General features: G+C 39.5%; 4 protein-coding genes across 4 annotated transcripts; all 4 read left to right on the top strand.

Annotated features, from left to right (window-relative positions):
* The first annotated feature begins 12524 nt into the window (after positions 1-12524).
* Positions 12525-20487, top strand: LOC137024984 (RLA class II histocompatibility antigen, DP alpha-1 chain-like). The gene is made up of 4 exons (XM_067392972.1): positions 12525-12582; positions 17205-17450; positions 19745-20029; positions 20143-20487. Exons 1-4 carry the CDS (start codon positions 12525-12527, stop codon positions 20256-20258), a joined length of 705 nt encoding a protein of 234 aa, XP_067249073.1. The 3' UTR covers positions 20259-20487.
* Positions 20488-21314: 827 nt separating this feature from the next.
* LOC137025273 (rano class II histocompatibility antigen, A beta chain-like) lies at positions 21315-25318 on the top strand. Its single transcript, XM_067393290.1, has 5 exons — positions 21315-21384; positions 21560-21826; positions 24715-24993; positions 25081-25188; positions 25287-25318. The coding sequence occupies exons 1-5, from the start codon at positions 21315-21317 to the stop codon at positions 25316-25318; spliced, it is 756 nt and encodes a 251-aa protein (XP_067249391.1).
* A 19866-nt stretch (positions 25319-45184) lies between these two features.
* On the top strand, positions 45185-57374 carry LOC137025272 (RLA class II histocompatibility antigen, DP alpha-1 chain-like). Its single transcript, XM_067393288.1, has 4 exons — positions 45185-45356; positions 51348-51593; positions 56860-57144; positions 57259-57374. The coding sequence occupies exons 1-4, from the start codon at positions 45185-45187 to the stop codon at positions 57372-57374; spliced, it is 819 nt and encodes a 272-aa protein (XP_067249389.1).
* A 3928-nt stretch (positions 57375-61302) lies between these two features.
* On the top strand, positions 61303-66074 carry LOC137025271 (rano class II histocompatibility antigen, A beta chain-like). The gene is made up of 5 exons (XM_067393287.1): positions 61303-61372; positions 61557-61823; positions 65476-65754; positions 65837-65944; positions 66043-66074. Exons 1-5 carry the CDS (start codon positions 61303-61305, stop codon positions 66072-66074), a joined length of 756 nt encoding a protein of 251 aa, XP_067249388.1.
* The last annotated feature ends 6015 nt before the right edge of the window (positions 66075-72089 follow it).

Below are 72089 nucleotides of genomic sequence, written 5' to 3'. Positions count from 1 at the left end.
TAGCAACATGCTAACGAAACATTTAGAAAGACAATTTACAAATATCACTTAAAATATCATGTTATCATGAATCATGTCAGTTATTATTGCTCCATCTGCCATTTTTCGCTATTGTCCTTGCTTGCTTACCTAGTCTGATGATTCAGCTGTGCACAGATCCAGATATTAATACTGGCTGCCCTTGTCTAATGCCTTTCATAATGTTGGGAACATGGGCTGGCATATGCAAATATTGGGGGCGTACACGCAAATTTTGATATTCTAGGTATTATCAACTGGCCTGAATTCAGAGATCGCAATAGACGTCAAGGACTATAATGCTTTAAGAGCTCTCTCAGGTACTGGGGGGCTAAACCATTTAGCGCTTTGTAAGTAATTAGCAATATCTAAAATTTATACATTGTTTAATAGGGAGCCAGTGTAGTCATGACAGAACTGGGTTAATATGGTCATACTTCCTAGTTCTAGTAAGAACTCTAGCTGCTGCATTTTGTACGAGCTGTAGTTTATTTATCAGGCGAGCAGAACAACCACCCAGTAGAGCGTTACAGTAATCTATCCTTGAGGTCATGAACGCATGAACTAACTGTTCTGCATTTTTCATTGAAAGCATATGTAGTAGTTTAGATATACAGTGGCATGAAAAAGTATGTGAACCCCTTGCAGAATCTGTGAAAATGAGAATTATTTTAATGAAATAAGAGGGATAATAAAAAATACATATTTTTTGTTTAGTACTGTCCTGAGTAAGATATTTTATTTCATATAAAAGATGTTTACATTTAGTTCACAAGACAAAACAATAGCTGAATTTATTAAAATAACCCCATTAATAAGTATGTGAACCATTGATTCTCAATACTGTGTGGTTACCTGATGATCTACAACTGTTTTTTGTTGTTGTTGTTGTTGTTGTTGTTGTTGTTTTGTGATGGTTGTTCATGAGTCTCTTGTTTGTCCTGAGCAGTTAAACTGAGCTCTGTTATTCAGAAAATTCCTTCAGGTCCTGCAGATTCATCAGTTTTCAAGCATTTTTGCATATTTGAACCCTTTCCAGCAGTGGCTGTAGGATTTTGAGATTCATCTTTTCCCACTGAGGACAACTGAGAGACTCAAACACAATTATTAAAAAAGGTTCAAACATTCACTGATGCTCCAGAAGGAAACACGGTCCATTAGGAGCCGAGGGGTAAAAACTTTTGAATTCAAATATCAAGGTAAATTGTACTTAATTTTTCTTCCGGGAAACACGCAAGTATCTTCTGTTGTTTCCGAAGGGCAGTACTAAATGAAAAACAATGATATTTAAACAAAATAAGAACAATTGTGACATCTTCATCCTGTTCAAAAGTTTTCACACCCCGACTCTTAATGGACCGTGTTTCCTTCTGGAGCATCAGTGAATGTTTGAACCTTTTTTAATAGTTGTGTTTGAGTCCCTTAATTGTCCTCAGTGTGAAAAGATGAATCTCAAAATCATACAGTCACTGCTGGAAAGGGTTCAAATATGCAAAAATGCTTGAAAACTGATGAATCTGCAGGAGCTGGAGGATTTTTCTGAAGAACAGAGCTCAGTTTAACTGCTCAGGACAAACAAGAGACTCATGAACAACCATCACAAAACATAAAAACAGTCGTGGATCATCAGGGGCATATTCTTCGTACGTCACTAACTCACTTAGCTGGATTTAACTGATGGCGATTTGGCATGATCTTGGATTGTTCGGTTCTTCGACACTCATCCTGGACGTGCTGTCATAGCAATAGGTCCTTAAGCTCAAACCTGCTCGGGAGCAGGCTTATTTCATGTAAACAGGATTAGATTGCATCTTTTTAAGCGGAGGTGATGTTTAAAGTCTGTCCCAGCCTCTGCTACTTTCCCACAAGAGTACCCTAATGTAAACCAGGGACAATAATAATGATTTAAAAATAAATTTGCAAATAACACTATAATGCCGTGTAGTGTCGTAATATAGACACCGACAGTTTTACTCTGTGAGAGATTCATTCGTGAGGGAATAATAACGTAGTATTTTTTATTGGAGTGCTTCAAAGGTAAATTAGTTGCTAATTACAACATTGAAATAAAAAATTGCATGTACAAATACTAGAAATTGTGAATATAGACTAAATAATTGGGTAATCATGTAAAAAAAAAAAAAATAGTGCACATTTAATTTATCTATTATAACATTTATGTCATTCTTCTGTCATTTATTTGCTTGGCTGTTTCCTTATAAATGTCTAGAAATTTGTCAAGTTTTTCGTCAGTTGACTTTTCTCATTTTATGATGTCATTATGTTGCCGTCTTAACTCCAGCCAATCGCTGCATTGCTGATCGTGGTTTCATGTATCGATACATCTGCCCTTTTCATGGAACACGAGAACACGCAGTAATCTTAGACAACTTAATCCAGATATTTTAATACAATCTGCAAATTCGTTTGAAGAACCAAATTAGCATCTGTCAAATCATCTCGGATGCATTAAGCGAGGTACGAAGAATATGCCCCAGGTAACCACACACAGTATTGAGAATCAGTGGTTCACATACTTATGAATGGGGTTATTTTAATAAAATCAGCTATTGTTTTGTCTTGTGAACTAAATGCAAACATCTTTTATGTGAAATATCTTACTAAGGACAGCACTAAACAAAAAATAACATGCATTTTTTATTAACCCTCTTATTTTATTAAAATTCTCATTTTCACAGATTCTGCAAGGGGTTCACATACTTTTTCATGCCACTGTATTTTTAAGATGGAAGAATGCGGTTTTACAGATGCTAGTAACATGGCCTTCAAATGAAAGGTTGGTATCAAAGAGCACACCCAGGTTCCTAACTGACGACGAAGACTTAACAGAGCAGCCATCAAGTGTTAGACAATATTCTAGGTTATTACGCGAAGAAGTTTTTGGTCAAAAAATTTGAATCTCTGTTTTTTCTGAATTTAGTAGTAGGAAATTACTGGTCATCCAGTTTTTTTATATCAGCTATACATTCTGTTAATTTTTTGTCAGGATGCAGGATGCAGGAAACATAGACCTGAGTATCATCAGCGTAACAGTGAAAACTAACGCCATGCTTCCTAATGATATCTCCCAAGGGTAGATTGTACAGAGTGAAAAGCAACGGTCCTAGTACTGAGCCTTGCGATCAGTTTGACATCTCTTCATTTACCGATGCAAACTGATAATGGTCAGATAAGTATGATTTGAACCATGCCAATGCAATTCCACTACTGCCAACATAATTAGACTCTATTAAAAAAAATGTTGTGGTTGAGCACTAAGATCCAGTAACACTAATAGAGAGATACAACCATGATCTGATGATAGGAGCAAATCATTTGTAAACTAAATGGTACGGTCTAAACCCTGACTGGAAATCCTCAGAGATACCATTTCTTTCTAAAAAGGAACATAGTTGTGCTCTGCTTCAACACTTTTTGCAGCCGTTTTATTTAAATTTTATTTCTCTTGCATTGCATGGAAGCAAATGGCAGCTGTCGCACACAAGGATGACTAGTTGGTGAGTGTTTATTTTAAGTTTAGAATCTGCCCAAATTATTTGTAGATGTGCATGGACTATAAAAATGCACAAGCAAAACATAATTAATGTGCACCAGATTTATTGTACTGAACATATTGTAATGGTGTGCTTTTATTCTATTTTGGTGAATCTGATTGACCCATTGCTATGAACGTTATTTGATGTTTATTTTTGTGTGCACAGTTTGTGGTTTGTTTGTTTTTCATTTTCACCGCTAAAGTTATCATTGGGTTGTTGCTGTTGTTAAAAGTAAAATGAAGCATAATACAAGTTATACATTTTACTTATTCACCATTAGCTGCTTAAATGCATCCACAAAGGAAAAGCGTGTGCACGGTGTCAAATAAATGCTGTGGCAGTTGCTTTGCTTTGTTAGTAACAAGCATAATTCAGTTGCATTACAAATACTGAAGAGAGAAACGCACAATGCATGAAATGGTGACCATGTTCATTTAAAGGTGATACAGAGGATCTTTTCATCGACTGAGAAACCAATAAACTGTTACTGAGTTTTTGAAATGAGCGCATGCGTAAGAACAACCCCCCTCCTTCACAGCTCATTACGAGGGAGCGTAACTCAGGTAACTCATAATCGTATTAACTCGTATTACAGGTAACTCATAATCTGCAGTTGTTATTCCTGTCTCCTGACAAAAACATTGCATGCAGCGCCTGTGGAGTGTGGAAAGTTACTGGAGCGCACAGCCGCGCACGTCTCTCACAAGGAACTTAATGGCAGTGATTGACAAGCCAGAGGGCCGATTGTTTACGCGATGATCGCGTAAAGGATTGGCTGATGTTTTTAAGGCCCTACCTCATGCACAGATGATTTATATATCAGTTAGTAAAGACAGTTTAGATCCACGTGTATTGCAAAAATGTATAAAACAAAACATCCTCTGTAGCACCTTTAATGTCAACCATTTTAACAGGCAGAGGGGGTCGGATAACTATTTGTACAAAAACATAATTGTAGTGCAATATTATTAGTGCAAGTAAGAGGAATAATTAAAAAAAAAAAAAAACTTTTCACTGAAACCAATAAATTGAGAATTATTATAATTATTTACATGCATCATTAGAACTGACATTCATTTGTGGGTTGTTTTTCTTTAGTAATTTTTTAGAGTGTGGTACTCCTCAAAAAATGGAGTAATATACAAGGTAGTGTTGCATGGCACACACATATATCTTGTGAGACGCCTTTCCTTTCTCTTCTGAGAGCCGGAGAGGTAGACTTTGCAGTGGCGCTTGGTCCCGCAGTCCTGGCCAGTGGTCTGTGGCACTTCAGTGGGAAAATGCCTTGCTGTTAACCACAGAAGAGTGTCCAGAGCAGGACGGTCCCCTTTGGGTGGACACCAGGTTGGGCCATACTCCTCCAGAAGCCCTTTCATCAGGTTTGTCCGGAACTCCCGGGAAGTGATGTCCTGTCTTGTTGGTAGTAAATTACATTTTGGATGAGTTTGAAAGAATGTTGAGTGTAAGTATATTTTAATGTGCTTTGTGAATATAAGTGTTAAGGGCATGAAATATAAGTTATGGTTATTTTAGATGGCTGTGTCAATTTCTAACCTGACAGTTGGTGGTGAACAATGTGGCTGTTCAGCACAGCAGTGTCGAGCAGATAGAAGAAGATCTTCTTGTACCACTTAGTTGTTTTTCTGGAACACACAAGAAAGCCATTGACCATGTTGGCCTTGTCCACTGCCCCCATTTTTCTGTTGTATTGAAGGACATGGTGAGGCTTGACTTTCATCTCACCGGTGACTCAATCGACTTTCCCTGTGGCTGACATCATAAGTATGAGAACATCTGTCTTAGCATGCCCTTTTACCACCAGCTGTGTTCCGTTCTGTCTTCGTTCAACTTGCCCTTTTGTCATTTTTCCTGTGAAAACTGGCATACCTCTCCTGTTGGCCCACACAGTACCAAAGGCCCCCGTTCATTGAGAGAGGAGGTGCTGGAACAGCGATGGACTGCTGTACCAGTTGTCTACATAGATGATGTGGCTCTTTCCCAGATAAGGAGCAAGTAGTGGATCCAGTATAATGATCATGTCTTGCATGTATCTGGTCAGCACATAATTCAAAATGATGTTCTTCACCCTAAACCGATTTCTTTCGCAGGGATGTACTGACGGAAGGCCAGCCTGCCTTTGCATTTCATCAGTGATTTGTCCACACAGAGATCTTTAAATGGGACAAAAACATGACCAAAGGTCAGTAAATATGCTCTTTATTTTGTGCAGTGGATAATGGTGACTAGCTGTCGCACTGTTTGTGAAGTGCAGGCAACGGAAGAGGAGGAGGAAGCGGTCCTGAGAAAACAGTGACCCGAAAAATTGTGTCTCCAGCAACTGTTCAGTGCTCCAGTAATCCCGAAGAGATGGCTCTCTGATAACTCCCATCGGAAGAACTGCCACCAGGAATGAGTACATTTATTTGATAGTAGTTGGCACCCACCTTGCCATCTTTCCCTGCACTCCTGGTGCAATCTTCTTCTGGAGTTCTGGAGCATAACGGGTTGTTTCCTCCACAGCTTCTCCAACAAGCTCCTCTGTAAAAAACAGCTTGAAGCACTGGGCCTCTGTGGCAGATCCAGGAGAGGTAAAGTCAGTGGTGGCTGCCTAACCGGGTAGTGCTAGAACACTGCCTGAACCACAAACAAAATATTAATTATTAATATTATACTAACACTGCACATTGCATGTCTCCTCTGTCCCATTTCAAGTCCATGAGTTTCTTCTAATAATCTGATGAGTGGAATCAGGTGTCTTGTATATTAAAGACACAAATGCCTGTCTTACACTAGCTCTGTGATGGACCACCCTGGCATCAGCCAGGACTCTGGACCTGGCCCACCATCCCTCCCCCTGGTCCTCCTCCAGTCCACCTCCCTCCTGAGTTGGAGCGTCTGGGATCCGCTCCGTAGGGAGGGGGTAATGTCATGATCACCAGTTGGAGTGCCCTAGTTAGCCACCAGAGGGCACTCCAACCCAGACAATTGCCTCATCACTGCAGACTACATTTCCCATAACCCACTTCCTGGACTCATTATCACTCATTGTACTCAGCTGATGTCACTCATGTTATTAGTGTCTGTCTATTTATACCCTGTTGTTTCTGTCATTTGTCGTTGAGTCTTCATTTTTGTTACATGCTTGTGGAATTCCTGCTGCTCTGTTTGGATTTTGTTTCTTGTTTCTGTATGGACTGAATCTATGGTTTTGACCCTTTACCTGGCTGTGAGTATGATTTTGGATTGCCCTAATTAAAGCTGCACGTGGACCTTACTATCTTGTCTCAGTGGAATCCCTGACACATAGTCACTTTGGAAAGGTCATGCATGACGTAGGCAGAAGTACGACCCAGCGTTTACAAAACAAATGTACAAAGATTAAGTCAAATGCCCTTTACAAAAAAAAAAAAAGTAAAACAACAATGTTGGAGGATAAAATGAGATGGAGTTATTTGCTCTACTCTACCTTTTTTGAACTGGAGTACACAGACGAAGAACTTAGATGGAGGAGACTGCTGCAGTGAAAAGCCTAGGGCAGAGAAAGATCAAACAAGATGTGGTGGTTCACATGCGGTAAATGCTAACCATTGCCAACCGAGCAAGAATGTCAATGCTGCCACGACTGGACCATATCAATTCCACCGTTAGAAACAATCTGTGAGTCAGCTGGTGAGACTGTCTCATTCTCGCTGCACTACTGAACACAATTGTTTTCCACCGTTACTCAGCAACAGCGTTTTGGATGCATTTATCAGTTTGCTAAAGCTGGAGATGCCATCAGCGGCCACAAGGGCCCGTTGGCACCCTAACAGTAGATTAAGTATCCTTTTTAGTGTGACTACATGTAATATGACTATATTTTTAAAAAATTATTCACTACACACATTACTTTGATTTTACAGTCAATTCATGCTGGTGGGCATACAGGCTAGTTCTTGAATGGACACTGAAAGGAGAGAGATTAGGAAGACAAAACAGGAGGGTTCTTCCATCTTATGTTGTCAGTGCCATTAGACATTTATACCCATCTCCATCAGGACATTATGTGGGTTTCAGAAAAGCAAAAGATGCTTTGGTCTTTTGTAAGAATATATATTGTGATTACAATTAAAATGTTAAATTTTTTGATAAATAATAAAAAATGTATTGCATCTCTTAGGTAGTATAACCTATCATAACCTTTTTTAATTAATGTAATTGCTGTAGTTTTGTTTCTGTCATATTCAATGTTATTTACTGGTGATCCTGTACACGTTTTTGTTGTTGTCTCACATGTAAGTTTACTTGGAAGAATAAAAAACATTGTCATTGTTGATGTGTAAATGCAAACGATAATTTACTCATAGGGATGAGTAAATTATCAAGAAATTTTAATTCTGGAGTGAACTAATCCTTTAAAATTGAATATGAGACAGGAAGCAGGAGAGTCTGCAGATAATTTCATCACAGCATTACATTGCCTAGCTGAGCATTGTGGCTATGGAGAATTTTACAGTGAAATGATTCGGGACAGATTAGTGGTTGGACTGAGAGATAAAAGATTGTCAGAGCAACTTCGGATGGATCCTGAACTCACTTTAGAGAAGGCTGTCACACGTGTACGCCAAAGTGAGCTGGTAAAGAAACAGCAAGAGGAGCTGAAAGCCAACTTTAAAAGTGATTTAGCAACCAATGTTGATATCGTTCATGCACATCAATGACCTTACAATAAAGGACAAAGCATGAAGCAGTGTAAGAAGCCTGCTAGGATGGCAGAGAAGCAAACTGTGTTGGAAAAGTCCATCCCATGTAAGAGGTGTGGGAAAATTCATTCTCACAGCAAATTTCAGTGCCCAGCAAGACAGGCATACTGCAACCTTTGTAAGAAAAAAGTCACTATGCAAAAGTTTGCAGATCCAGAGGAATTAGTGAAGTAAACATGTCTGGTGATGAATAAGAGGATGACATGGCTTTCTTAGGTACTGTCAATACAGAGCAGAATGATAACCCCTGGCTGATAAAACTAAGAGTGAATGATGTGAGGTGCTGTTTAAAGTGGACATGGGAGCAGACATTACGGTGGTTTCCGAAGATTTGTTCAAGCAGAAAAAATTGGTAAACTGCAGAAAACCTCGAAGATACTGCTGGGACCAGGCCAAGATTCTCTGCAGGTCCCAACCACAACCCAATGTGAGGCCTATGTGATTTCGGGATTGAAAATGGCGCTACTCGGGCAGCCAGCAATCCATGCTTTAGGTATCGTAGCGAGAATCGATACAGTGAACCTTGATTTTTATGGAGTCAGTGAAAAGACAGTTTCCTGGATTATTCGAGGGTCTGGGAAAACTGCAGGGAGAGTATGAGATATCTCTGAAGCCTGACGCCAAGCCCTTTTCGCTGTCAACACCCCGTCATATTACATTGCCCCTCATGACAAAAGTGAAACAGGAATTGGAAGGCATGGAGAATCAAGGTGTGATTTCCAGAGTTGAACAACCGACTGATTGGTGCGCAGGCATGATCGTTGTTCCGAAACCAAATGGTGCAGTGCGCATATGTGTGGACCTTACAAAGCTCAACAGCGCAGTAAACAGAGAAAGATACATTCTTCCTTCTGTAGAACATTCTCTGGGTCAACTTGAAGGAGCCAAGGTCTTCTCAAAACTCAACGCCGACTCAGGATTTTGGCAGATTCCTTTGTCAGAGAATTCAGCCCTCGTCACCACCTTTATTACTCCATTTGGAAGGTTTTGCTTCAACCGACTTTGTTTTGGGATATCTGCTGCTCCAGAACATTTTCAGAAAAGGATGTCACAGATGCTGGAAGGTCTAAAGGGGGTTTTGTGCCACATGGATGATATATTAGTGTTCAGAGCATCCCAGACAGAACATGATCAACGTCTCTTTACTGTGCTGCAAAAACTGCAAAAGGAAGGTGTGACTCTCAATGATAAATGTGAATTCTCAAAGAAGAGTTTGAAGTTCCTGGGGCAGATATTGGATGAGTCAGGAGTTCACGCAGATCCTGAAAAGATGCGTGCAGTCACTCATATGAGTGAACCAACAAATGTAAGTGAAGTGAGGAGATTCATGGGCGTGATAAATCACCTTGGGAAGTTTTTATCTAACCTAGCAGAGAAAACGCAGCCTTTAAGAGATCTACTGCAGAAAAAGAATATGTGGGTATGGGGAGAGCAACAAAAGAGAGCTTTTGAGAACATTAAAAGAGATCTAAGCACACCACCTGGACTGGCTCTTTATGATCCAAAAGCGACCACAGTTGTTTCAGCTGATGCATCATCTTACGGGATTGGAGCTGTGTTGCTACAGATGCAAGGGGACAAGCAGCTTAAACTGTAGCCTACGCATCAAGAGCACTCACAAACACGGAAAGGAGAAATGCGCAAATTAAAAAGAAGGCCTTAGCTGTCACCTGGGCTTGTGAGCGCTTCTCAGACTTTCTCGTGGGTCTTTCTTTTCATGTAGAAACAGACCACAAACCTTTGGTACCCCTTTTGAGTTCAAAGAACCCAGACGCACTACAACCGCATATCCAAAGATTGCGCATGAGACTCATGAAATTCAATTAAACTATTTCGCATTTCCCAGGGAAAAACATTGCGACTGCTGATGTCCTCTCTAGAGCACCTAGTGAAGAAGAAGAACATGACAGACAGCAAAATGAAGAAGAGATGAACCTGCATGTGACCTCAGTTGTCACCAGCTTACTTGCTACTGAAAAGAGACTTCACGAAATTCAGCAACATCAGGAAGCTGATCCAGTTTTACAGCTGGTGAAGAAGTACTCTTTTGAGGGCTGGCCATCTAAAAACAAGCCATGGTGGAAGCCATGGTGCAGCCATATTTCCAGTTTGCTGGGGAGTTAACAGTAGAGAATGGACTGTTGCTAAAAGGCTGTCGTCTGTTAATTCCAAAGTCACTACAGAGTGATATCCTGGAGAAACTGCATGGTGCACACCGGGGCATTGCTAAATGTTGAGAACGTGCCAAGCAATCGGTTTGGTGGCCAGGTCTGAGCGCACAGCTGCAATCAAAGGTGGAAAAATGTGACGTATGTACAAGCCAAAGAAAACACTTTAAAGAGACATTGATTCCCACTGAATTCCCTGAAAGGCCTTGGACGAAAGTCGGTGCAGATCTGTTTCAGTGGAAAGAGGATCAATACTTGCTGGTTATCGACTATTTTTCCCAGTTTGTGTAAATAGCAAAACTGTCTTCAACAACTGCTGCAAGTGTGGTAACTCATCTCAAAAGTATGTTTGCTTGTCACGGAATTCCTACTGAGATGATATCAGACAATGGACCACAATTCAGTGCAGAATGTTTCAAAAAATTCGCTAAAGAGGTTTCTCTCATACGACATCCAGTCCCAGATATCCACAAGCCAATGGGGAAGCTGAAAGGGCAGTAAGAACGGTGAAAGATTTACTTGCTAAAGCAGCAGATCCATATCTTGCTCTTACAGAGTATCGGGCAACACCATTAGCTAATGGATATAGTCCAGCAGAACTGCTGATGGGCCGAAAGCTTCGCACGACAATCCCAGTTGTTCCATCAATGTTGAATCCTGGCTGGATGGACTTGGATCGTCTGAAAGCAGAGGAAAAGTTAAAGAGAAAGAAACAAGTTAAACAGTTTAAAAATTGACACAGAGCACATGACTTACCACAGTTACATCCAGGTGAGCCAGTGTGGATTAGTGACACTAAAGATAAAGGGACTGTGATTATGTAAGTGGAAACTCCAAGATCCTACCCTGTAGATTCCCCTAAAGGTATTCTTTGTCGGAATCGAAGTCACCTAGTGTCAACCCCAGTAGAACTGCCAGTAGAAACATTGAGTCCTAATAGAACACCTGTACTGGTAAACAAATATTCTAGTGTTGTGCCAGACACTGTGGATTCAGGAAATGCTCCAGTGCTTCTCAGCACTCCTGAGAAAAGATATCCTTCCAAAGACAGGAGACCCCCAAAGTACCTGAAGGACTTAGTGCATAGTTAGCAGGTACTATTGGGAGAACTGAGTGATTTGCTACGGGGCAGAATAAACCCCCACACTCAGTAGAAGGTGTGGGCAGTCTACCCCACCCTTCTTAGGAAGAAAAAAAAAAAAAAGTAATAATCTGTGTTCTATTTCTACAAATTTGTGTATGGAAATTGTGGGGGGGGGACAGGAAAAGAGAGAATTTGTTAAATTGTTATAAATAATGGTTATAGAGATAACAGATTTTGTGATATTGTAGTAAATTGTAAAAGGATTCTATATTTACATTCTCATGTGTCTGATGTGATGTAAAGCACAAATCTCAGAAAGGGGGATGTAGTGGTATGGTTGAATATTGCCCCCTAGTGGACAAGTGGGGGAGTTGTAGAAAAGAATAAAAAGTCGATTTTGACCTGGCTTACTTCAGCACACAATAACGATAAAATAGCCATCCTAACACAACAGTAAGTATGTTTACACGGCTTTTTAAAAATGCTGAGTGCCAGTGTTTTTGACGTGTATGTTGATTGGTCAAACACTTACATGACTGATAGTTCCTATAGTACTGGTTTAGACCCTACTCTGAAGTAGAAGCTAATTTAGTTTCCCCAAAAGGAGTTCCTAGAACTGTAATGGTAATGGATAATATGGTAATATGCGATTGACCAATCAGAATCAGGTTTTTTACAGAGCCACATAATAATTTTAGTTAATTAGATTAGTCAAGACTCAAAATGACAATATTTTTAGGCTTTAATCCAAAGTTCCTCAGTCTTTTTTAAAGTTAAACAAGTTTGTTACTGCAGTTTTGTCAGAAAATATTAGCCAACTGCCTTAACAGCTGAAAGAGGAAAAATTATATTCCTCCTAGATACAGTGATGTCACTGTCCTCTAAAAGAGGAAATAATACCTTCTTGTTTCATTTCAGTTAAAAATGTATCTAAAGACTGTTCGACTCTATCAAAATGGACCTGCACATAACCATTCTAACTCTAACCATTGTTCTTTCAACTAGTGCTGAATGTAAGTTGAAGTTTTTAAATTGCTCAGGTACTATATTCATGTGGTAAAATAGCAAACTTGAAGGTTGAAACTAATCATTTGTAACACCTATTCATTCATTCAAAACCTGCTTTTGTGCTTTCACTAGGGTTGAATGTTTCAATACGTTACACTGTTACATAGCCATTGTTTAAAAATATGTTGTGCAAGGTATTCAGAAGATTTGGTTTATAATTTATTTTCATTGACTTGGTGTTATCAACAAGTAGTCATTTTCAAAACTCATTAAAAAATGTCTATGAGAACTATGTACTGAGAACATTCTACTCGAGAACATCAAAACAAAATGTAATAATTACAACAATCCAAAATAATTCAAAAGCAATGAAGTAATGCAACAAATGTTTAGAGGTGCTAATAAGATTACATAACAGTACAATTAACACAACCTTGTGAATACATCATAATTTTAAATTATTGACTTTAAATTATGGATGAACTATGGATTTTAGTTTAATTCAGACATAGAGATATGGCAAAATAATATAATAAAGATGTAGGTAATTTACAAACCACTTTTCTCAGTAACAAGAAGAGCTTTGTTCCAGTCGTTAGTACAATTATTTTGAATTCTTAACAGAAGCATTTGGAAGTGTTTTCTTTGAGGATATATCAAACCATGTGTAGATACTATAACACTTTTTTTTTTATAGTACACACTTTCGGTAGCTTATGATTGCGGTGTGAACAATGAAAGATTTCTCAATTAAATCATCTAAAATGTACAATTCATTAGTATCAGGCTGCATTCAGGGAAGGAGTTTTTGCTGTTGTTTTTAAAACTGTAAAATGAATTAGATCAGCTAACACTTACAAAACAAAAGATTTATGTGAATTACATTGCATTATTTGAATTGCAAGGCTATATTCAGGGCCAAAGTGTGGCTCATTTTCAGTCCAGAAGCTTAATGTTTAATGCCCAAGACCACACGCACAGATGTTGTGTTACACAAATACTGTATGTTTAGTCGAATTAAAAAAACAAACAAACATTTTAACCTAGCGTCTAAAGTTTCATTATGTATTATATGTACTGCACATGGTACATAGGCCTATGTTGATTCACTCTGTGTGTGTGCATGTGTGTTTGAGAGAGAGATAGAGAGAGAACACACACTGTCTACCAAGTGACATAAGACAAAAAAAACCTTTTTGATAGCATAAGTAAGGCCCTGTTTACACCTGCTATTAAGATGTGTTTTGGTCAATCAGCTCACAAGTAGACGAGGGGGATCTGAACCTTGTTGATCTGGTATGGCAAAATGCCACCCAGACATGAAATGTGAAAAAGCCTCGATAAGGCGTGTAATGCGCAGGGCCACGATAGGCTATTTAACGTGAAAGGCCCTATAGACTGTGTAATGCGAAGGCTACGATAAACCACGTAATGCAAAGAGCCAGGATAAGCGTGAAGGGCCGTGATGATCCATTAAATGCAAAGACGACGTTAGGTCATATAATGCAAAGGGGCACTATAATCTGTGTAATACATTGCTTGGAACTTGAATGCTGAGGACGACCATGTACACAGCACCTAGATATAGGGGGCTGACGCCCCACGTTCAGCTGTGTTCGTAGAAGTACCAGTCCAAGAAGAATGTCCTATATAGAGAGAAAATGGAAGACAGCAGTCCTCTGCATCTGTAGTTATGAGAAATTTTAAACCACTGCATTGTAATTGGAAGGCAGATAGTTTAGGTAAATAAATAGAAGGTATTATTTAGTTTCTAAAAGAAACTCAGAAAGAGCACTGAAATTCGATATGCTTGGCCATGACTCCCGCTCACGGCTTGATAAAACACCACCGAAAGAACCTCATCTAACCATCAGAACCTACCGAGAGAACCCCCAAAAGAAAATTAACCAGATCAGCATGACAGATAATTGCAAGAAATATTCAAAATACACAGATAAAGATTGAGAAACCATGTCGTACATTGCCTTGCAGAAAGATAAGAATGCATTACTTTTGGTGGACCCAAAATGGTCAATATTCATATTCATGCATTTTATTCATATTTTATGTTTATCATGTGTGGCTTATGATTTATCAATATTACTTTTGATTTCATATATTCATGTACTTCTACTCCATATATCAATCCTCATCATATTTTCAAGTATGTACTTTTTATTGTACCCTTATGGTTATTCTTCTATCTTTAAGAGCATGTATGCTTGCTATATTCAATTGTTTTTTAAAGTGTTCCAATGTGACAGGTCATGTTGACACGTTTGTGGTTAGATATTGGACGCCTGCCAAGTACTGCAGAAGTGATGCTTTTCAGAATGAGTTGCTCATTTGAATCCGATCAAAATATGTCTGTTTCTATTTCTCCTGACATGTAATAATGTAAGATTTGCAAAATTCCCTTAAGGGGGTCAAAACAACCTCTATAACTATTTTTGACATGTGACCAGTTTATGACATTATGGGTAAATCCATTTGACCTCATAAGCATAAGTTTGAGTGGGATGTAAATTTCCCTATATGCTTATGGTATAATATGGACTGAGTCGTTGATAGTGGAGTTTTTTTCTTTTCCTTTGCTCTCCCTTGCTCTTCTGCTTCTTCTTTCCTATCTGCAAACATCTTAATTGTTGTTCTTTCTTTCTGTATATTCTGATCTTCATCTATTAGATAACATTCTGAAATCTGAGTATTGTATCATCATAGATGTTCGATTTCTGATTGTTATTTTACCTTTTGGTTTTATTAAATATTTTCATAATCGATTAAAGTTTGTGTGTGAGGCTAAATTTAATTGCAATGAATAAATAATTTTTCTTCAACATAATCAACTGCCTGGATCTCATTTTCTCAAGTTTTTGCATCAACTAGGGATGGGCATATCGATATGAAGTATTGATATATCGATACTGACGTTGAGTTTCGAAAGTATTGATATTCAAATAAAAATATTGATACTAAGGTGTTTTTTGTTTTGTTTTGTACCAGTGATTTTGTTTAATTAACAATAAGTTAAATGCATACAATATGCATTGAACTGGACAAATAACCTATGTTAGCGAATAATTCTGTAGTAGAAGTATTTTCCTGCTCATCTGAACACATGCAAATGTTGCAAGTCAGAACCAATCAATCACAGAGCGTTCGCTCACTGCCGACACTACATTCAAACAGCTGCATGCGTTTAACATTGTAAGAAACCATTGATGCTTTTGGGAAACGCAGCCCTGAACAATGATTAACAACAGACAGAACAACATAATATGTTTGAGTTATTTCACAACAAACAAAATGAAATAGTAGCCTACATAGTTTTTGTAATTACATTTATTTAAATTGAACATTAAAAGTTCATATTTATGTTTTGTTCTGTAACTACACTGTTAGAATACAAAGTTTGCATTTTATGGGTGCAACAGCCTGTCACTGGCAGTCCCTTATGAAACTGAACCATTACTAATTGTAGATTTCCATGGTTACCTATACAAATAAACATTTTAACCATGTGTAAACAAAAATATCATCTAATACGCCTTAATTGCAATTAAGGCGTATTGAATGTTAAAATACCTTTCAAATATAATGTTAAGTGGGTACCATTACCCATTTTACTCAAAGTAATTCAATAACTTAAATTCAGATTAGAGGTATCGTATCGGTATCGATATTGGCGATTTTGGCCTTGAAAGTATCGGTATCGTATCGAGTGGTATCGCCCATCCCTAGCATCAACTTTGATAATGCCTTATAAGCGAACTAAACCATGGCTAGCTATTGAACTCTGCAAAAGCAAGCAAACCTTTGCAAAAGGATAACAACACAACTCATGAGCTTTGAACGAATACCTTTAGTAAAGAGATAAAGCCTGCATTAGAGATGAGATGGGGCCACGATAAAGCACAAGTGGAATGCATATAACCAGGCTTAGAGTACTTCTGATGTTCGATGTGCAGTGTGCCGTTATGAACGCAAATCACAGTGACGTGAAAACTTTAATAGTTTAATAGCCACATTAATAGTTTGGGGTTCAGACTCAACATGAGCATGTTGACGCCTACCCAGAGAACCACGTTCCTGGGAGTCATGTGGGACTCGACTACGATGCGGGCACAATTGTCTCCTACATGTATCAAGGTCATCCTAGCGATGGTTTCCAGGATGAAGCTAGGCTGTGCCATCATTGTAAAGCAGTTCTAGAGGCTACTGGGGCTCTTGGAAGCTGTGCCCAACATCATTCCTTTTGGTCTGCTGTACAGACCCCTGTTGTGGTGCTCAGGTGCTTGTCTGTTTGCCACAATACCTCTTCGTTCTAAAATACTTCCAGTATAAATAAATTGTTAATTTTCCAGGCTTTTACCCCTTTATTCCCCAAACATTGTGACCAATGTAAGTAAAATGGATAGTTCTCTATCATGTCAATGTCCTGTTATTGTAGCTTTTCAGCCCTGAAAGCTATGCAGATATTTACATATGGATAATATGGAAAATCTCTATTGACATCAGCAAGAATGATTTTGTATCATATTTTCTCAGCTATCCAATGTAACTGAATTAACAATCTCAAAAAATAAGCTTATTGTATTTATGTTTTATGATGCTTAATCTTTTTCAGTTGAACATGAAGCTTTTGAATATGTTGCATGCTCTGATACGGAAGAAGAGTATTACGTTGGATATGATGAAGAGGAGGCAGGGCATGTTGACTTTAAACAGAAGAGAGGAGTATCAACATTACCCGACTTTATGGAATCTAGGACATTTCCCGGATTTTATGAAATTGGTGTTGATGCAATGGTAGGATGCAAACATGACTTACCAATACAAATTGAAAATTTCAAGAACCTGACACAAGAAATGGGTAAGATATAAGAATGTGCTATAAACATTTACTTTTTAACAAGGTTTTACATAAAACACTTTAATGTTCCTTTTGTGGAGGGTTCATAAAGGGTTTTCTTAAATAAGCAAAATCACATAAGCAACAGTGTCACAACATTATTATTCACAAAATTATGCATTATACATTCTTACTCCACAAGTTCAGGATCTTTTATTGCTATTGTTGCTTCAATTCAGGTCAATAACTGAAGAATTCATATACTGAAATCAGCTTTATATATAAAAAAAAAACATAGTGTCATTATTCACTTTAAAGGGGTGGCTAAATGCTATTTCACTTTTTTAACTTTAGTTAGTGTGTGATGTTGCTGCTTGAGCATAAACAGTATCTGCAAAGTTACAGCACTGAAAGTTCAATGCAAACGGAGATATTGTCTTTTAAAGTTATGGCAGTTTAATGCCTACAAAAAAGACCGGTTTGGACTACAACAGGATGTTGACATCATAAACCCTGCAAAACATACAACAAAGTGGGCGAGGCCATGTGGTGCGACGTGGAAGCGGAAGAGTTGTGTACACCGGACGCGAGCGGCACGGCGCATCATGTCAAAAGATAATAGAACCGATTATAATCTGTGATATTTATTTACACTAGATGCGGCGCTGAAGACAGTTTCGAGAATCTACACAAGTTCAATGCTGGATGGCTATTACTGAAAGATGAAGCAGTTCCCACTTTAAAAGCAGAACCTCCTGTTTATTGGTTTCAAACTGTGAGTACATTTTATTGTTTGTACATGTCCTTTAAACCTATAGTTCTTTTGCTACATCAAGGACATATACAAAGAGCAACTTGTTTTTGCTTCGCTAGCCAGTTAGCTAAATTCTACAAACACCAACATAGACAAACAGTTGTTCATGCTATAAATTAAACGCTACCTTTACAAAAATCTGACTACTTAGTCATGTATTCGGCTACAATAAAGCTTTAATCAGGATAAAACTGTATATTGAAAGCTAACAAACAGCAGTGACAGCTTATCTAAACACTTTGACACAAATACAAAATTAAATACCATTCACAAACGTCCTATAAAAGCTGCAATTGCGATTGACCCTCTTCATCTGGATCTAATTCGGGCTCAGTTTGGTAAAGCAATATAGATGCCATTATTTACATTTTGACTGAAGCAACGGATGGTAAGGGGCGTGTCGTTTCCGGACACTTCAGCGAATCACAATACACTGATCCAGCTATCTAATCTGAGCACATTGCGTAATTTGGAGGGAGGGGCTTCATGGAAGCAGGAAGTCAAATGTGCCGTTCATATGACTGTGGAGACAGAGGTGTAGAATAAAGGTAAAATATATGAAAAATACAGCGTTTTCAAAAAAAACTAAGCATTAAGACAAGTTAAGCTGTGCCACAAGAACACAATCAAGCCTAGAAATAAACATGTAACCACCCCTTTAAGTCAATTCAAGGCTGATCAATTTAAGTTTATAACATTTAAACTTTTCTCAATTTGTCTAATATTTTGAATGAACAGTGCAGCAGCACCGCATATCGTGGGTTAAATTGGATAGGCTAACAAAACATTAAAATGCAACAATGACATCATCATCATCATCATCACTCAGTCAACAATTTGATCTCACAGTGATCTCACCATGAGCTCAGGTTGCTCATGATGTGGTCATAATGGGCCTCATTTATGAAATGACCATATGACAGAAAACGCTGCGTACAGCCGTTTCCATGCAAATCTTGGCATTTATCAATATGGACATGAGCGGTGGCTACATTGTCTCACACAAGACAGGGGAACACAGGCTGGGATTGTGACACCCATAGGCTGAACACATTATATCCATGTGTATCACCGTTTTCACAGATTCCCGTTAGTTTACATGGAGATGGTAACAGTATAGTTTTCAAAAACCTATACAAAGTTTTCAGTTTTTATTTGAAAGTCCCCGTGAACCAGAAGTTGCAAACGACTTTTCTCCAGTGTTGTGACGTATTTCCAAGCAAAACAGAATATTGAATAGAGGGCAGGGTTTTACTTCAGCACTCCTCCTCTCCATCTCTCACTCATAGCAGACTAATGGTTGCAGAGGAGTGGTTAACACAAGCCGTCAAACTGATGTCATCTGAGGAAGTAGCTTTTCAGATTTTGATTAAAGATTCCCGCGACAAACAATTTTTTTTTCTCTGTATTAACTTGCAAAAATTAATTGTTCACTACAAGACTAGTAATATGCACTAACAAAGTAAATGGGGTCAATCAAGTTATCTGTGTTTATTTCTAGATGCACCCAAGACTTCAGTCTATCCAAAGGATGATGTACAGCTGGGTGTTCAAAACACCCTCATCTGTCATGTGACTGCCTTCTATCCTCCATCTGTCAACATTTCATGGACTAAGAATAATGTTCATGTATCAGAGGGCATGAGTTTAAGTCTGTACCGTCCAAGGACAGATCTTACCTTCAACATCTTTTCCACACTGAAGTTTACACCTGCTGAAGGAGACATTTACAGCTGCACGGTGAACCACAAAGCCCTCCAAGGTCAACCTCAGACCAAAATATGGGGTGAGCATAATTTTTTTTTTAAATAGAATGAACATTACACTTTTATTGTTTTAATCACCTGTTTATTATTTTAATCACCTGTTAATCTTTTATCCTATGGATGTATTTTCCAGATGTTGATGTTGCCCTCCAAAGTGTTGGTCCAGCTGTGTTCTGTGGAGTGGGTCTGACTATTGGGCTGATGGGAGTAGCTGTGGGAGTGTTCTTCCTCAATAAAGGACACAACTAACTGACTATGAAGCTATAGAAGCAAACTTTTAAAAAAATATCTAGTAATTGTTTTATAACTGAGCAATTTGAAAACAATGCTAAAGTTATAACAAATTTCATTCTGCATGACAGGTGACAGTTGATGTTAAAGGTATATGAATACATTTAGATTAAATCTACATTTTATTGCCTCTCAAATACTTCTGTAATGATTCGTCACCCAGGCTGGGATCAACAGGCAGGGTCAAACGGGCAATGGGGAATGGTGAGGGACAGACAGAATCGTAGTCAGGGTACAGGCAAGAAGTCAGGGCAGGCAGATATCACTCACAGTCCAGGTAACAATAAGCAGTCCAAAGGTAGACAGCAGAGAATCATAAACGAGAGGCAAACAGGATCAATAACAGTCAGGCAGTCAATACAAGAAAACGCTCAGAAATGTACACCGTGGCAACACAAGACTTCGCAAAGTTGATGGGTAAGTGAGAGTCTTCAATAGTCCGGTTGATGAGCTTCAGCTGGGTGTGATGATTAGTCCAAGGTATGGGGCTGATGAGAAATGTAGTGTGTGTGTGTCAGTATTCGGGAGAGGGTTTGTTTGGGTTTGGGTTGTTTTAAATATTTAAAAAAAAAAAATAATATTTCGTAGAGTTGTTTGTGGTGGGGTAAATTAAACACGATATGTGGTGACATCACAATCATGTTGCATTGTGGTATATTGGAGCTGCCTGAAGTGTGCATATGAAGTAGACCGTCAATGGTTCCCAACGCAATTCAAAATGGTGGCAGGGATTCCCCTGAGGGAAATTGCCTAGGGAAGTTGAAGTTACTGAGGGTTTTTCAACAGGGAAGTTTCTGTAAGAAGAAAAAAAAAAACTACACTACAGCTTTTTATTTAAATTAGGCACTGGGTAATGCAACACTTGTTCAGATAGGTAGCTGGACAGTGTTTGAGTTGATAAATGAAAGGAGGATACTACCTAGTAACATATTTATACCTGAAGTAGCTGATTGGTCAGTCATCCACCTGCCTTGAACATAAAGGACTTTCAGCTGGGATTCAGTGTGAGCGAAGATGTCATTGCTAAAGCACTTGAGTTGTCATCTCATTCTGACACTGTCAGTATTGACTGGAGCAGATAGTGGTAAGTAAGATGAAAGTAATATAATTAAATATCAAAAATAATTGATTTATTACTAGGAGTAGTAGACATTTTTATAAAGAATAATTTGTTTGATGCTCCTCTGAGAATGGATTCTTTGTAAATTACTTACAAAAATATTTTTTCTTGATTGTTCTGCCTCTACATTCTTTTTCAGCTGATGACTTTTCCATAAGATGGGCAAGATGCATCTTTAGCTCTCCTGATTTCAGTGACATGGCGTATATTGACAGCTTTTACTTTAATAAATTGCTGTTCACACAGTTTAACAGTACTTTGAGGAGGTTTGTGGGGTTTAATGAGTTTGGAAAGAGAGTTGCTGAGATTTGGAACAGTGGCACCTTTGTGCAATCAGAGAGAAATGGAGTTAGTATATGCCAAAATATTTTAAAATCCAAGGTCCCACCTGAACTTTTTAAAGCAGGTAGGTGGCTTAAACTCTTCCTTGATCTTTACCGTCACTCATGAAATTTATTTATTAATTTTTTTAACATTTAAGTTATTTCTACATGAGTATATTCTAGTAACTAGAAAATAATTAATATTGGAATAATGTTTTTGTAACGAGGCAGACTCAGAGAGATCCATGTGCAGCTTTATTGTAAACTCGGGGTCGTACAGACAAGGGTCAGATGACAGCAAGCTCATTATCAGAGACAAGACGTAATCAGAGTCAGGGACAGGCAGACAATCAGGGCAGGCGGCAGGCAAGACAGGGTAAACCAGAGAACAGGCAGTAATATCACAAGGCAGGCGGCAAACAGTAATCGTGGGTATAAGGCAGTCCAAGGTTATACACAGAGAAACAATACACATAAAGAAACGCTCAGAAATATAAGCCGTGGCAAAACAAGACTTTGCGGAGCATTGTGGTTCAGTGGGTCTTTTATAGTCCGGTGTGATATGGATCAGGTGGAGGTGTAATCAGTCCAGGTACGGGGTGTGGGAAATGTAGTCCAAGAATGGCTCAATACTTGGGTGAGGGCGCCCTCAGGTGGTGATCGGAGGGAGCCACAGAGGCCGTGTTCGTGACAGTTTTAATGTTACTATGAATGAACACTAGCATCTAAGAATTTAATTGTAGAAACCTGTAACTTTACATTAAGGTTCCCTTTATAAAGGTGTTTGTTAATGAGTAATAAGTCATTTACAAATGCATTATAAATCATTAATAATGCAGTTATAACTAAAATGGGGACTTTAATGCAATACCTGCCAATGTTACAGATGGTTGCGATAGAGATGAGTGAACACTTAAGGGTATTTACTCATGTTGGGCTGGAGCTGGCTCGTCGAGGGTTGGAGAGGGCTTGAAGGCCGGAGAGGGCTCGTCGAAGACCGGAGAGGCAAACTTGCAGGTGGCTGGAGCGGGCTCTGCGAAGGCTGGAGCGGACTCGTGGAAGGCTGGACCAGGCTTGTGGAAGGCTGGAGCAGGTTCGTGAAAGACTGGATCGGGCTCGTGGAAGACTGCCGCAGGCTTGTGGAAGACTGGAGCGGGCTTGAGGAAGGCTGTCTTCTTGGGCCGGACTTCCTCTTGTACGGCTTGGGTGTAGGATCAGGCTGGAGCCCCGGGGAATGCCCACTGGAGTGGTAGGTGGAGGAATTCAGTGGCTGGTGAACTGGCCAGGCCACCTGTGTCTCCGAGAGGGCTGGACGAGGAGAATAAGACTCTTTTTTAACCTCTTCAATTTCGAATTCAGAACCATTTAGAAAGAGAATCAGATTAACAGACTCGACTAGGGAAAAGAGGCATTCGGGTTCAATATAGCGAATTGTCTCCTCGTCCGGACCCCTCAAAAAACAGGTGTTAAGGATTGCATCTGGCCAGCTCACTTTAGAAGAAAGCTCAGCGAATTCCTCAACACATCTCTCCAGCGGGCGGCTGTCCTGATTAACAGTCCAGATGCAGTCCTCCGCTGAGAGTTTGGGCTGGCGTCTTCTTGAAGGCACAGGGAAAAGGAAGATACCCATACTTCTTTGAAGATTTCCAACGGTAAGTTCTGATCTTCTGTTACGGATGGTTACAATAGAGTTGAGACGTTCACGGAAATCCACACTTAAGGGTATTTATTCACAACGAAGGAGAGTTACACACAACCAAACACAGTAAACTAACAATAGAACAGACAAGGAGTGCAGGGAGTGAGTCCATTATAAAGTGCAGATGATCAAGTCCAGGTGCAGGTGATGAATGATGATGGGGAGATGACAAGGAAGTGAGTACAGGTGTGGAAACAGGAGAATCATGGGAAATGGAGTCCTGGAACAGAGGGAACTGTGACAGCCAAATAGTGAGCCATTTTTAATTCACATGTTATAAATGCTTAATAAATGTATAAACTAAAAACCAGATTCCTGGTTTATTTCCTGAAGCAGCAAAAAATTGACTGAAGGGTGTTGTATTTGTGGTTTTCTTATTAATATCTCATGAATGCCACTTTTCATACTATGTTGCTTACCAGTAGTTTGTTTTACCCATGATACTCTCCAAAAAGGTCATGATGCCTATCCACAGCTTGTTTATCAAGATGAAATTAAACCTTTTTATTCACTTTCACAGGTTATTAATGTTTATAACTCATTAATACATGGTTCACATGTGTTCACTTTAAGGTTCACTTTCACAGGTTATTAATGTGTATAACTCATAAATAATTGGTTCACATGTGTTCACTTTAAATTAAGGTTCACTTTCACAGGTTATTAATGTTTATATCTCAATAATTGGTTCACAGGTTCCCAATTTACATTAAAGTTCACTTTCACAGGTTATTAATATTTATAACTCATTAATAAATGGTTCACACTACATTAAGGTTCACAGTTAACTAATACTGGAATTAAATGTTTAATTATTAATATATCATCAATATCACATCAAGTTATTGAATTTCACCTTAAAAAAAAACAAGAAATCAGTTTTTATACACTGCTGTGGATAGGCACCATGACCTTTTTGGAGAGTATCATGGATAAGACAGAAACTTCTGGTAAGCAACATAGTAAGAAAAGTGGCAACGGTTCACTATTTGGCAGGTATTGCATTAAAGTTGCCCTTTTTATCCTGCAGTTATAACTGCATTATTAATGACTTATAATGCATTTGTAAATGACTTATTACTCATTAACAAACACTTTTATAAAACCTTTTACAAATGGAACTTTAATGTAAAGTGTTACCTAAAAACCTTTTGAGAAAAAAAAAAATATTAATAATTCTTTAATTTCAATTTATCATCTCGACCTGCAATACACAAACATACAAGACGTGTTGGAAACTGCGTATTTGGAATTTTGCTTTCTTTGATTCAGTCAAACCAAAGGTTAAGCTCATTTCCGTGATGAGGGCTGGGAGCAGACATCCAGTGTTGATGTGCAGCGCATATGAATTTTATCCTCAACACATCAAAGTGTCTTGGCTGAGAGATGGTAAACTGATGACCTCTGAAGTGACCTCAACAATGGAGCTGGCTGATGGTGACTGGTACTACCAGATTCACTCTGAGTTGGAATACAGCCCCAAATCTGGAGAGAAAATCTCCTGTATGGTGGAGCATGCCAGCTTCAATAAACCCATGATTTATGACTGGGGTAACATGAGACACTCACCTACTGTCATATTATAATTATAATCGTGTTTGTGTTCAGCATAATTTGACACGTGAGTGTCCTCCACAGATCCGTCTCTCCCTGAGCGGAATAAAATCGCTATTGGAGCTTCTGGTCTGGTGCTGGGTATCATCATTGCAGCTGCTGGACTTATTTACTACAGGGTGAAATTAGCAGGTCAGTGGATATTAGAATGATTTAGAATGATATTAATCTGTTTTCATCATCCCTAGACATGCATGTAACTTGTCAATCTTTTTTTTTTTCTTTGACAGGAAGGATCCTTGATCACTCATTACTCACTTGATCACTTAATCAATAATTATACATTTTTTAGGACTTCATTATGACTACAAGGGGATTAATGATGAACTGTTTGTGACATTAGCTTTATAACATAATCATGGCTCACTAGTTTTCAGTTATGTACATTTTCAATGTGCTGTAATCACCTTGTTCAGAGGTTTTCAATCCTAGTCCTGGGGACCCACTGCTCTGCATAATTTCGCTGTTTCTCTTATCTAAAATACTCGGGGTATGTTTACATGACATTGATTTACTAAAAACATTTCCTTTGCATTTTTGAACAACATTGTAAAAACAATCCCGTTCACACAGATCCACGAAAACAATTAAAAGTGCTGTATTATGCATGCCAGGCCAGTAGATGGCAATGTCACTTTGTAAAAAAACACAACATGCCTGCGCACATATGCATTCTTTTACAAAACGGTGAATACAAACAAGTTTACACAGAGATATTGTTTTCAAAAGTTTGCATTTCAGGCTCTCTTCTAATGAGCTGATAATCTGAATCAGGAAGACATACAAAATGTGTAGATTGGTGGGTCCCCATGACCAGGATTGAAAACCATTGAACTAGTTTGTTAAATGTCACTTAAAATGAGTGTTCATAAGAAGATTTAAAGATCCAAACAATTATGCTCAGACTTTTCATATCCTTATGTGACATTTCAGTCCAACCCAATTACATTTAAGAAAGCAGTGGCTGGTAAACATTTGAGATCATTTCATCTAAACTAGTCAACGCAAGGCTGCAGTGTGTATGAGACCTGATAAATAAACCAGAGTGAACATTTATAAATTTGTATTAAATGTTTTAATTACTATTATGTGTGGTTTTTCATTGACTATATATAAATAGTTTATGCCATAATTCAGGTACAGGATGATGGGAAATGAAGTCTGTGAGAGTTTTGTTTCTGTTTTTTTACAGGGAGCTTAAAGGATTAGTTCACTTTCAAAGGAAAATTACCCCAAGCTTTACTAACCCTCAAGCCATCTTAGGTGTATACGACTTTCTTCTTTCTGATGAACACAATCTGAGTTATATTAATAAATATCCTGACATATCCAAGCTTTATTATGGCAGTGAATAGGGTTCACGAGTATGAGCTGAAGAAAGTGCCTCCATCCACATCAATCCATTATAAACATACTCCACACTGCTCCAGGGGATTAATAAAGGCCTTCTGAAGTGAAGTGATGCGTTTGTGTAAAAAAAAATCATATTTAACAAGTTATTAAGTACAATATCTAGCTTCCACCAGACCGCCTTCCGTGTTGAATTTTGATTCATGCTGTGCCATCATTGCCACACATGGCCCAGCTCTGGCTGACAGGATACATGCCATTGCCGACAGGAGGCCAGCAGTGCCAGCTTTGAGGCCACATCCGGGCCAAGAATGCTTGTTATGTGGGTATGTCCATGTCCATAGTATCACGTCATACAATTGCAACTTTAACGGTTGCTCTCTGTCACATCCTGACATGCATCCTGTCACCATAAACTGGCCTGTCAATCATCTTGTCACAGTTAAAATCATCCACATTTAATTTCCTACCATATCAGAGAGAAATGCAGTAGCACTTTGATCTGCAGTCGTGGGTCTTTCATGCGGACAACTCTACTCATATTAATGATGCATTTAAAAGTTAACGGATCTTTATAAAAGTTCACATTGTTATTGCATATGAAATATAACACGAATAACATTAAATAAATATTTTTATCATGCTAAATTTATTAGTCACCTTTCTCCAAACCTCTCACCATCGGTTGCACATTTCCGTCATGTTTCGCAGTTTTGTAGTTTTTACTCGCGTTTGAAGTTCTGAACTGAATCCTCATCCAAAGCGCAATAGTTTTGGGCAGTATTAGCCTTTATAGCAGGGGTGGGGAACGTTGATCCTGGAGGGCCATTGTCCTGCAGAGTTTATCTCCAACCCTGAAAAAAACACTCACTTGCTTTTAACTTTAGTAATCCTGAAGACCTTGATTAGCTTCAGGTGTGATTAATTATGGTTGGAGCTAAACTCTGCAGGACAATGGCCCTCCAGGATCAACGTTCCCCACCCCTGCTTTATAGTGTGCACGGATCCACACTTTGAAAATCTACCAGAAATAGTAAACCATCCAGTCTATTGACATGTTCTTTGCATATTACTATGCTTTGGGACACACGTATTTAATCTCAGATACTACTTAGGATGGATTGTATGGACATTGGGATGCAGGGTGAGTTAAAGGGATAGTTCACCCAAAAATGAAAATTCTGTCATCATTTGGGGCTTTTGCACCAAATAGTTCTAAGAACTTGTTATCACTGTTTTCCATGTTCTTGAAGTAAATATGTTTACACGGCTTTTGAAAAAAGCTGAGTGCCAGTGTTTGACATGTGTATGTTGATTGGTCAAACACTTACGTCCCTACTGTAACGAATCGTAATACGAAGTGGGATCCATAAGCAGGCTTTATTAGACCGTGTTCGTAGTCAGACAGGCAATGGTCAAACAACAGCAGACAGGTACAGCAGAGAGCAGACAGAAATGTAGTCGCAACACAGGCAGTGGGTCAGGGCAGGCAGATATCAATCACAAGTCCAAGACAGAGCAAATAATCCAAAGGGCAGGCAGCAGAGAATCGTGAACGGGGATCAAACAGGGTCAACAACAGGCAGGCAAACACAATGACAAATGCTCAGAAATGGAAACTGCAGTAATACAAGACCTCACAGTCAGTGCAAGGTAGAGAGCAGCTTAAATAGTCCAGTTAATGTGCTGCAGCTGGGTGTGGGTGAAGCTGATTGGTGGAGTGAGTGCAGGTGATTGCCAGAGAGGATTATGGGAAATGGAGTCCACCTACTCTTTAGTAGAAACTAATTTAGTTTCCCCAAAAGAAGTTCCTAGAACTAAAATGGTAATGGATAATGGTAATATGCGATTGTCCAATCAGAATCAAGCATTTAACAGAGCTGCGTAATAATTTTAGTTAATTAGATTAGTCAAGACTAAAAATGACAATACTTTAGGCTTTAATCCAAAGCTCCTCAGTCTTTTTTTAAAGTTAAACAAGTTTGTTACTGCAGTTTTGTCAGAAAAGATTAGCCAGCTGCCTTAACAGCTGAAAGAGGAAAAATTATATTCCTCCTAGATACAGTGATGTCACTGTCCTCTGAAAGAGGAAATAATACCTGCTTGTTTCACCTCAGTTAAAAATGTATCTAAAGACTGTTTGACTCTCATCTATCAAAATGGACCTGCACATAACCATTGTAACTCTAACCATTGTTCTTTCAACTAGTGCTGAATGTAAGTTGAAGTTTTTAAATTGCTCGGGTACTATATTCATATGTGGTAAAATAGCAAACTTGAAAGTTGAAACTAATCATTTGTAACACCTATTCATTCATTCAAAACCTGCTTTTGTGCTTTCACTAGGGTTGAATGTTTCAATACGTTACACTGTTACATAGCCATTGTTTAAAAATATACTGTGCAAGGTATTCAGAAGATTTGGTTTACAATTTATTTTCATCGATTTGGTATTATCGTCAAGTAGTCATTTTCAAAACTCAGTAAATATGTCTATGAGAAAAAAACTATGTAACAAGAACATTTGACACAATCATCAATTTTTAAATCAAAATTTAGTAATTACAACAATCCAAAATAATTAAAAAACAATGCAGTAACAATGCAAAAAATGTTTATATCACCTTAGAGGTGCTAATAAGATTACATAACAGTTTATCCATAATTTAAAATTATGATGTATTCAGAAGGTTGTGTTAATTGTACTATGGATTTTAAATTAATTCAGACATAGAGATATGGCAAAAGAATATAATAAAGGTGTAGGTCATTTACAAACAACTTTTCTCAGCAACAAGAAGAGCTTTGTTTCAGTCAGTACAATTATTTTGAACTCTTAACAGAAGCATTTTGAAATTGTTTTCTTTGAGGATGTATCAAACCATGTGTAGATACTGTCATAACGTTTTTTTTTTTATAGTAGGGGAAAGTGGGGTGAGTTGTGATAGTTTTTACTCCTGGGGGACCCCAAGCCCTGCACATTTTGTACGTCTTCCTCATTAAACACACCTAATCAACTCATCAGCTCATTAGTAGTGACAGCAGGACATAAAGTGGGTGTGTCAAATAAGGGAGACATACAAAATATGCAGGGCTGGGGGTCCTCCAGGACAGGTTTGAAAACCCCTGGAATAGAGCGCTTCCCATAATGTTTATGCATTAGGTCAGTAGGTGGAGAGTAGGTGGTATTTTGTGGTTGTTCGAACACATTAGACCACATGAGTGTCTACACTACGAAACAAATCCAATCAAATGTCGGGGTAGTGTTCTCCAGAGATGCATGCAACGGCTGAAGAGCCAGAATAAGCTGATGTACTGCTCAGGTGGCACATTGTTGTGAATGGGAGACTCAGGCAGGGGATCCAAGTGCAGCGTTTATTGAATGCAAACGTGGTCGTACAGGCAGGGTAAATCAGGAGCAAACAGGTACAGCAGAGAGCAGACAGAATCGTAATCCAGGTACAGGCAAAGGTCGGGACTGGCAGATATCACTCACAGGTCGGTACACAAAGCAAGGGTCAGGACAGGAAGCAATGGGTCAATAAACAGGGAACAGGCAGGAACGGTAACAAGGAACAGGCAGACAGGGAATACAGGAAAACGCTCAGAATTGCAACAACAGTTAACAATACTTCGCGGTGACATGTGACTGGCAGGGAGGATTGTGGGAAGTGTAGTTTGACAGGAGCAGACGGTGATCATGACACACATGAAGCAAGACAGAGTAAAAGGCAATCAGAGATCGAGAGCCAGACCAGGGCTGAATGCAGAGGGGAACTGCCATGGGGAAATAAGGGGCGGAAGTAAAGAGAACAATAACTAAAACTTGAAAACAAAGCTGGCAAAGTATCCAACACGGCAAAACAGAAGACAATGAGGCTGGAATCCAATGCGACTAGGCAGAACAAAAGACAATGAGGCTGGAATATGATACGGCAGAACACAAGAAAATGAGGCTGGAACAATCACTTGCACAGAGCACAAACAATGATCTGGCACAAGACAGGACATGGATAGGACTAAATAGGAGTCTAAAGGATTTAATTGATACAGAACAGGGGGTAATGGATGGGTTAAGGTGAGCACGAAACACAGGCTTGACCCGAGAAACATGGAAGACTGGGTGTACCCAACCAAGTGTAGGACCAGGTGTAACTTGAGCCTTACTGCCACCAACACCTTGATCTGGCATAGCCCAATGAACCTGCGGGCTAACTTGCGAAATGCCACCCGGACATGAAATGTGAAAAGCATTGATAAAGTGTGTAATGCAAAGGGACTTAGACACGCCCCGTACTGTTTCTCCTTTGTTTATTGATTGCATCATGTGACGTTCGTGGAACATTTTCCTGTAACTTTATAAAGTTCCCCAATATCTCCCTGCTACAGAATTTCAAGGTTTCATGCACCCAGCATTATAAAGAATAGTATGAGCTTTAATTCAAAGTCCAACATGACACGTCTCTTGCACACATACTATTAACCTGACCTAACGAAACAAATATTCCAAAAGGGGTCACTATTCATGGATATCTGTGTGGATCCATTAATTAATGTTTCTGTGGATTGCTATATGGCTGTTTCCTGTTTCCATTTTGTTGATACAAAGGTCTTGTGAGAGGATCGATGACATTTAAAGGTGCTACACTCAAAAACATAACTCTCTGAATGAACATAAAAAAATCATGGAAAGGATTTCCACATGATTAAGTTGCTTTATTTCAGCATTATGCAATTCTGTTATTCCAATTTAATGTACTTACGTTGGGTCAACTTAATTTATTAAGGTTGATTCAACTTATTTACTATGGTTGGGCACAGCTTAATTTAATAGTGTCAGCCCAACTAATTTGCAATGTTTTGGACCAACTCATTTACTTAAGTTGATCCAATCTATGCAATTTAAGTTAGCCTAACAAAAGTGCATAATGCTGAAAGAAAGCCATTTAATCATGCGGAAATCCTTTCCATGATTTAATTACATTAATTCAAAGAATAGCTTTTGAGTGTTAATAAATTAAAACCTTTTTACCATACTCTAATGGTGGAAACAACACACAACTGATAAAAGGTGCAATCAACTTGTATTTCCAAAATTATAATGCACATTGTTTTACACAGTACAGTTGCTTGTTGATAACACAAGGAAATATATCTCAAGTCTGTGAATACAGGGAAATGGGCCCTCTCACTCACATCCCACTTAATCCACTCTTAACATTTGCACTTTGTACATCTTGCACCTGTGGTTTTATGTGATGGTGAACTCACACAGAAGTTAATAAAAAATATTTACTAAAGTTAGAAACATTTTAACATATATATATTTTTACATTGAAACATCGCTAGGGACATTTTAAACAAGTTTCAACAATGTCTACAGCATGGTTGGCATCAAGGGTAAAAAAAAAGACAAATGAAGATATAGCAATCAAGTTTAACTCCCGAAATATCTAAATGTTTAAACTTCAAAAAAAAAAAAAAAACTTAAACATAGGTTAGTCTTAATTTGTTATGAGAAACTAAAAACATAATAGCACTTTGACAACTTTGAGAACTATAATTACTTAATTTTACTCAGGTTAGAATGGTGTAGCAGTGTTTTGAGAACTTGTCCTTTGTTGAATAGTTTGTTTCCATCCAATTCCATAATGATCTTCTGGGGGTAGCTCTGGTTTAGTGCGTAGACAAGACCCAGCAACATCACCACAGCAAAAGCTACATTGCCCAACTCACTCATCACTTCCACCCCCTCCAGGATAATCCTAACATCCGCGGGGTCATCGCCACGCTCTGCACCTTCTTGTCGAATGACAAAGATTCCAAATACTGTCTCCGCTATGGCCATTTGACTTCTTTCCTCGACATCCTGTGACAAAAAAAAAAAAAAAAAAAAGGACAAAGATTTTTGCATGCATGCATGTTTATAGCACACAATCTTTACAGTATTACTGTAAAACAGCTATCCCTAACTTAATCCATATTCATAATATAATAATGCAAATGTAATCGAATATCCAACTGAGATTAAAATGGTTTGCTGAGTCTGTGAAATACTTCAACAACTAAGCCATACCAAGGGCCTGTCTGTTGTAATCATGAGTTCAGTGTTAGTTATTCTATTCGAATAAGGTATATTGTCTTATTAAAGGAAAAATAAGGAGTTAAAGTATGGTGTGTGTGTGTTATTGTCTGAGAGAAAGACAAGGAGAGAGGCTCCCAAACCGCCCCGGTTATTTCCAAAAAGAATCTGATAAGTTACTTTACCTCAAACAGACATTTGATACACTGTTTTTGTTCATGTATAGAAGAATTACATGATGAAAAAAAAAAACAGGCCAAATAATTTTTATGTGGTAGTGAGTTTTTATTTAAGTCGCCTAATCATTTTAATTGCGACATCCGTCATTATCCAACTATTTCCTGTCTCCGTCTGAGAAAAGTGAGGACTTCCCAAAAGTCTTTATTTAAGTGACCCTTCACAACAGCAAGTGACTTAACACATAAATTAACTTACCAGGTTATGCTTCACCAGCTTCTCTGGATCTTCATTAAGGTACACGCAGAGACCTTTGAAGATGCATTCTCTTCTGACTTCAATAGTGTCAGTCTTAATATAAAGATCAGAGAAAAAAACAACACACTTATGAACACCATTTCAACAAACCAGCAGTGTAGGTTTACACACTAAAGCCGAGTTCAGACTGCACGATTTTCAAAGTAGTCGGGTCTCTGTTTTTTTCACACTGCATGACTATCTTGGCCAGCATTCAGTCGCTGCTGTGCTCACACTGCATGATGGATCGGCGACAGAAGGTTTCACACTGCATGACTTTAGAATAGGAAGAATCGCCGACACACAAACTACGTTTCACAACCAAACACACGCGAGATGTGACAAGGAAACAACGCGATATCACGCGTGCAAGACTTGAGTTATTATTATTATTAAAAATGGTAGCCGGCAAGAAGCTTGCAATATGAATTGCCGGTGCGCTGATTTGCTGCGAATATAAGAAAAAGAAAAGAAAAATATGGAGGAGGAAATGGTTGGGGAGACTGTGGATTGTGTGTTCTGCAATGAGAGTTGGAGTAAATACATAACTTTTCAATGTGCTGCTGTTGCGGATGGTCAAGCAAATGTTTGTGCTGTGGTTCTGTTTGATAGAATTGTAATGTTTTTGTGAATGAAGCCATGCTTGCTGATATTGTGGTCTATAACTCCTCCCCGAACTCCCCCCTGCTCTGTATCTTGCTCTCTCATTGGCTGTCGGTCATCGCCGATGTAGTTTTCAGTCAGAACACTTTTCACACTGCAGGATTTTGAATCGCCGACAGATCCAGATCATAGACTGTAAAAAAATATGGACGTAGCGTCCGTGACGTCACCCATAGAGTTCTGAACAGCAGTTTTGAAGCGAAAATGAGGCCGCGGCCATCTTAGCTGCGCGTCACCGCACGTCACTCCCGGATAACTGAAAATGGGCAAAGAGGCGGGGAGGTGGTTTGAGCTGACGCCTAGCTCGACGTGACCACGATAGCAAGCAAAGGAGCTATCTACCTAGATACTATCTAAATCAGAGCTTCCCAAACTTCAGAGTGGTAAGGCCCCCCCAAAAACATAGCAAAAGCTCCACGATATATTTGAAGAGTTAATTTGCAAAAACAGATAACTCCGTTTTTATGAATTCTCACAAATCATGTTTTTTATCAATCAAACTGCAGTTGGGTTGTTTTGATTAAGTAATAACTCCAAAAAATACAGGTAACTTAAGGTAAAAAAAAAGTATGTAAAAAAAAAAAAAAAAAAAAAGTTTTAGCAAAAGCAGATAACTCCAACAGTCGTTTTTTGGCAAAAGCAACTCCACATTTCATGTTTCAGAGTTAAACAAAACCAAGTAATTTAAAACGCACTCAAACACACGTGCAAACAAACACGCTAACATCGGCACACATACACACACGCACCCACGCACTTCTGCATACACGCGCGCGCACACATACACAAACGCAAAAGGACAAACAAGGGTTCAGCATGTAAAAGTCGTGTAAGGTGTACAAGGACTTGCAGGAGTCGAAATTATAAATCCTCGATCACTTTTAGTCAGCTTTGACTAAAATACCGGCTTTTTGACAAAATGGATTTTGAGTTCAGAACGTGCTATAGTCTATGTGGAGAATAATGCACACGCACAGCAGTAAGTTATTTATTTATTTATTTTAAAATGGCGTTTATCGGTTTTTGCAAATGAACTTTTCAGGTTCATACAGGATACATGTACTCCTCGCTGTAGCTACTTACTAGTTTTACATTTACTTGAAGTGCAGTTAGGTCTGTTATTGGGTTATTGTCATCCTCTGCTCCACCGTGACATTATTGAATTGGAGGTTAATTGTGACCAACTGTGAATTCCTGCTAAGCAAGCAACTGACGTCAGTTTGAAAATAAGTAATGTATCTCACCTCGCTATAATGTGAAAAAATGTTTTTATATGTTTTATGTTTGTGTAATAAGGAGGGAAGAAATCACATTTCAGAACAATTAAAATATTTTATTTTTTTTAATTATTTTAATATCTTGATTTAGCCTATCCACGGCCCCCCTGCAATACCGCTACGGCCCACCGGGGGGCCGCGGCCCAAAGTTTGGGAAGCACTAAATTATTAATAAAGATAAGTTTTAACATCAGAAAGTTCTAAAGGTTTACTGTCAATTTACGGTGTTTTTTTAAGATATAGATGCTCCAACACCAGTAGTGTTGGGTGTGCAAATAACAACATGGAAAATCAAATGGGACTTCATACCTTTATAATAGAGATCGCGAGATGAATCCAATCTGTGGCACTTGGGTAAAATATAAATGTCCATTGTAAAACAAAAAAAAAACCATTTCACATTTCTTCTGAATGATCTGCTCTCTGTCATCGTTCTTCAAGAAAGGATGCAATCTGAGCAGCGATCGTATCTAACAAACAAATGAGCCTGTGTCCAAAGTATATTTTTTTCAAAATAGTGCAGCAGTTTTATTTATAATATCCAAGCAGTGCTGTCAGAGTTGTATATCCTCCTGGTATTGTCATTGTTGTAAATCTCACAACCAAAACTTTCAGCCAATGCCACGATCCAACAACGTGTGTTCTGTGTCTCTTCCGCATGCATGCACACAAACACACATCAGTCTCGAATATTATGCAGCAAGCCATATTTAATAATTGTATAAAATAATCGAGAAAAAAAGCACAAAAACGGCTGAGATGCCAAATTCAGCGGCAGCTGAGGTAACATGACGGCTCACAGACAACAGCGCAATCTACCTGTCACTCAAGTGACCACGCCCTTAATTATGCAGAACTTTAAGGCTTAATATAATTTAAACGGATAAGTTATAAAAAACTTCACCCCCCTCAGAGTTGTCATGAAGGGCAAAAATAGCAGTATAGACCAAAACCACAATTTGAACCAACTTGTAAACATGTTTTTTTCTGCTATAAACTTGGCCAATTTAACATGGGACTCTATGAGATTCTGCTCTCTTTTGGAGCCTGTCCCTAGCGGCCAGTCAATGAATCGCAGTTTAAGTTACTTCCGTATTGGCTTCACGAGAGAAAGGGGGAGGTTGCCGCTTGGTCCAGATATTTAGCATGCCAAATATCTCACGGGTGTCGGCGACTCGTCGGCGATTCTCTCAGATCGCATCTTTGCTCATTCACACTCATTCACATTGTCACTCGCGTGAACGAACACCGATTTGCCTGTGATTTCAGGCATTTGTCGGCGATTTCTCAAAACCTGTTGGCGAGCCAAAATCGGGGCTAAAATCGTGCAGTCTGAACTCAGCATTAAGAACTTTAAACTAAATTCATAGGAACTCACAACATAAAAGTGTTTGCTAGTATTGTATATAGCTTGGATGCATGCTAATCCCTTTGGGATAGTCTGTTTACAAGTTATTTAAGACAAATATTTGTTATTTTACTATCATTTACTATTTTGTGTTTTCCTTTAATCATGTCAAGCTTCAAATTAATGTATCTTAACCTAGGTAACCTACCTGAACATGTCACCTAAGACCTAATTTTGCTTGATTATTACGCAGGAATGAAAGTATAGTTCCTAGCCATATCTGACTAAAAAAAAGTTTCATTTTCTGTCGGTCTTAGTACACAATGTAACTACAGAAGAGTCAAGTTTTAAATAGGAAAAATATTGAAACTCTTTGGTCATTTTGAAAGAAATGCTACTGGACTCATCAGAATCAATGATCTATGCTAAGCTATGCTAAAAGTGGTACGTACAGACCCGGAGTTTGGCTGTGTAGGGTCTGCACAGTCTCAAGGTTGAGCAGGTCCCATCATAAACTGTGTTTAAGCCTCAATTCAGGGAACTTTGGTTTGTAAATCTTACATCGATTCCGGCCCGGCAGACACTAATGGATCACGTGACTCTTTTTTTATGACTATTTCGATAAGTCCCAAAACTCTCCTCTGTGACTTCAAAGGAGATGCGAACCCCACGGATCAGGTTTCGAGGAGACAGGACCGAATTCCAAACGGTCATAAAAAGGAAAATACACGCACGCACCCACAGACACACACACACATACAAAGCCCTGCATAAAGACTGTATACACAAATATTATACCTGCAAATATGAATGTATCTGCCACTATGGTGCTTGTTGCATGTATGTGTTACTAATGTAGAATCGTAGAATTGACTGTAGTAGGTTAGTTTTCATGTTAAACGATAGTATTAGAGTAGAAAGTGTATCTTCTTTATGGGATGAGAGACACCTGTCAAGTTTGATCTCTCCGTAAAGCTGTGAGTCCGAGCTATCCACTCATGTACGTTACATTTCTGTCAAATGCATCATTCAATGTTTAATAATACTATGAAGAAAATGCACTGATTCAACATACCATAAATTAACTCGTTGGACAGTGTAACGTCTGGACCAATCAGACGCACAATTATTCATTGTATTTAATGAATTACCCATAAACTCACTCTCGCTATCAAAGTTCTCTGAACTCATCCCCCTAAAACTGTAACCAGCATCCCAATGTTGCTAGCACACAGGCCAACCTAGGTGTCCTGTTACAGTTATATGGTACTTTTATGATCCAGAAGAATTCTGGAGAGACTAGTGACTCATTCTTCCTGAGAAGGACAAATAAACTCTCTTAATCCTATGTATTCTCTATATAACCACTTGGGAAATGTATAAACATGTATCCAAGTTTCCCATCTCATGACTTTCCTTTTATAGGCTTTATTCTATGTATTAATTCTCTCTTTTGAACTATTTTGGTATTAATGTTCCATAGTTGCAAATGTATAGTTAACTGAGATCACATTGGCAGCATGCTTGGTATCTACGGACTCCAACTTTCATTTCCTATTTGGTAATTTATGTCACATGTTACTAACTCTGTGACACATTAGTATTATAAGAATCTAGAAGGTTATTCTCTCATTCATCCAATCCAGTGTCTTATGCTAATATCTTGCTACAGAACAAAGACTCGTAAAACTTCCCTCTGAAAGGGGAACTCCTTATTGGCTCAGACACCTCAAGAGGGTGTGACATCTTCACCCCTTATATTCACTGATCACAAGGAACCCCCTCTCTTCCTGCTCTTCCTCCTCTTCTTCTCTTTTACTGATGACTGCTGACGTCAAGATGATGCTTTAAGAAGCTAGAAGCTTCTAAGGAACCCCAAGCTTGTGCCAGGCCTCGGCCTAGACCTTCCATTCACCAAAGATCCTCTGAATCCAGCCGGTTCTCTTTCGTCAAGAAAATATCAGCAAAGATTCAACAGGAGCCTCCACAAATTGCATCAGGACAGTTTTAATTCAACTTGGAGAGACATGCAAGTATCAAACTTAGTCTCATTATCGGATACATTGAGTATCCTTACCCCTTTTAAAGAAGGGCCTGTTAAAACTAAACTGATGGTTTGCTCAAGGCTGTTGATCTGCTGAAATGTCCAACAATGATGTAGCCTCTTGCTTCCTGTACTCTGCTCTAGCTCTCTCTCTCTCTTGGTAAACTGTATGCATGTATGTGTGTGAATATTAGAGTAGTTTAAGTGTTTAGTCTAGTTAATAAAGTCTTGTTCATGTCACACGTAAGGTTGTCCGTGTTTTGCGCTCATGTACGGGAGTCCCTATTCATGTCGGTCCTGACTACAGGCTTTTAGTAGAATAAGATTGTTATTTCCTATAACCTGGAAATGAACATTTCTTAGTTAATAAACAATTAACACTGTGTGTTCATTGAACAACAGGTTAATTGATTGTAATATTAATTTTATTACATTAAGTTAATTTTATTGACTGATTAAAATATTAATAATTAATTATAACTAGTTATGATTAATTATTCATATTTATTTTGAGCTAATTTGCTACAAATGGTGGAGAATGCGGGCATGAATAAACAAATGTTATGAGCTTAAACCACTGTCAACTTAAAAGTGTGCATTTGATAATTCCAGTCAGAATATGTCAGACGATGCGCATTTTGGTCACTAATTGCTGGCTTGTTAGATGCTGATAAAGTGATGGCTTGAATTGTCATCTCTACTGTAACTGAAAGAGTCTACTCTTGACACATTTTAGCATATGTTCAAATGGTATCAGTGTAAAGTTAATCTGATTTTAGCGAAGAAATCCTGATCTCAGTATTAGAGCGTAAGCCTGTGTTGACGAAGGAATCTCAGCTCAGCGGCATGTAAACTGTACCAGAATTGATTATTCTGCTTTGGTTGGAGAAATACCAATTGCAGTATTGCTTAACCTGTTTCTGATGAATGAATCTCAGTACAGTGTTATATAAATGTAGATTTGGGTAATGCTCCCCTGTTATAGTTAAGATTGATGTCATTCATCTAAACTTTGCCTGCACCTACAAGCATAGCTACCTTTTTGACCAAAACTGTGTTTCACTCGCTGAAAGGAATATCAGTATTCATGCACAAGACGGACTTAACTATATATGCTTAAACAAGCTTTGACTTACAGCAAACTGTGTAATTACCCTTTAAACAAGTACAAGACGTTGTTTAAAGTAGAGAGAAAGGAGTTTACATGAGTAAAATTTGCAAATGCCAAAACATATTTGCATTTTACTGAATGTAATATCAAGTTTTTGAAAATCTGAAAGTATAAGCGTCACATTTTAACTCTATACGTAACTTGTTTGAAATGAGCAGACAGTCTCTATAAACTGTTTGAATTGCCCAAATGTGCATTGGTTCCCATGACAACGACTTGTCACAGGAAGTGCTAACTCATCACCCTGTGATGCCATATTGTAAACAAACCAGGCTAGGTGGCTAAGCTAACCTCACCTAGCAGCCCTGCACCTCAGGCTAAGCTAACTAATAGCTTCTACAGTTAGTGGTTAGCATCATTTACGTGAAGCCTTTAACTATAGCTTGTGTGTATGCAGTGTGAACTGATCTAAACCAATTTCCCTTAACCACATTCCTGGTTTTCTGATTTCTTTCTTTCCTTACCTTTAATTCTTCTCAGCTAATTTCACCTGCACTTAGGTGCATTTCTCCCTGAACACTGTTCAGCTAAATCTGCAGTTACTAGGGTGATTAAATCTAAATTTAATTACATGTAAAGTGTTTAACTAAAGAAGAATTCTAGGATTTATTGAGATATTTCAATAACACGTTGACTAAACTTCTGGGAGGGACACACACATGGTGTGGTCCTGAACACGCTGCAGCTGTGACCAACTATAGAGTGATTTCCAAAGCTAATCTAATTGTTAATCACTAGTGCTATTGACTATTCCCAATACCAGGTCATTCTGCTGTTTTAATCACTTCTTTAAATATTTTATTGATTTTAATTATAATAGCAGTCAGCTATTTGTTTTTACTAGTATTTCTTTCATCTATGTGATTTATTTACATTTTCCTGTTTAGTCTTGTGTGGTTTAATTTCCCAATATAACCACAAGCAACTAGACATACTCTTCTTCTTGATTTTGTTTATTTACAACAGTTGCTTCAATTTTATGAGCCAGTTACAAAGGAATCCGAATGATTGCTATGGCATAATTTTGAGCACCACTAATAAGCACAATCTAATAGGAAAACTCTCCTCTTCCTCTCTCTTTCTCTTTTCCATTTGTTCGGAGGTCAAGCCTGTTGTGAGCCATCAGTAAGAAATACTAAGAAATAATCTGACCACACAGAACCATCTTAAGTCATTTATTAAAGCTAGCTGTATTTTATACACCTGGCTGCTCACTGTGCCTTTAGCCCTAAATTCTGTTTGATCTTGCAGTAGTCTCTTGCCCTTACTCTCACCACAAGCGTGCCTAAATGTTGCAGATGCTCAGCCTAACTACCCAGATGGCAGACCAAAAGGACTGGCTATGTGTCGTGAGGAACACCCTCCTAACCAGTGCTGCTGAGCAATTACGGCACCAGAGCCAAAAGCAACTGGACAAAGATGGAAGAGAAGTAAAGGCAGACGACTCAAACCAGAGGTGTGATCACAATGATCTGACTGAAGTCAACTTCTTCCTGGCCCACATCCTCGCTGTTTTGAAACAGGAGGTGAACAACCTCAAACTCCAGATCACAGAGACTCACAAGGAGCTGATGCATGCTAAAAGCCACATAGACCAGCTAGAGATGGAGGCTTGGGACAGACGCAAGGACCCTGACAAAATAGAGACACAGAAGAAAAGAGAACTGAGACTCTCTTACCTGCAGCAAACAGAACCATTGCAGGAGAAACGTCTCACTTCACCGCATGGAGTCAGCAGAAAGAACCTCCCCCAGCCAAGCACAGAGGTACAGAGGGGGAGGCCAAAGCCTTCTGCTTGACACCTTATCAGCCATTTTCCTGAAATCCTCTGCAGCTGCAGAAGGATTAATTCAGACAGACCCAGGTACCAGACCTACCACAGGGAGAAGCCAGGGATGGGAGCATCCTCTCCCTGCAGACACAGCAGGATCTCCAACAGCAGGCAGCCCAAGGACGACTGGACACGCCTGCATCGGACCTGCAGGAGCTTCTAACGCTAGTAAGATAGCTCCTTGAACAGTTCTTACCTGAGGAGTACTCAGCAGTACAAGCTTCTGACCACTCACACAACACCAGCTCAGAGACCTGAGCTTGTCTACTGTCTACATCAACCGCAATGGAACGACCACCACTCCAGGAGACACATACAACCAGAGCCCATCACAGCCTTCCAGCCTTGTGTGCCAGTGGTGTGTCTGATCTTTCTACACCTTCAACGTCGCTCGCTGGTGTCCATAGAAAGAACAACAACGACCGAAAGGGGGGATGTAACGTCTGGACCAATCAGACGCACAATTATTCATTGTATTTAATGAATTACCCATAAACTCACTCTCGCTATCAAAGTTCTCTGAACTCATCCCCCTAAAACTGTAACCAGCATCCCAATGTTGCTAGCACACAGGCCAACCTAGGTGTCCTGTTACAGTTATATGGTACTTTTATGATCCAGAAGAATTCTGGAGAGACTAGTGACTCATTCTTCCTGAGAAGGACAAATAAACTCTCTTAATCCTATGTATTCTCTATATAACCACTTGGGAAATGTATAAACATGTATCCAAGTTTCCCATCTCATGACTTTCCTTTTATAGGCTTTATTCTATGTATTAATTCTCTCTTTTGAACTATTTTGGTATTAATGTTCCATAGTTGCAAATGTATAGTTAACTGAGATCACATTGGCAGCATGCTTGGTATCTACGGACTCCAACTTTCATTTCCTATTTGGTAATTTATGTCACATGTTACTAACTCTGTGACACATTAGTATTATAAGAATCTAGAAGGTTATTCTCTCATTCATCCAATCCAGTGTCTTATGCTAATATCTTGCTACAGAACAAAGACTCGTAAAACTTCCCTCTGAAAGGGAACTCCTTATTGGCTCAGACACCTCAAGAGGGTGTGACATCTTCACCCCTTATATTCACTGATCACAAGGAACCCCTCTCTTCCTGCTCTTCCTCCTCTTCTTCTCTTTTACTGATGACTGCTGACGTCAAGATGATGCTTTAAAGCTAGAAGCTTCTAAGGAACCCCAAGCTTGTGCCAGGCCTCGGCCTAGACCTTCCATTCACCAAAGATCCTCTGAATCCAGCCGGTTCTCTTTCATCAAGAAAATATCAGCAAAGATTCAACAGGAGCCTCCACAAATTGCATCAGGACAGTTTTAATTCAACTTGGAGAGACATGCAAGTATCAAACTTAGTCTCATTATCGGATACATTGAGTATCCTTACCCCTTTTAAAGAAGGGCCTGTTAAAACTAAACTGATGGTTTGCTCAAGGCTGTTGATCTGCTGAAATGTCCAACAATGATGTAGCCTCTTGCTTCCTGTACTCTGCTCTAGCTCTCTCTCTCTTGGTAAACTGTATGCATGTATGTGTGTGAATATTAGAGTAGTTTAAGTGTTTAGTCTAGTTAATAAAGTCTTGTTCATGTCACACGTAAGGTTGTCCGTGTTTTGCGCTCATGTACGGGAGTCCCTATTCATGTCGGTCCTGACTACAGGCTTTTAGTAGAATAAGATTGTTATTTCCTATAACCTGGAAATGAACATTTCTTAGTTAATAAACAATTAACACTGTGTGTTCATTGAACAACAGGTTAATTGATTGTAATATTAATTTTATTACATTAAGTTAATTTTATTGACTGATTAAAATATTAATAATTAATTATAACTAGTTATGATTAATTATTCATATTTATTTTGAGCTAATTTGCTACAACAGGACAAAGAGATGTGGAAAACCGCCAAATTGCAACGCTATCATTGGAGGACGTTATCAAGAAGGCGTCCTGGCCTGTTGTCCTTAAAATACCAGGACACGCGTCTTTTTGATGCACAAGTTTTCTGCCCAAGTTTTCTGCACGAGTTCCTGCCGTCAAGACGGACTCTCTTCTTTATTTTCCGGTCATATTACAACAGTTAAACCTTCATTTGAAACTTCGCCGAAACAACCTCCGGAAGAAGAAACAACTATCAAATCGAGCGCTCCGAAACTCTAAGCACCCCAACGAACCTATGCAAGTATAACGTTTTACAATCTTAAATGCTGAGTTTCCTTGCTGGCTCTTAAAGGTGACTGTTGCAATTTGCCATGCTTTGATCATCTCTTTCGTTTCTGCCTTTACTTTCACCTATATGTACTTGTATCTACTTGTGTCCATTTATCCGTATAACCTTTGTATTACCCGTTCTGTGTATTAAATTCATCATATCCACGCTTATGTTGTTCACTTGCTCATTCAGCCACCACCAAGTCACTTTAACGTTCTGATTCGAATATCCTGGCTTTACATTTGGATGCTACCATAGAAATTTATCTTCGTGGCCAGAGGGTAATATTTCTGTCGTAAGAGTCTGTGGAACTTACCGGTTTGCTGGACGGACCGATAGTTCTCTACACAATTATTAAAACAGAGCTAATCATATATGTGATTGATTATAATTCGTTGTAGTTAATTCACCATATATGGTTAATTTCCCCTTGGGTCGGTATGTGCATGATAATTCATAAAACCTTATGAATTATCATATTCATATTCCACCCATAAATTGATTAATAACTGTGCAAATCGTCACAGCTGAATGGATTGGAAAATGGTAAAACTCAACTGTTTAACTCTGGGGGAGTTGTAAAATGAGCCTATTTCCAAAAAAGTGGAGTATCCCTTTAAGTTTTACAATAATCACAGTGGCCAATGTGGTAAAAATACCTACCATCTCCATTTAAGATGGGACGATAAAAGGGACAGCTTTTGAGTGCTTTATGTCAGACGTGTATGCACCTTCATCAGGTTTGCAGAGTGAACATCAAGCTTGGAGAAGAACTTTGACTGCAAATTAATTGTTGTGATTCTCTTGAACTCTGCACTCACCTACAAGAAATGTACCAAAAAGGTAACTGAGTTTTGTCTACCTTTTTTGTTATATGTTTGAAATAGCAGTTCTATCTGTTCAAGAAATGTAAATTCATAATATATTCTCTAAATATTAGTTTCCCTTGTCAGAAGGTCTTCAGTAAATCCTCATCAGTTTGAGTCACCTCAGATTCTGTCAACATGTATTGTGACTCATCCAGTCCAGTCATTCACTTACCTCACGCACATTGAAGAGAGCTGGCCAACCTCATTTTGAAATCAGCTATCATGGGTGTCTCCGCAACTACCTCTTGCCTTCTGAGTGCAAAGGTCTTGTCCATCATTGTCGCCAACTTGTGCTCATTGTGTCTCTTATTTACTTCTGAGAGGAGTGCCACTCTTATCTCTTCTAGTGTCTCTGCTGTTTCACTGGCCAGATAGGTGGGGCAGTAATTCACTTCGGCTTTTTTTGGCTTCTTTACACCATATGCTGGACTGCATTTGCTCTCAGGTTTGTGTGTTAAGCCATCCACAGTAACTTCTGGGCATCCAAACCGTCGAAGTTTTGTTCAGTAGTTAGCAAGTTTATACTTCAGGCTTGTCTTCCATCCGCCATACCCAGTCACTGAACCTGGCTCTTTTAAACATGGATGTGTAGTTACCAGAGCTTCTGCTACCTCATCAAACTCCCTGTCAGAGAGGTACACTTTGTACATGACGATCGTTTCAGCTAAGCCATTAAGAATAGCAGATTTAAGTTTAGTATCAGGATTCAGCAAAGCTCCAGTTTCTTTAAAAGCAGCATTGGCCCTGTCCAGCTGTAGCTGAGTATCATTAGCAAACCGGGGAATGGGGAAAACAATGGGCCAAGCAGTGGATCTTGAGGAGGTGGACTCAGGAGAAGACAATATGTCTGTATCAATTGAGCTACCAGCAGATGAAAGGGATCAGGAGTCATTCAGAGTGAGGGAGGTGGCAGCAGCTGAGCAGGGAGGGGGCGGGGTGCCACCAGGATGGGCAGGTGCAACCGAGTTAAAAATGACCTTGATGGAACTTTTGTCCTGGATGTCTAACATTGAGACTAAGTTGGTGAATTCATTCCCAAACTCAACATCCATGAATTGAAGCCTGAAGTCCCCATCTACTCCACACTGTCTCTTATAAGTTCGATGAGAGTCTCTGGCATACCATCTGGAAGGATCAATCTCTGGGAATCGTTTTGTCCAAGAATGATTCTGAGTTTCACTGAAGCAGCCATTTCATGACCGCCTGAATGAGGATAGAGAAAATGAAGTTTAAACAAGGGTAATCTGATTTTAAAACACCAATGAGTACAAAAGTAGGGAATGCCAAAGGGTAGTCATCTGCCAGTTCACCAAGTTCAATCAGTACAGTTTCTCTGGTAGGAGGTACACTCAGCTCAAACGCTCTGAAATGTTCCCTGTACCACCCAGAAAGCCTTCTCACCATGAAACACAGTCTCTTTTGAACAACACAAATCTGAAGAATCTCTCCAAAGTCAGGGAGTCCACTTGTAGAACCATGAGCAACTATCATCCCATTTCTGAAATGTAAACCTTTGCTTGACACACACTTGGAAAGGTGAACTTCAGTTGTACCAGGGAAGTTCTCTTCAATAGTCTGAGCTATTTCTGGTTCCAAAAAATCCAGAGGAACTGTTGAGACGTTTGTAACCTCAAGGGATGTTTCTTCAAAACTGGATGATCTCAAGTGATATGAAATCATGAGCTGATGTTAAGTGGCTAGCGAGAGGGGCACATTTTTAAAGCAATTGGTGTGTCGCACAATCTGCTTAAAAAAAACTGTGTTTGGCCTCAAAACGCATTGTCCAGAGGCACACAAGAGGCCCAAACATCCTCATCAGTTGAGGATAGTGCTCCAAATAATGATGTTTTGGGAGCAGTTGCATACCTGGGAAAAGTTCTTGGTACTTTTGTCTGTGCTCAGAAATTTTGCCCTCAAGATAGGCAATGGACTCATCTGTGTGTGTTGGAGCAACCACAAGCTCTACAATGCCTTTTAAGTCCAATAGTATTTGCCATGCCATTTTACCCTCAGGCACCAGGTGCCCAATTATGAATGGGAGTAGTCTTATTAGAGCCCAATTTTCATGGGTATTTCCACCTATTGTTGCCCTAGTTGAAAAGGTGTGTGGGATCACATGTGGCCTATCTATCTTGTCTGCCCACTTGTAAGGGAAGTGCAGGATGGATTTGTTCAGGGTTTGAAGACTGAAATACTTCTTGGATATAAGCAATGCCAAACACTGTGCAAGCTCCACTGGAACTATGCCCTCAAACAGATCATGCATAATATCTGGAGCATAGCCTGTCTGAACGCTGAAGTGGGCAAGTGTTTTGTTGATAACACAATGCCTTTTCACCCCAAAACAGCTTGTACCATTCTCCTGAGCTGAGGTCACATGAGAGTCATGGAGTTCTTTTGTCCTAAGGGTGAATGCACCTGATTTTACCTCTTTTGTTTGGATGTCTATTTTTGTTCCTGTGCAAAATCGACAGATATACCCACTAGAAAAGCTCTCATTAAAACCTGCAATACTGTGAGCCCCCAAGTTATCTGCCGCAAAAACCTGAATCGTACCTTTAACAAATCTGCCAAGTAATGGAATGAAAACTCCGTCTTGCTCCAGAGTTTTCATGTCTTGAAGAAGAGGATGTAAGACACGGTCATAACCATACTTATTTACATCACAAGTTTTACACAACAATGCCAAGTAAATTGATGATAGTGATATAATATGAGCCTGGAGGCATATTACTCAGAGTCCAGTAGATTCCACAAAGCTTATGTTTCCTGCGAGAAGCACCCAGAGGATTGCAAACTTCAAAATGATCTATGTATAAACGTAACAATATCCTCATCTCATCCCCTGACAGAAAAATATTTTGCTGGACGTGTGAACTATCCTGAGGAGATTTGTAAGAGTGGTGTTCACCACTTGCCATTTTACTCTGCTGTGCTCTGTGGTTTTCATCTACCCTGTCCACAACATCTTTCTTAAAGAGTTGCTGCAAAGACTTCAGTACAGGAACATACTGAAAACTTCTGTTTTCTTTGGCATAAAGAACATATTCAATGGGTTCTACAACGTTAAAGCTTTCTTGATAATACTTGTTGCGGAGATAAGTTGAGCTTAGGGGACCCCCCTTCTCTATGGCTTTGAGCAATGGATTAGAAGTGCAGAGAGCAGTTGTTACTTCTGTTACCGCAAACCTATCAGTTGTGTGACTATGTTCCTGAAATACCCCTTCAAGAATGTCAATGGAGAGGGGTAATGTTGCTGAACTTAACCCTCTGGAGTCTGAGGCTGATTTGGGGCTTGGAGAAGTTTTGACATGCTCTGACATTTGTGCTTTTTTCAGTTGTTCATAAACACATTAATGGAAAAAGTGTCATTACACTGTATTCAGCACAAACTAGGCTACAATAATATGTGAGGAACATGTATGTACATTTTTGTGTTTTTGAAGGAATAACGTTTATGTGTGTTATTGAAAAAACAAAAAACTTAAGTCACTGAAATAAGGCCAAAAAAGTATATTAAATCTGTGTTCACAAGACTTCTGGTTATTGGGGGTTGTAGACTAGAGTTTTTGCTTAAGAATTATGTAAAAAATATGCTGACTACTCTTTCATATAAAACAATAGAGAGATTTAAATTTTGTAAGACACTTTTTGTCAAGAAACACAGTATGCGAGGAGGCGTGAATCTGCATAAATAATGGGCCATTTACACCTGAGAAGACAAAAGAATCACATAATAATGACCTGAAATGACTTGCATATTAATGAGGTCTTTCAGTCAGGTAGGCTGTGAAAAAAACCCTCTGTAATCATGTCTCAGCTCATCATAAACAGCAATACTGTGAAATATTATTACAATTTAAAATAATGGTATTCTATTATATTCTTTAAAATATAATGTATTTCTGTGATGCAAAGTGTCTGAACAATTATGTTTAGCTTAAAGGCATGCACATTTGGAGAAATATTGATGGATTCTTATATATTTATGTCAATTTTCTATACTGAGAAGTAATATTTATTGTCATCACTATGAGTGCTGGATACTGTGTTTTTAATTCATACTTGCAGCCGGAGGGCGCTCTCTGTGCACATTTAGTCCACAAATTCATATAAAGAAGAAAAGGAACTAGGAACTAACTGCATGTCTTCTAGAGATCGCTAACCATGGCTTTACCATCCAAATAAACACTTTTCAAGACAATAAATACACGATTGAGAGGATGTATGCATGTATTGCCTCTGAATTTGCGTCTGAATAGCGCTGGCTCCGTGGGCGTGGCCGCATTAGCGGATAATGAGCTGAATCACAGACTTCTGACATGGCTCTCTTTTCATACAGATTACATAAACACAGAATGTTTGTTTTCGATTTGACTTGCACGATTTAAAACCTGACATTTCAATGTTTCTTTAGACGTAAGTGTCATTTTTTTTGTCATTAGTATTCATAAGTTTCAGTTCATTTTCTGAGAACTATCAAATTGGACTTCGTTCAGAGGGAGAGTAGAGATCACGCATCATTCTAATTACGTCTGGCTTGAAATCTTTCAATGTATATCGACTGTGTTTCCTGTTTTTGTGAGAGTGAAATGTTCCGTATACATTTGTTTGAAAATTACAACCCCCAAACATACAAAGAACAGTTTTATTACTCTTCAAATGAGTGCCAATGTGTGAAAAATAATCACTCTCTGTAGGAAGATCACTACAAGTGCACAAATGACAACTATATGTTGACAATTCATGTAGCTCCTGGGTCTTTTGTTTAGGATGGACTCTACTTAAATTAATGTGCAAAGCATTCCATGTCTTAAAAGTACATGGGCAGTTTATGTGTGGGCATGGATAACGTTGCAAATGCCGGTGCTGAAGTCTGAAATGTTTTAGTAGGTCATATCTACCAGACAGTGATAGACTACACACCTTACACTTCCAAATCCCTTCCACACCCCCACCCCAATAGAAAAAAAAGATTTTAGATTTAAAAATCTAAACAAACTGGGTAAATACAGGTTTAGTTGGACCCTAGCATCATAAGCATGTCAACATTGGAATCAGTCAGACAAATTCACTGTTTTAAGCTAAAAATATTCAGGTCTGGCAACACTTACAAATAACCATGGAAATCACAAACTTGATGATGGCCGATGACACCCTTCACCAGTACTCATGTGGTTGGATGGCAGACAAGTGACGTTCTGAAAGAGACCATTAAAATATTAAATTTACAACCATTCAAATATTTATGTATCTGTAGTGTACATATATTCAAAACTTTTAGTCTAGGTCTCTTAATTGCAGCGTGATAATGACCTATAGGCATATTGTGTTGTTTTTATGATATATTAGGGCATATAAATGTTAATTTGCAGTTTAATACGTTGCTTATACAAAGACATTTTATTTCAACATATTTCAGTCAATTTTTACTCATCTCAGTATAGCATTATAGTTTGGTAAAAGCTGTTCATTCATCTCACACAGACGCGATTCATAAAACAGTACAAAGCACTTAATATTAAAAAAACGTACTATTCAGCTGCTCCTTGAAATTAATTTAAAAAGGCACTTTGGAGGTACATTTCCCAGGATTATTCCTCACAGCCTCGCAAAACAACGTTAAGTACTGTAATCTGATTAAACTTGCTGTGTTTATCGAGTTGATGTGGGGGCTTTGACACATTTAAATGGATTGACTCAGATCACAGTGTTTGACTAGCTAGCGCGCGCTCTCCGTGGGTGTGGTCACATTAAAAGATAATAAGCTATAATGAGCTGAAATGAGAACGACTGACATCTCTCTCTTTTCAAAAAGATTACATAAAAAAGAATGCGTTTTTATGAATCAGTTAATTTAAAGTACACACTTAAATGATTATAAAGGTATATGGCTCATAAATGTGTGAGAAGTATTCGCTGAGTTTTGTTTCAGTTTATAGACGTGCTCAAGAAAAAAAAGTTCACCGCGACGGAGAGGCAGAACGCACACCCTGTTTATTTTCTTTATTTTACAAAAGCACAATGTTTTGATTTGATTGTAAGTGGACACATACAAAAGACAACATTTAAGATTATTTTTCAATATTTATGGCCAAAAAAGTGAGTATTTTAAGTCTATTTTGCTGCTATGAGAAGAAAATCAAGCAAAACACGGGTTTTAAACCATAGGGTTTTAAGCCAAACAACATAAAGAAATGTGTTTGACACCTACAAGCATATGGCAGGCAAAACATGGTGCAAATGGTAAAGAAACACCTTGATTAACTACGAGCCAACTATCGTCACGTTAGCTAACATGAATATGCCAGCATGGCATTAATTGAAATATTGCTTTTGATATTGATGAAAACAGATTTTATCTTACCTTGTCCAAATGAACTCCAGGCATGACAGTTCTTCACGTGCAATCTTGTTGTACAATCTTGTTATTTATTTTTAAATGCCATTACTGTAAAGCAGTTCCAGAGGCTACTGGGGCTCATGGAACCTGCGCCCAACGTCATTCCTTTTGGCCTGCTGTACATGAGACCCCTGTAGTGGTGCTCAGGACCAGGGGGTTCTCCCTGAGGGGAAACTTATTCCACATGAGCTTCTCCTTTTATGCTTCTGAAGCTCCTCCGTGAGAATTTGAGGCCAGCCTCACTTTGTTCCCCACAGCTCTCGGCCTCATCCTGCTTGCCACAATACCTCTTAGTTCTAAAATACTTCCAGTATAAATAATTTATTCATCTTGTACAATACAATAATGTCCTATTATTGTAGCATTTCTGCCCTGAAAGTTATGCAGATATTTACATACGGATGATCTGGAAAATCTCTATTTATTGACATCAGCAAGAAATATTTTGTATTATATTTTCTCAGCTATCCAATGTAACTGAATTAACAATCTCAAAAAATAAGCTCATTGTATTTATGTTTTATGATGCTTAATCTTTTTCAGTTGAACATGAAGCTTTTGCATATCTTGGATGCTCTGATACGGAAGAAGAGTATTACATCGGATATGATGAAGAGGAGGTGGGACACATTGACTTTAAACAGAAGAGAGGAGTATCGACATTACCTGACTTTACGGGATCTATGACATTTCCCGGATTTTATGGAATTGGTGTTGATGCAATGGTAGAATGCAAAAATGACTTACTAATACATATTAAAAATTTCAAGAGCCTGCCACGAGAAATTGGTAAGACATAAGAATGTGCTATAAACTTTTACTTTTTAATACAGTTTTAAATAAAACACTTTAATGTTTAATGTTTTATAAAGGGTTTTCTTAAATAAGCAATATCACATAAGTAACAGTGTCACAATATTATTATTCACAAAATTATGCATTATACATTCTTACTCCACAAGTTCAGGATCTTTTATTGCTATTGTTGCTTCACTTCAGGTCAATAACTGTGAAGAATTCATAGATTATGAAATGAGTTTAATTCAGCTATACTGTAATCAACTCTATAGACAAATATAGTGTCATTATTCATTTTAAGGCTGATTCATTTCAGTTAATAACATTTAAACTCACTCAAAGTGTACACAAAAATGGTCCGGGTATGTTCTTGGAGGTTGTAACACTAAGGAGGTTGTAAGGAGCTGAAGTGAGTGCTACTGCTTTGTGAGGTTCTGCAGTATAATCCACCACCTCTGTATAATCCAAAAAATGCAGTAGCCGCTGTAACCTCCAAAGGTTCTGCAGCATCAGCCGCCACCTCTGGAGATTCTGCGGTGGTATACGTGGTCCAGATACACCGTAAAGTGACCCCCATTATAGGGGCTGTTGAAATTATCTCAGGAGCAGAAGGGTTCAAATGAGTAGGTCTAGGGATACTAGCTGTGCTTACTAGCACCAGCGGTGGATCCTCCATGATGGATGCCAGCCCTTAATGTCTGATGGCAGGTTCCCCTGACAGAACAGAGGAGGGTTGCGGTACGCCAACTGCCCTAGGATGTGATGCAGGGATGGGAGACAGGGCGTGGAGAGGTTCTAGAAGGTCTAATGAAACGAGATGAGACTCTAGGAGATCTGATGAGATGATGATCTGGAAGATCTGATGAGACGATACAAAGCTCTGGAAGATCTGATGAGATGAAACGAGGCTCTGGAAGATCTGACGAGACAAGACTCTAGAAGTTCTGATGAGATGAGACGAGGCTCTGGAAGATCTGATGAGACGAGATGAGACTCTGGAAGATCTGATGAGACGCGGCTCTGGAAGATCTGATGAAATGAGGCGAACCTCTGGAAGATCTGAAGAGGCGAGCCTCTAGAAGATCTGAAGAGGCAAGACTAGAAGATCTGATGAGGCGAGATGAGGCTCTGGAAGATCTGACTAGATGAGACGTGGCTCTGAAGATCTGATGAGGCGAGGCTCTGGAAGATCTAGTGAGATGAGGCTCTGGAAGATGCTGAGACAGGAGCTCAGAAAAGCCCTCCAGGACGCTGACTGGAACATCCTTTGGGACAACCTCTGTAGTCGTGTCAAGACAGGCAGGAACCTCAGGGATGACCACAAGGCTGGATTCTAGGACTGGACCAAACTCTGGATTGGATTCATAGATTAAAGAAAGCTCAGGAGCAGATTCGAGGACTGGAGCAGGCTTTGGAGTGGACCCATGGGCTGAAGCGGGCTCTGGAGCTGATTCATGGGCTGGAGCTGATGTATACGCAGCCTACACACACCAAATGGCTGTGGCCATAATGGTCAGCGCTGCAGTCTCTGAGGGCCCAGGCGTGACAGCCATCTTGGCTGAGACGTGACAGGGCTCTAGAAGATCAGCGGAGATGTGACGTGACCCTGGATGATCAGCGGAGACGTGAAGTGACTCTGGATGATCAGCAAAGATGTGACGTGACTCTGGACGGTCTGCTGAGATGTGAAGATCAACTATGACTTGACTGGGCTCAGGAAGATCAACCGTGACTTGACTGGGCTCAGGAAGATCAACCGTGACTTGACTGGGCCCAGGAAGATCAACTGTGACTTGACTGGGCCCACAAAGCTCAACTGTGCCATTTTGTCATTAATTTAATTGTTTTCCATGGCACCGTGTGAGATATCAAATAATCGTTCATAATTTAATATCTTCAATGACTTACCACCATGTTCAGAAAGTTTGGTGTGAATTGTTTGAATCTCTCTCTACATCTTCCCCTTGTTTAATCGGTATACTCCCTTTTATGGGTTCTTTGTAGGTTCAGTTCATTTCTGACACTATGTTATGTTAGCTATTATTAAAATTACAAGCCAGGAACGCACATGATACTCAGAATGACTCTTTATTCGGAAACTGACATTATAACACTGTGTCTCCACTTAAATGTCCATACTACAAAAGTACCATTACACTAAAGGTTCCATTACAGAACATTTAATTATCCAATTTATTAAGAAAAAAACAAATAATAGTTTTATTAGTCAGACACAAAATAAAATTTAAACATCTTTCTTATATATTATATGAAGAATAAATATGTATTAAAGAAACTTTTGGCTTGTCTCCTGAGGCCAGTAGAGGACGCAATGAGCAAAATAATAATAAACTATCAAATTGTTTATTTAAAGCAATAAAATAACATGGCCGTCTGTAAAAAAAAAAAAAAAAAATTGCATAATGTTTAAAGGGTTAGTTGACCCAAATATGAAAATTCTGTAATTTATTACTTACCCTTGTGCCGTTCCACACCTGTGAGACCTTCGTTCAACTTTGGAACACAAATTAAGATATTTTAGTTGAAATCCGATGGCTCCATGCGGCCTGCATAGGGAGCAATGACATTTCCTCTCTCAAGATCCATAAAGGTACTAAAAACACATCTAAATCAGTTCATGTGAGTACAGTGGTTCAATATTAATATTATAAAGCAATGAGAATATTTTTGGTGCGCCAAAAAAAACCCCGAAAAGACTTATTTAGTGATGGTCGATCTCAAAACACTGCTTCAGGAAACTTCGGAGATAGCTGTCATATCTTAATATTCCTCTGAATGAATATCTCAAGTTTTTACCCTGGTTGAATGAATCAATGAATAAGTGACTCAATCAATCAAGCAATTAATCAACTGTAGGGAAATTTACCACAATGCCTTATATTTGTCTTGTACTTTTTGTATTGTACTTGTCTGTAATTGAACTAAATAAAAATTGTAGTGGAATTTACAGTTAAGACCCGAGGAACAGATTTGATGAATGAAGACCAGGCATCAGATTAATAATAAATAAAATTGATTGCATATTTATTTTTTTACTGAAGAATAGTTTGCAGTTTAATCAGCAGAAGTCGGCTTCAACACTCACAAGGAGTTTGTAGGCCGCTCTGCCGTAACACAAATCACTAAATGTCATCACGTCAAATTGAATGATTCTGATTGGTTAAGGCACAGATAAACTTTCCACTGAAGTCACCAATGTGACTTTCTAGGCTCCAGTTTTTGTTACACTTTGTTACAAGACCTGACCATCCAGTGGCCACCTCTGACAGCATCAGCCAATCAAAACACTGGATCTGAAAGATGCCAATTTGCATTTCCCAATAGATTAAAAGGCTTGTCTCTGAGACAGAGATTTGTTCCAGTTTTTGGGTTGCTGTAGTTTCCTGTTCTGGTTCCAGGCTCCAGTTCATGTTCCAATCCCGGTTCAAGGTTCCGGTCACAAGGTGTTCTAAGCTAATTCCAACTCTACAGCAATGTGAAGTTGATCTCTCAAGACTCTGAAGCTCTAAAGAGAGAAACAAGGAAGTTCTGCAATAAGTGAATTTGGGAAGTTCAAAACTGCAATGGAGATAAAGACAACAAGCTTAGCCCCGATCTTCAAAATATCTTCTGCACCAACTTCAAAATCCTCTCATCAGAGATCATCCAGACCTGCGTGTTCCAGACTGCCCAGATCTGCACTGATTTCAGAATCTAAAGATCCTTCCATCTGCATGTTACAAAGAATAAGAATCGTCTGCACAGACATCAGAACCTTCAACTTCAAGGCTTCAACTTCTGCTTGTTCCAGGAAAAGGATCTTCTCTGTGCTTCAGGAGTTTAACATTCAAGTACTTTGTGTTCAAGGCTGTGAAACGGATTCCAACTCGGAACGACCACAGATGTATCCACATTAGGGCAGTGAGGTGGAGCACAGGGAGTGCGCAGTGCAGCACATACCTGGCAGAGTAAGAAGTAGTGTAGCACACTGCCATCCACAGATCGAGGAAGCTGATCTTTTACTGAGAATTTTGGTACCAATGACTCCGGTGGTGGAACAGAAATTTGACTCAACAAAAGATTCTCTGCCCGGCCCTCGTCCAGGAAAAGAACAGCTCCGTCCATCTCCGGGTTGCCCGTCACAGGAGTGGTGTTTCAGTGACCACTTGGAGGAATTAGTGGCGGCTAAGACGAGGCAATGACACCCTTGGCAATGAGCAAGACTAAGGGGCAGGTCATGATGGCCTGGTAGCACTTTCAGAACAGGCTCTTGATTGCCTCAGCCTGCTTCTGGGCTGATGAGATCTGCTGGGCACACTCTTCAACAGCGTTGCTGAAAAGGCCACCTCATGACATGGGAGCATTGAGAAAGCACGATTTGTTGAAATCTCACACCCCTACAAGGTTAAGCCAGGAGGCACTTCTAGACCACCAAAGTGGACATCGTCTGGCCGAGGGACTTGATCACAGTCAGTCATCTTACACAGTTCCTGCATCAACCCTGGCTCAGAAGTACCCTCATGCATATGAGTGCTTTGGCTTTCTAGACTTTCAAGGTGCCATCGCATGCAGGGCGGAGGTGGCTTGACCAGCAGCATTGTAAGCCCCTGCAGTGAGAGCTGCAGTTGTCTCTCAAGTCCTGGACATTGTATGATATGATAAGCTCCATGACATTTCTTTATCTCACTCTTTCTTGGAGACGGCATTTATGCAGGTAGCCTATATTCTTTGTCTGTCTAAACGAGTGTACCGGCACCGACAGTTAGAAGATATTTAAGTACATGTTATAATTGTAATAATTAAAAATTTAACCTCCGGGTAAAGCCCCACCCACTTCGGGATTTATACAAATGCAGATACAAATAATTTTGCAATTGTTAAAGATACAGATATGTCTCTGCTGCACACCCCTAGCATATCTATTTACAATTCTGCTTCCATTGTTTAAAAGGGGAAGCAGAGCGCTGCACACACGGCCTGACTCCTACTGTCAGACATCGATGCAAATAAGAAAAAATGCTCTTATTAGAGTGCTGTCGTTGTTAAAGTTTTTAATAGCAGGGTATCACGATACCTTCCTGTTACCAGTATATTGTGCAATACTTGGTCGAGCTCTAGTTCTGAGCAGGAAACTTTCCCAAAAGAGTAAATTATCAGGAAAAGTTTATTTAAAAGTGGACTAATCCTTTACAATATCCTTGCTTACTTGACTGAACTGAAGAATGAATGAAAAAAAGTTATCTGTGTTTAATTCTAGATGCACCCAAGACTTCAGTCTATCCAAAGGATGATGTACAGCTGGGTGTTCAAAACACCCTCATCTGTCATGTGACTGCCTTCTATCCTCCATCTGTCAACATTTCATGGACTAAGAATAATGTTCATGTATCAGAGGGCATGAGTTTAAGTATGTACCGTCCAAGGAAAGATCTTACCTTCAACATCTTTTCCACACTGAAGTTTACACCTGCTGAAGGAGACATTTACAGCTGCACGGTGAACCACAAAGCCCTCCAAGGTCAACCTCAGACCAAAATATGGGGTGAGCATAATTTTTTTTTTTAAACAGAATGAACATTACACTTTTATTGTTTTAATCACCTGTTTATTGTTTTAATCACCTGTTAATCTTTTATCCTATGGATGTATTTTCCAGATGTTGACGTTGCCCTTACAAGTGTTGGTCCAGCTGTGTTCTGTGGAGTGGGTCTGACTATTGGGCTGATGGGAGTAGGTGTGGGAGTGTTCTTCCTCAATAAAGGACACAACTAACTGACAATGAAGCCATGAAAGCAAACTTTTAAAAAAATATCTAGTAATTGTTTTATAACTGAGCAATTTGAAAACAATGCTAAAGTTAGCTCAAGTTTCATTCTGCATGACAGGTGACAGTTGATGTTAAAGGTATATGAATACATTTAGATTAAATCTACATTTTATTGTCTCTCAAATACTTCAAAGCATGAAAACCTTTGCTTTCTGTGTAACACCAAACATGCTTAAACTAAAGCTCTAAAAAAAAAGCTCTTTAATTGAATGTCTTTTTTCGGGCAAGTGTGTTCACATTGAGGCCAATGCGAATAAATCTAGATTTAAATATGATTGCAACAAGATATGGATTTGATATGATTTTCAAGCCATCTCGTTATTATTGACAATAAATTATATGAATAATGCAGTGCTAATTGACAGTCTTTTTATTGTTTTTTGAAAAATATCTTATTTAATCAAAAATACAGTAAAAACAGTAATATTGTTACATAATTAAAATATTCTCGATGTGAATATATTTTAACATGTATTTATTCCTGTGATCAAAGCTGAATTTTCAGCATCAATATTCCAGTCTTCAGTGTCACATGATCCTACAGAAATTATTCGAATATGCTGATTTGCTGCTCAAGAAACATTTCTGATTATTATCAGTGTTGAAAACAGTTGCTTAAAATTGTTGTGGAAACCATGACACATTTAATTTTTCCAGATTCTTTGATGAAGAGAAAGCTCAATGAACATTTACAAACCTGATTCCAAAAAAGTTGGGACACTGTACAAATTGTGAATAAAAACAGAATGCAATGATGTGGAAGTTTCAAATTTCAATATTTTATTCAGAGTACAGCATAGATGACATATCAAATGTTTAAACTGAGAAAATGTATAATTTTAAAGGAAAAATAAGTTGATTTTAAGTTTCATCAACACATCTCAAAAAAGTTGGGACAAGGCCATGTTTACCACTGTGTGGCATCTCCTCTTATTTTTATAACAGTCTGCAAACGTCTGGGGACTGAGGAGACAAGTTGCTCAAGTTTAGGAATAGGAATGTTGTCCCATTCTTGTCTAATACAGGCTTCTAGTTGCTCAACTGTCTTAGGTCTTCTTTGTCGCATCTTCCTCTTTATGATGTGCCAAATGTTTTCTATGGGTGAAAGATCTGGACTGCAGGCTGGCCATTTCAGTTCACGGATCCTCCTTCTACGCAGCCATGATGTTGTAATTGATGCAGTATGTGGTCTGGCATTGTCTTGTTGGAAAATGTAGGGTCTTCCCTGAAAGAGACGACGTCTGGATGGGAGCATATGTTGTTCTAGAACTTGGATATAACTTTCAGCATTGATGGTGCCTTTCCAGATGTATAAGCTGCCCATGCCACACGCACTCATGCAACCCCATACCATCAGAGATGCAGGCTTCAACTTTTCAACTCAAGGTTGTCCTTGTCCTCTTTAGTCCGGATGACATGGCGTCCCAGTTTTTCAAAAAGAACTTCAAATTTTGATTCGTCTGACCACAGAACAGTTTTCCACTTTGCCACAGTCCATTTTAAATGAGCCTTGGGCCAGAGAAAACACCTGCCCTTCTGGATCATGTTTAGATATGGCTTCTTTTTTGATCTATAGAGTTTTAGCCGGCAACGGTGAATGGCACGGTGGATTGTGTTCACCGACAATGTTTTCTGGAAGTATTCCTGAGCCCATGTTGTGATTTCCATTACAGTAGCATTCCTGTATGTGATGCAGTGCCGTCTAAGGGCCCGAAGATCACGGGCATCCAGTATGGTTTTCCGGCATTGACCCTTACGCACAGAGATTGTTCCAGATTCTCTGAATCTTTGGATGATATTATGCACTGTAGATGATGATAACTTCAAACTCTTTGCAATTTTTCTCTGAGAAACTCCTTTCTGATATTGCTCCACTATTTTTCGCCGCAGCATTGGGGTAATTGGTCCTCTGCCCATCTTGACTTCTGAGAGACACCGCCACTCTGAGAGGCCCTTTTTATACCCAATCATGTTGCCAATTGACCTAATAAGTTGCAAATTGGTCCTCCAGCTGTTCCTCATATGTACATTTAACTTTTCCGGCCTCTTATTGCTACCTGTCCCAACTTTTTTGGAATGTGTAGCTCTCATGAAATCCAAAATGAGCCAATATTTGGCATGACATTTCAAAATGTCTCACTTTCAACATTTGATATGTTATCTATATTCTATTGTGAATAAAATATAACTTTATGAGATTTGTAAATTATTGCATTCCTTTTTTATTCACAATTTGTACAGTGTCGCAACTTTTTTGGAATCGGGTTTGTATTTTAACTTATTACATTAATTAAATAGAAGACTTTTATAATGTTACAACATACTTCTGTCACTTTTGATAAATTTAATGCATCCTTGAAAAAGAAAAGTATTAATTCATCTCTTTTTTAATCTTACCACAATGAATGGTATCATGGTTTCCACAAATAAATGAAGCATCACAACCGTTTTCAAGATTGATGATAATCAGAAATGTTTCTTGTCTGTTGCTCCCATGTCTAAAAAGACGTGGATAAATAAACAAACATTTTCTTATACTTATATCTATCTATTGCATCTATTGCCAAGGCCTTTTTGCCTGAAATGATTCACAGATATCATATATTGTGTATTTAAGTTTTTTGTGTTTTCCCAACAACTACAAAATATGACTTTCCAACCGTTTAATAGGGTGACAATATCTAAATAAACCTTAAATGAGTAATTTTGTATTGAATTTGTCTTGCTTTCATATAGCATTACAGTTCAAAACATTAAAATGTTCTGTTTTACTTCAGAAATGACTGGCACAATTTACCCCAACGTATTCTTCCCAAAGGCACAACTTACCCCGCACCAGGGGCAAGTTGTGCCACAAGACCACTTTTTTCCCAAAAGCTATATTTCTGAAACAATTTATTTCAGATCAAAAGTTATTGTTCTCAGGGATGCACCACATCCTGAAATATATGTACATTCTTAAGTTTAAGGCATTACTGCCATGACCTCACTTTAAAGTCACTTTGAGTAAAAACTGGCATAACTCACCCCACTTTCCCCTATGTCCATATTGCATTCATACTAAACACATACATTTTAAAATGGTCACAAAGACGTACCTCAAACACACCTCAAACAATCACATTAGAGCCTTGACGTCACTGAAATAATTTCATATGCTGCGTTCCAGTTAATTTTATGCCCTTTCCTTGCTAACTTCCCTAAGTCTCGTTGACTCTGATGTACGAATCTTGCAATGGGTTGAATTGGAACATCCTAAGCCCTTGTTCACTTGGAATCCGATATAGAGTTGATTTATTATTTAATTTTGTTCCCTTAAAATTATTTAATGCTGCATTCTATATGTAGATATTGGTGTATAGGTGTGTTTGGGTTGTTTTGAATATTTAAAAAAATAATAATATATCAGAGTTGTTTGTGGTGGGGTAAATTAAACACAATATGTGGTGATGTCACAATCGCACTGCAGTGTGGTATATTGGATTGGAGCTGCCTGAAGTATGCATATGAAGTAGACTCAGTCCCTCAGTCAAAATCAAGAGAGCAAAGGTTTGTCCATTTAAACTTCCCTCATCAATTGCTTCCCAATGCAATTCAAAATGGCGGCAGGGAAGTTGAAGTTACTGAGGGTTTTTAAATAGGGAAGTTTCTGTAAGAAAAGAAATACACTACAGCTTTTTATTTAAATTAGGCATTGGATAATGTAACACTTGTTCAGATAGGTAACTGGACAGTGTTTGAGTTGATAAATGAAAGCAGGATACTACCTAGTAACATATTTATACCTGAAGTAGCTGATTGGTCAGTCACCTTAAACATCCACCTGACTTGAACATAAAGCACTGGCAGCTTTCAGATTCAGTGTGAGCGAAGATGTCATTGCTAAAGCACTTGAGTTGTCATCTCATTCTGACACTGTCTGTATTGACTGGAGCAGATAGTGGTAAGTAAATTGAGAGTAATAGAATTAAATATCAACAATAATTGAATTATTACTAGGAGTAGTAGACATTTTTAAGAAGAGTGACTTGTTTGTTGCTCCACTGAGGATGGATTCTCTGTAAATTACTTTAAAAGTTTTTTCTTTTTGACAAAACTGATTGTTCTGCCTCTGCATTCTTTTTCAGCTGATGACTTTTACATAATATGGGCAAGATGCATCTTTAGCTCTCCTGATTTCAGCAACATGACGTATATTGACAGCTTTTACTTTAATAAATTTCTGTTCACACAGTTTAACAGTACTTTGGGGAGGTTTGTGGGGTTTAGTGAGATAGGAATGAGAATTGCTGAGGACTGGAACAATGGCACCTATGTGCAAACAGAGAGAAATGGAATTAATGTATGCCAAAATCTTTTAAAATCCAAGGACACGCCTGACTTTTTTAAAGCAGGTAAGTGGCTCAAAACAATTTTCTGATCTTTCCCATCACTCATGGAATTTATTTTTTTAAATTTTTTTAACATTTAAGTTATTTCTACATGAGTATATTCTAGTAACTACAAAATAATTATTAAAGGTGCAATATGTAATATTTTTGCAGTAAAATATCCAAAAACCACTATGTCAGTGTTATATATTTTGTTCACTTGAGTACTTAGAATATCCCAAATGTTTCCAACTATTTGTAAATCGTGAGAAAATTGCAATTTTAACCAAGGCTCTGGGACGTGTGAGGAGTCGGCTGTCAATGGCGTCATACCTGTAACCCTCGGTTTCCGGTTTTATTTTGTAGAAAGCATGGAAACACCAAAGACACTTTAATATGTGACCCGTCATGGAAACCAGGGACACAAGTCAGCAGCACAACATTCGCGCAAAATGAGAAAGAAGCGTTTTTTTTTTTTCAAAATTGGTGATTTTCTTTTTTTTGCAGAATCTGTTATTTGAGATCACAAAGAAAGTTTGAGATAGCAGTATTGGTATATTTAAAAGCGTACATTTTAAGTTTGAAATCGGCTTGTTTTTCTGAGATTCTCTCTCGCAGTAGGGGCGTGTCATTGTCTTTTTGTATTTCCTTACTGGAATCAGATACGCCGTCTTTTGTTTCTTTTGTTATTGCCGCCGCCCTCCAAGGGAAGCGTGGCTACTTAGTATGCAGCGCCGGCTCTGCTGGATTCTTTAGCTGCGGAAAAAAGTGGCGAATTATTGGACATTTAGAGGCAAACAGACGGTTACATCCACAAAGAAGACCCCGGCAAAGAGAAAGTGTGCCCGAACAATTTATTTCATTGGAGGCAACGAGATCTACAAGAATACTTTTCTGTTTCTTATGGGGTGAGTTTCCATAAACATCAAAGTTTGTCGTTTTGTGTTCATTCGTTTTCTCATGTGTCTATTGTTATTAGCTAGCTCAGGACTGTCGTTTTAATTTATTTACTATAACGTGCTTTTAGATGGTAATGTTAGCATCTGCTATTAATTTGAATAACGCTTCAATTGCTTGAAGTGACTGGTGTGAATGACTTAGCCCACGTAAACCTGCCTGTTAGCATTCTTGAATTGAATGTGATGCTAATAATTTTAGCCCGTGGTGGAGAAAGTGCTACTTAATATTCTTAACAAGGATTTACTAACGTAATAGTAAATGTATCAGATAAAATTCCTACTTAAGTAAAAGTATAAAAAGTATAAATTAAAAGATAAATTACTGACATATAAAATGCACATTATCCTTTATTATTAATAGTATGCGGTCCGTTTTTTCCCGTTGCGTCTGTCGTTGCTATGCAACCATGCAGCTTTACAGGGGGAGATTTGCAGGGGGTATGGCTTATCTGAATGAGATGTAAATGAGCCCTATTGTCACTCCCAGCAGGTGAGAACAGGCGAGAACTGCACAAGTTTTAGAGGCATTTTCTCTCTTTAGAGCTTTTTTGAGTGCCTACCTTCAAATGGCCACAACTTCTCCAAATATTATCAGATTTCCATGTGTTACACATCGTTGGAAAGACTGCACTTTCAGAATCTGTGAAAAGCTCAAAATGCCCCAGAACCGACTTGTGTCCCTACTTTCCATGATTAGTCACATTTATTACATGTTTTAATAGACAAGGGAACAACTGTTTTGATATATAGACAGAAAACTAATTGTTGTTATATAGCTCAACACATTTAGTCTTATTGTTTAAATCAAATTTTCTTGATTTTTTGCAAGTACCATGTTTTACCATGCCTCAGAGAAAAACACTATTTTGTGAAATAGCTAACATTGTTACTATCACGCTTGTCCCGGACTCCGTTTCCCAGAATCCTCCCTGCTCCACACCTGTTTGCACTTCCTCATCAGCCTTCCCGCTCCTCCCTGGATTCCCTGCACCTCTTTTTTGTCATTAGCACTCCCTTTTAAGCCGAGTTCAGACTGCACAATTTTCAAAGCAGTCGGGTCACTGTTCTTTTCACACTGCATGACTATCTTGGCCAGCATTCAGTCGCTGTTGTGCTCACACTGCACGATGGATCGGCGACAGAAAGTTTCACACTGCATGACTTTACAAGAGGAAGAATCGCCGACAACTCTGTCTGGCACGCAAACTACGTTTCACAACCAAACACGCGAGATGTGACAAGGAAACAACGCAATATCATGCGTGCAAGACCGGAGTTATTATTATTATTATTATTATTAATAAAAACGGTAGCCCGCAAGAAGCTTGCAATACGAATTGCCTGTGCGCTGATTTGCAGCGAAAACAAGAAAAAGAAAAGAAGAATATGGAGGAGGAAATGGTTGGGGAGACTGTGGATTGTGTGTTCTGCAACGAGAGTTGGAGGTAAATACATAACTTTTCAATGTGCTGCTGTTGCGGATGGTCAAGCAAATGTTTGTGCTTTGTTTCCGTTTGATAGAATTGTAATGTTTATGTGTACGAAGCCATGCTTGCTGATATTATGGTCTATAACTCCTCCTCGAACTCCCCGCTGCTCTGTATCTTGCTCTCTCATTGGCTGTCGGTCATTGCCGGTGTAGTTTACAGTCAGAACACTTTTCAAACTGCAGGATTTTGAATCGCCGACAGATCCAGATATTTAGCATGCCAAATATCTCACGGGTGTCGGCGACTCATCGGCGATTCTCTCAGATCACGTCTTTGCTAATTCACACTGCGTGATTGCCACTCATGTGAACGAGCACCGATTTGCCTGTGATTTCGGGCATTTGTTGGCGATTTCTCAACCTGTCGGCGAGTCAAAATCGGGGCTAAAATCGTGCAGTCTGAACTTGGCTTTAGTTGGACTCACTCCTAGCACTCCCTGTCCATTCTATTGTTTACCTTATGTTGTGTTGTAGCCTTGTTTGGATGAATAAACCCCGTTTAACGTTGAAGTCAGTGTTTGTGCTCTCTCCACTACAAGCAACTGTAACAAACATAGCATAATCAGATGCAGCTTTATTTTTAGTAACAGTAATACAGCATTTTCTCCATCATACAATACATTTTAAAATTAATTGCATGCCATTTATTAACATAAGCTATCCAGTATTTAATATGATATTCTAAAATCGATCAGCTTACTGCAGTGTGTAACAGTGTCTCACAGCAGCCGCCGAGCGAACTCACAGAGTAACGTTTTCAACACACTCAAATGTATCTAATATGATAAACAGAGCTGTGTTACCTCATACTCATGACCAGAAAATCGGAAGTGGCATAATAAAAGTCCCGCTGCTCCTGAGGTGTGTGTGTTGTGCAATCGCTCCAGCGGCCTCGTTCAGCTCCAACAACACTCGTCCTGCTCTGCTTCATACTACAGTAACGTTAATAATCGCATCCATGAACATAATTTCTTCCCGAGTCCTATCCTGATTCTTTTGCACCATCCATTGAGGTGAAGACCACATGTCCCAAGATTCTGCTCTCAAACTTGGTGTCATCAACCTATGCCTTTGGAATTCAATTGTAAAAACCTTTTTTTTTTTAGAAAACTAAATATTATATTTCTCTGAATTCTTTAATTTCCATTTATCATCTCAACCTGCAATACACAAACATACAAGACGTGTTGGAAACTGCGTATTTGGAATTTTGCTTTCTTTGATTCAGTCAAACCAAAGGTTAAGCTCATTTCCGTGATGAGGGCTGGGAGCAGACATCCAGTGTTGATGTGCAGCGCATATGAATTTTATCCTCAACACATCAAAGTGTCTTGGCTGAGAGATGGTAAACTGATGACCTCTGAAGTGACCTCAACAATGGAGCTGGCTGATGGTGACTGGTACTACCAGATTCACTCTGAGTTGGAATACAGCCCCAAATCTGGAGAGAAAATCTCCTGTATGGTGGAGCATGCCAGCTTCAATAAACCCATGATTTATGACTGGGGTAAGAGGAGACACTACAGTCATATTATAATTATAATCATGTTTGTGGTCAGCATAATTTGACACGTGAGTGTACTCCACAGATCCGTCTCTCCCTGAGCGGAATGAAATCGCTATTGGAGCTTCTGGTCTGGTGCTGGGTATCATCATAGCAGCTGCTGGACTTATTTACTACAGGGTGAAATTAGCAGGTCAGTGGATATTAGAATGAATTAGAATGATATTAATCTGTTTTCATCATCCCTTTACATGCATGTAACTTGTCAATCTTTTTTTTTTTCTTTGACAGGAAGGATCCTTGATCACTCATTACTCACTTGATCACTCAATAATTATCTATATTTTTAGGACTTCATTATGACTACAAGGGGAGTCATAATGATGAATAATGGACTGTTTGTGACATTAGCTTTATAACATAATCATGGCTCACTAGTTTTCAGTTATGTACATTTTCAATGTGCTGTAATCACCTTGTTCAGAGGTTTTCAATCTGCTCTGCATAATTTCTATGTTTCTCTTATCTAAAATACTCGGAGTATGTTTACATGACATTGATTTACTAAAAACGTTTCCTTTGCATTTTTTAACAACATTGTAAAAACAATCCCGTTTACACAGATCCACGAAAACAATTACAAGCGCTGTATTATGCATGCCAGGCCAGTAGATGGCAATGTCACTTTGTAAAAAAACATGCCTGCGCAAATATGCATTCTTTTACAAAACTGTGAATACAAACAATCAAGATGCATGCACGACATCACAACTTTTAAAAATTCACATTTTTGTGAGATGATAAAGGTATCGTTTTCAAAAGTTTGCATTTCAGGCTCTCTTCTAATGAGCTTATAATCTGAATCAGGAAGACGTACAAAATGTGTAGATTGGTGGGTCCCCACGACCAGGACTGAAAACCATTGAACTAGTTTGTTAAATGCTACTTAAAATGAGTGATCATTAGAAGATTTAAAGATCCAAACAATTGTGCTCAGACTTTTCAGATCTCAAATGTGACATTTCAGTCCAACCCAATTACATTTAAGAAAGCAGTGGCTGGTAAACATATGAGATTATTTCATCTAAACTAGTCAACGCAAGGCTGCAGTGTGTACGAGACCTGATAAATAAACCAGAGTGAACATTTATAAATTTGTATTAAATGTTTTAATTACTATTATGTGTGGTTCCCTTTAAAGGGAACTCCCACTGCGTAGTCGCTATCGGAACGCCTCTGCATGATGTCGTCATGAAGAACATATGAAATCTGTCCCATCTGTCGGGAGACGGTACGTCATAGGCGGGTGACGTCACTGACCAGGAACTATAAAGTCTGCCCGAAAACACTCACATTCAGCTTCTGTGTATTCAGCAAGCGCTACGTGTATCTTGTCTGTCCTATTTATTGTTGTCTGTCTACCATCATTGATTATTTTGGTATCATGGCGAGCGAGAGACAGCAGCAGTTCAGAAAGTGTGTTCATCCCTTCCCGCGTTTCATTATGAGTGGGGATATACACGATCTGTGTGGTGTCTGTTTGGGAGCGCAGTATGCCCAGGCAGCTCTCAAGGGGGCTGCCTGCATGCACTGTGAGCAGTTTCCGTTGAGAACGCTGCGCTCCCGCCGAGCCCTCTTTGAGGAGAGTTGCTCGGTTCGAGCTCCCCAAGGCTCGGGCCCCGCTTCTGCTGAGAAAGGACGGCTTCTCATGTCTTGGGGTTCGCAGATGGATGTAGCAGCGGGGTTAGAGTCAGGCCCAGCCTTATCTCTGCCCTCACCTGCCGCATCCGGTGTGTCGATTCGGAGGCAGAAAGCATGAGTTGTGGTTTCTTCCGCTCCAGTCGACACAGTCACACTAATGGTGTCTAGTTCTGAGGAGCTGGATGTTGTTAGTGTGACAACGGGAGAGACTGAAGACTCGCCACTTCCATCTCCCACGAGTGAGGAGCTCATGGAGGTGCTTACTCGCGCTGTCACCAAGCTCAACACTGATTGGCCAGCCGAGAAACAGGAGCAGCAGACCAGAAGCAAGCTCAATCAAGCTTCCATCAAGGTGTGCTCTACCTCCACGTCGGGCGCTACCGTTTTTTCCCGATCTCCACACCTCGGTGTGGAAGAGACAAGTATGGGGCGATGCCAACAGTGGAAGAGACATCTCTCTGCAGGCGGCATCATCTCTCAAAGCCCCGACGTTGCCCACTAATCCGCTAAAGACTACCTCAGCACTAGTGGGCAAAGCGTACTCAGCAGCAGGTCAGGCTGCGGCATGCTTACATACGATGGCCATCATCCAAGCATACCAAGCCGACCTGCTGAAGGACTTGGGTGATAGTGAGGAAGTGGGGGCTGACTTCATCCATGAGCTACGTCAGTAGCTCCACCTCGCACCACAGACAACAGCAGAAGCAGAGCGTTGCTACCCGTGCTCCCCCTCCGAGGAGTTGGGAGGTGGAGCAACGCTCTCAGCTGAAGCCCTCGAAGGGCAAGACTGATCTGAGGGCTGTCATTGCGGCTTAGAGGGCTTTGGCGAAGAAACCCTGATGCCAGGAGTGTCAGGGTCCTGAGGGTGGTCTCCTCCGGAGACAAACAGTGTTCACCTTTCTTAACGGTGCCCGTATGTCTTTGGTGCCCTCAGGGAGGCACTCTGCCAACCCCGAGAGGCTGGTTCCCTTAGTAGATTTTTTTTTTGTCAGAGTGGAAAAATCTGTCAAAAGTATCTCTGTGGGTCCTGCAAACGATAGAAAAGGGGTATGCTATTCAGTTCAGAACACGCCCACCCCGATTCAACAGGGTCCTACCCACCGTGGTGGGCCCCCGAGCAGTGTCTGGTGATGGCACAAGAAGTAGAGACTCTCTTGCGAAAGGAGGCTATAGAAAGGGTTCCTCCTCCCAGCAGGGAGTCAGGGTTTTACAGCCGCTATTTCATTGTGACAAAGAAAGACGGGGGATTGCGTCCGATCTTAGATCTGCGTCAGTTGAATAGAACAGTAGCGAAGCTCAAGTTCAAAATGCTGACAGTCAAACACATTGTGTCTCAAATCAGATCCGAGGACTGGTTTGTAACCATAGATCTAAAAGACGCATACTTCCGTGTATCAATCCTCCCACAACACAGGAACTTCCTAAGGTTTGCTTTCGGGGGCGAAGCATTCCAATATCGGGTTCTTCCCTTCGGCCTAGCATTGTCACCCCGCACCTTCACCAAATGTGTAGACGTGGCTCTAGTGCCCTTGCGTATGCAGGGCATTCGCATTCTGAAATACATAGACGATTGGTTGATTCTGGCTCAATCAGAGCAGATGGCGGTTCAACATCAAGATGTTGTTCTCGCTCACATGAGAAGGTTGGGGTTGAGGCTAAACGCAAAGAAAAGTGTGCTTTCTCCAGCTCAGAGGACCGCTTGTCTAGGCGTGGTATGGGATTTGGTGATTATGCGCGCCCGTCTATCTCCGGCTCGCATAACATCAATTCTCACTACCGTCTCAGACATAAAGCTAGGCCAGTCACTCACTGTCAAACAGTTTCAGCAGCGTCCAACGGGATACCTTTTGGCCTGCTGAACATGAGACCACTGCAGTGGTGGCTCAAAACCAAGGGGTCCTCGCCGAGGGGGAATCTTTTTCATATGATCAGAGTCACGCGGCGATGCTTACGTGCTCTAGTCATATGGAAGCAACTTTGGTTTCTGTCCCAGTGACCTGTGCTGGGGGCTCTCAGTCGTTGCATCACGCTAACGGCAGATGTATTACTCACGGGCTGGGGGGCGATCATGAGTGGTCGCTCAACTCAAGGTCTGTGGCAGGATCATCATCTTTCTTGGCAAATAAACTGCCTGGAGATGATGGTGGTATTTCTAGCTCTGAAATATTTCCTCCCAGACCTCAGGGACCATCATGTGCTAGTTTGATCGATGTGGGTTCATTATGGGTTAGTTCTCGATGTCAAACCCAACATCTCTTGGGCTGGATGCTATGGTACAGCCGTGGCCAAGGCTACCGCTGTACGCATTTCCCCTGATTGCGCTGCTCCCGGGAGTTCTGGAGAGAGTTCGCTGGGACAGGGCCCATCTGTTATTAGTTGGCCCCGTTCTGGCCGGCCCGAGTGTGGTTCTCTGACCTGGTATCTCTCCTCGATGGGTCTCCGATGGAGATTCCGATCAGGAAGGACCTTCTCTCTCAGGCGGGCGGTCTGCACTCCTGCCCGGAGTTATGGAAGCTGTGGGTGTGGCCTCTGAGGGGGCACAGCTCATAGATTCCAGTCTCTCAACTGAGGTTGTTGAGACCATTCTCCAGTCCAGAGCTCCCTCCACGAGGAAACTCTATGCCTTGAAGTGGAGATTATTCACTTCTTGGTGTGAAAATCACCAGTGGGATCCTGTTGATTGCCCGGTTCGCGCAGTACTGGACTTCCTGCAGGAAAGATTTGCTTCAGGGTTATCCCCCTCCACTCTAAAGGTGTACGTGGCGGCCTTAGCTGCTTACCACGCTCCTTTCAGTGGGGTATCTTTGGGGAGGCACCTGCTTATTACTCATTTCCTCCATGACACTTTGAGGCTTAGACCTGCAGTATGCACGAGAGTACCGGCTTGGGATTTGCCCATTGTTTTGCAAGGCCTTTCTTTGGCTCCCTTCGAGCCCATCGAAGAGGTACCACAAAAGTTTCTAACGCTTAAAACATGTTTCTACTCACTATCACGTCTCTCAAGAGAATTGGAGACATACAGGCCCTGTCGGTATCTCCATCGTGCCTCGAATTTGCGCCTGGTAATGTTAAGGCTGTCCTTCATCCCAGACTGGGATATATACCCAAGGTCCTCACTAATCCAGTGAGACCTATTGTGCTGCAGGCCTTCTGTCCTCCTCCTTTTACGATGTCGGACCAGGAAAAGCTTAATTTGCTGTGTCCAGTCAGGGCAATGGATGCGTATGTCCACAGAGCTGCCATGTGGAGAAAAGCTGATCAGCTGTTTATTTGTTTCAGAGCACCTAGGAAGGGTCTCCCGGCGACGTTGGCATTGTCGTTCCCATAGCGACTATGCATTGCGAGTTCCCTTGAAAGGGAACGTCTCGGTTATGTATATAACCTTAGTTCCCTGAATAGGGACCGAGACGCTGCCTTGCCCTGCCATACTCCCGGCATGCCCGTAAGCGACTTGCTTCAGTATTTCAGAAGCTGAATGTGAGTGTTTTTGGGCCGGCTTTATAGTTCCTGGTCAGTGACGTCACCAGCCTATGACGTACCATCTCCCGATTGGACAGATTTCATATGTGCTTCATGGCGACATCACGCGGAGGCGTTCCCATAGGGACTATGCAGCGTCTCGTTCCCTATTCAAGGAACTAAGGTTATATACATAACCAAGATGTTTTTCATTGACTATATATAAATAGTTTATGCCATAATTCAGGTACGGGATGATGGGAAATTAAGTCCGTCAGAGTTTTGTTTCTGTTTTTTACAGGAAGCTTAAAGGATTAGTTCACAAGTTTTACTAACCCTCAAGCCATCTTAGGTGTATATTTTTTTTCTTCTTTCTGATGAATACAATCTGAGTTATATTAATAAATATCCTGACATATCCAAGCTTTATTATGGCAGTGAATAGGGTTCACGAGTATGAGCTGAAGAAAGTGCCTCCATCCACATCAATCCATTATAAACATACTCCACACGGCTCCGGGGGATTAATAAAGGCCTTCTGAAGCGAAGTGATGCATTTGTGTAAAAAATATTCATATTTAACAAGTTATGAAGTAAAATATCTAGCTTCCACCAGACCGCCTTCTGTATTCAACTTTGATTCATGCTGTGCCATCATTGCCACACATGGCCCAGCTCTGGCTGACAGGATACATGCCATTGCCGACAGGAGGCCAGCAGTGCCAGCTTTGAGGCCACATCCGGGCCAAGAATGCTTGTTATGTGGGTATGTCCATGTCCATAGTATCACGTCATACAATTGCAACTTTAACGGTTGCTCTCTGTCACATCCTGACATGCATCCTGTCACCATAAACTGGCCTGTCAATCATCTTGTCTCAGTTAAAATCATCCACATTTAATTTAATTTGCAGTTAATTTGAGAGAAATGCAGTAGCATGTTGATCTGCAGTCGTGGGTCTTTCATGCGTACAACTCTACTCATATTAATGATGCATTTAAATGTTAATAGCCAAAAAGATCTTTATAAAAGTCCACATTGTTATTGCAGATAAAATATAACACAGATAACATTAAATAAATATTTTTATCAGGTTAAATTGATTATTAGTCACCTTTCTCCAAACCTCTCACCATCGGTTACACATTTCCACCATGTTTTGTAGTTTAACACTTTT

This window comes from Chanodichthys erythropterus, chromosome 8 (genome assembly GCF_024489055.1).
Source record: "Chanodichthys erythropterus isolate Z2021 chromosome 8, ASM2448905v1, whole genome shotgun sequence".
NCBI lineage: Eukaryota > Metazoa > Chordata > Actinopteri > Cypriniformes > Xenocyprididae > Chanodichthys > Chanodichthys erythropterus.
Note: the sequence above shows the minus strand (reverse complement) of the source record. Positions and strands in the feature narration are given on the sequence as shown.

Excerpts from the sequence above, each read along its gene's own strand:
- LOC137024984 (XM_067392972.1), top strand. The coding sequence starts at position 12,525 with ATGGACCTGCACATAACCATTCTAACTCTAACCATTGTTCTTTCAACT. Across the intron at positions 12,583-17,204 it reads TCTTTCAACTAGTGCTGAAT|TTGAACATGAAGCTTTTGAA; the intron begins GTAAGTTGAAGT and ends AATCTTTTTCAG. Across the intron at positions 17,451-19,744 it reads GAACCTGACACAAGAAATGG|ATGCACCCAAGACTTCAGTC; the intron begins GTAAGATATAAG and ends GTTTATTTCTAG.
- LOC137025273 (XM_067393290.1), top strand. The coding sequence starts at position 21,315 with ATGTCATTGCTAAAGCACTTGAGTTGTCATCTCATTCTGACACTGTCA. Across the intron at positions 21,385-21,559 it reads ATTGACTGGAGCAGATAGTG|CTGATGACTTTTCCATAAGA; the intron begins GTAAGTAAGATG and ends ATTCTTTTTCAG. Across the intron at positions 24,994-25,080 it reads ACCCATGATTTATGACTGGG|ATCCGTCTCTCCCTGAGCGG; the intron begins GTAACATGAGAC and ends TGTCCTCCACAG.
- LOC137025272 (XM_067393288.1), top strand. The coding sequence starts at position 45,185 with ATGGGGAAAACAATGGGCCAAGCAGTGGATCTTGAGGAGGTGGACTCA. Across the intron at positions 51,594-56,859 it reads GAGCCTGCCACGAGAAATTG|ATGCACCCAAGACTTCAGTC; the intron begins GTAAGACATAAG and ends GTTTAATTCTAG. Across the intron at positions 57,145-57,258 it reads ACCTCAGACCAAAATATGGG|ATGTTGACGTTGCCCTTACA; the intron begins GTGAGCATAATT and ends TGTATTTTCCAG.
- LOC137025271 (XM_067393287.1), top strand. The coding sequence starts at position 61,303 with ATGTCATTGCTAAAGCACTTGAGTTGTCATCTCATTCTGACACTGTCT. Across the intron at positions 61,824-65,475 it reads GCCTGACTTTTTTAAAGCAG|TCAAACCAAAGGTTAAGCTC; the intron begins GTAAGTGGCTCA and ends TCTTTGATTCAG. Across the intron at positions 65,945-66,042 it reads CTACAGGGTGAAATTAGCAG|GAAGGATCCTTGATCACTCA; the intron begins GTCAGTGGATAT and ends TTTCTTTGACAG.